Below are 68,950 nucleotides of genomic sequence, written 5' to 3'. Positions count from 1 at the left end.
ATGGGGCAGGATTCCTTCCAAAGTGAGAGTCTTATGACCTACAATCAGACAAGGTAGGCCAGAGAGTTTCTCTATGGCTAGCTCCAAGACTGGCCATAGAGGAAGATTCCTGCCTTGGGGAGAAAAAGGAGCAGGTAAAAGGAGGCCAGGAGAAAGTCAGAGAGAGAGAGATTCTGTTGACTGAGGCCTGCTTCTGAAGCCTAAAGTGCCCCAACATCATAACAAGGGCTATGGGAGTTACGAGCCAAGAACTGGGATGAAAATTTATCTATCTATCTATCTATCATTTATCTATCTCATAACATCACGAAACCACAGTGAGGTATCACCTCATACCTGTTAGAGTGGCCATTTTGAAAAAAACCCAATAATAATAAAAAACAAAACCAGAAAATAACAGGTGCTGGCAAGAATGTGGAGGAATTGGAATCTTTATGCACTGTTGGTGGGAATAGAAAATGGTATAGACACTGTGGAAGACAATAGGGTGGTTCCTCAAAAAATTAAAAATATAACTACCATATGGTCCAGCAATCCCATTTATGGGTACTTCTTCAAAAAAACTGAAATCAGAATCTCAAAAAGATATTTTCACTCCCATGTTCATTTCAGCATTATTCACAATAGCCAAGAGGTGGAAACTACCAAAATGTCCATCAACAGATGAATGCATAAAGAAAATGTGGCATATGCACACAATGGAATATTTTAAATCAACTTTTATTGTATTCAAATATACAATGGAATATTAGAAGGAAAAAAGAAGGAAATCTTGTCATATGTTACAACATGGATGAACCTTGAAGACGTTAAGCTAAGTGAAATAAACCAGTTACAGAAAAACAAACACTGCATGATTCCACTTACATGAGGAATCTAAAGTAGTCAAACTTATAGAAACATAAATTAGAATAGTGATTTTCAGGGGCTGGGGGGAGAGGGAAATGAGGAGTTGCAGTTCATTTGAGTATAGAGTTTCAATCGAGAAAGATGAAAAAGTTCTAGAGATGTGCTGGACAACATTGTGTTTGTAGTTAACAATACCATACTGTACACTTAAAAACTTGTTAAGATCATGTTTCTGCCTTTTAGCTAAGATCAAGTGTAAAAACTTGTTAAGAGGGTACTCATTACCACAATAAAAAAATAGAACTAATTAATGAGAACAGCAAAGTTGCAGGATATAAGGTCAATATGCAAAAGTCAATTGTATTTCCATACACTTGCAATGGACAATCCAAAAAGGAAATTAAGAAAACAATTCAATTTATAATAGCACCCTCCAAAAAATAAAATGCTTAACCATAAATTTAACCAAAAAAGTACAAAAAGTGTATACTCTGAAACTTTCAAATAATTGTTGAAACAAATCAAAGAAAATTTGATTTTTATGTAAATGGAAGGACACCCCATATTCATGGATCAGAAGATTTAATATTGTTAATTTTATCTACAGATTAAACAATCCTTATTGGAATCTCTGTGGTTTCTTTGTAGAAATTGGCAAGCGAGTCCTAAAATTTATATGGAAACTCAAGGGACCCAGAATAGCCTAAACAATCTTGAAAAAGAACAAAGTTGTAGGAATCACACTTCCTAATTTCAAGACTTACCATAAAGCTACAGTAATGAAGACAGTGTGGTATTGGCATAAGGTTAGAACATACATCAATGGACAAATCTAAAGTCCATAAATAAACCCATACATATATCAATGGCCAATTGATTTTGGATAAGGGTGCCAAGACAATTCAATGAGGGAAAGAATAGTCTTTGAACAAATGGTGCTATATACCATTGAACATGTACAAAATATACACACATAAAAAATGAATTTGGAGCCTCTACCTCATGCCATATACAAAAATTAACTCAAAATAGATTTAAAAAACCCCAAATATAACAGATAAAACTATAAAACTCTTAGAAGAAAATGTAGAGATGTCTTCATGGCCTTGAGTTTGACCGTTTTCTTAGATATGTCACCAAAATCACAAGCAATGACAACAAAAAATAGACAAATTGGACTTCGTCAAAATTTGAAACGTTTGTGCTTCAAAGGACACCATCAAGAAAGTGAAAAATCCACAAAATAGCAGAAAAATTTGCGAACTACATATCTGATATAGGACTTGTATCCAAAATTTATAAAGAACAATTACAAGTTAATAATAAAAAGACAAATAACGCAATTAAAAATGGGCAAAGGCAGGAGTTTGAGACTACAGTGAGCTATGATTGTGCCAATGCATTCCAGCCTGGGTGACAGAGCAAGACCCTGTAGAAGAAGAAAGAAGAAAGAGAAGGAGAAGGAGGGGAAGGGGGAGAGGGAGGAAAGGGAGAAGGAGAGGGGGAAGGGAAGGGGAAAGAAGAAAGAAGAAAAGAAAGAAGAAAGAAGAGGAAGAGGAGGAGGAGGAGGAGGAGAAGGAAAATGGGCAAGGATCTGAATAGACATTCTATTAAAAAATGTACAGATGGCTCAACATCTTTAGTCACTAGGGCAACGTGAATAAAAAGCAAAAAGTGCTATAACATTTCACATCCACAAGAGTGGCTATAATCAAAAAGTTAAATAATAATAAAGTGTGGGTGAGGATGTGGAGACATCAGACTCCTTATAAACTTCTGGTAGAAATGTAAGATAATAAATAAAAATATCTCCCAGCTCTTAAAATTGGCAATTTTTTAAATCTAACTGGTCTTGCCTGACAAATTACACAATTCTTTTGGAAGGGATATAACTCTGTATAGAGATAACAAGGAAGAGTTTGAATTTATCAGGAGAGTGATGGGAAGCTATTCAAGTTTATAAAGCAAGACAGTAACATTAAAGCTATGTTTTAGAAAGATAATCACATTCTGTGATTCTGAAATAGCTACATTAGGTCAATTGTGAAATACGTGCTACTAATCTTCTCTTAATGAAGCTAAACTTTCTATTCTACAACAGGAATTATTTGCTCTTGTGACAAATAATTGATGAAAGCAGTTGCCAATTCCCTCAAGTATCAGGGATATCCAACTTAAATAGGCAAAAATATTTATTGAATGATATAATTGAAAAGTCCTGGGTACAGTTGGCTTTAGGAAAATCTGAACATAGGTGTTCAAATAATGTCATCGGGAATTTGTCTCACCAATCTCTTGCTTGTGTTAGCTTCGTTTTCAGGCAGGCTCTTTTTCTACCATTTTGTCAACCAGCAGAAAGAAATCTCTTTCCCAGTAGTTCCAACAATAGTTCCTTGGGAGGACTCTCATTGGTCTAAAATGGGTCATAAATCCTAATCTAAACTAATCCCTATGGGGAAGAAGAGGTAGGAATATGCTTTGGTTTGTCAGGGTAATGACAGTGGGGACAGAGGATGGACGAGCTGGGAAAGAAAGCAGTGGAGGCAGAGTGGGCAAGAGTTGGTTGCTCAGCAGTGTTGGGAAAGGAAGATCATGTTTATTGAATGCCAGCCACGTATTGGGCCCTGTGCTCAACAAATAAGACTCAGTCTGGTGGAGGAGTTGGACATGTAAACACGTATCCAGTGTACTAATTACAATGTTGGAGGGATGCACCAGGGGCCAGGACTGCAGGGGAGAAAGGACACCATCTGAGGAATGGCTCTGTCTCAGGAGGGAGGGGTGTGTCAAGGAAGGCTTCCAAGAGAAGGAAATCTTGACCTGAGTCTTAAAGGGTAAGTAGGGCATATAAATGTTTGGTAGCAAACAGACCAACAGATTTTAGGCTCATACAAAAGTCAAAAAGCAGAGTCAAAAAAAATTGTTGACCAGAAAAACCACATCCATACCAAAGGAATGGCCGGGTGCGGTGGCTCACACCTGTAATCCTAGCACTCTGGGAGGCCGAGGTGGGAGGATCACTTGAGGTCAGGAGTTCAAGACCAGCCTGACCAAGAGTGAGACCCTGTCTCTACTAAAAATAGAAACAAATTAGCCAAACTGCTAAAAATAGAAAAATTTAGCTGGGTTAGTTGGGTGTGGTGGCACATGCCTGTAGTCCCAGCTACTTGGGAGGCTGAGGCAGGAAGATCGCTTGAGCCCAGGAGTTTGAGGTTGCTGTGAGCTAGGTTGATGCCACGGCACTCTAGTCCGGTAAAAAGAGCGAGACCCTGTCTCAAAAAACCCCCCAAAACAAAAAACAAATAAACAAACCAAAGATATATTTAGTTTTGCTCACACAACATTTTCAAAAATTTTTGAATTAGTTGCCAATGTTGCAAGATCCGGAGCTTTCACATAAAAATCCATATTTCCAACTTATCTTGAAAAACCAAGTTTGGCTACAAAGGGCCGGCATTTCTGCATGGCGACAAATGTCTGGCACGGCCACAGCTTATCCACTCCCGATTATAATGCACCTGCCCTGCATCAGATATTCATGTTACCTGCATAGTCCTGTGTGATGGATTAAAGATGGCTGCCAATTCTTTGTAACTCTCTACCTAAAAAGGAGGAGTTTATTTCCCCTCTCTTGGAATCAAAGCTGGTCCTATGAGTGCTTAACCAATAGGACATGGTAGAAGTCATGCCATGACAATTACAGGCCTATCCTTTCAGAGGACTGGTAGCTTTTGCTTCCTTCCTCTTGGAGCACTCTCTCGGAACACTTCCTTCTCAAAACCCTAGAATACTGAGAGATAATAAAATGGTTGTCATTTTAAGTCACGAAGTTTTAGGGTGGTTTGTTACTTCATAACGGGTACCTAAAATGGAATGCCCACCTCCACTACTTCCCTGGTGGACATTGGAGGGCTCAGCCTCTGCACCAGAGGCCTGAGGGCACTTACTGAGCTTGGGTAGCACCAAACAGACCAGACAGGTAGATGGGGAAGATCACGAATTGCTTTGCATGGCAGGCTCAGGGAGTTTTGACTTTTTCCTAGAGCTATTGAGGAGCTGGTAGAGTTTTTTTTAAGGTACGCCTATTATGATCAGATTTACCTTTAAGGATGGTGATTCTAGCAATGTCATAAAAAATGGATCAGACGATGGTGTGATGGCGAGCAGATTATCTGGAGGGCTAGTGCAGTGGCACAAGCAACCAGACTCAGGCTGTTGGAGAGAAAGTGGGAGATCCAAGGTCAAGTCTTCCTCCTCCCCAACCCCCTTCCTGAGGTGCCAGTGGGACTTGCAGTCAGAACCAGGGAACACAGAGACAGGGTGGGAGCTGTCCAGGTGTGTAGCTGGAGCCGCCGATGTGGGTGAAGTACGTGCGGAGTTGGGGGTGACAAGAAGAGGTGAAGTCCCGGCGAGGTCTGCATATAACATGTCAGACGAGGGAAGAGACACCTGAAGGGGATGGAGAGCGGAAGCTACAGAGGAAAGAAGAGAACCAGGGGAGGGTGGGGTCCCAGATGCCAAAGAAAGGGGACGTTCAGGAGGGAGGTAGTAGTCAGCAGCGTCAGGCGGTCACTTAAACGTGGTTGTCTGATTCAATGATCAGGGGACTATTGGTGGCCTCGGCGAAGGCGAGTCTGTGTGGAATGGTGATAGCAGAAGCCAGACTCCAGGAGGTGGGAAAGCAGGAGATGAAGAAGTGGAGACAGTGAGTGTAAACAGCTCTTGCAAGAAAACTCAATTGTGAACAGTGGGAGTGAGATAGGGAAGTGGTTTGAGGTTGCTGAGTTGAGAAAGGTTCCCACAACACACAGGAGACTTAGCATGTTTTTACAAACTGAAAAGAGAGGGTCTGTGGAGAGAGAACTTGGCAGTGCAGGAGAAAGGGGGTAAGCAGGGGAGTCAGGTCCCTGAGGAAACGGAAAGGAATGTGTCCCCAGGGGGAGGAATCAGCCTCAGGTCCCCAGAGAACGCCTACCTCTTTGCTAACAGTCTGTGGCTGGAGAGGCTGTTGCTGGTGGGAGCAGAGGGGTTGAAAGAGTTTTTGTTTTGTTTTTCTATAAAATCGGAGTAATGATCATGTCATGAAGATGAGGAGGGCAGCCTAGGGGAGATGGCTAGCAAAACGTGGCCGGCAAGGTGACCTAGGCCTGAGCCTATAAACCATTTGATCCGGCATCCTTATATGCCTCCTGTTGTGGCCAGGATTGGTTCCTGAATGGGGGTCGGTGCTGAGCCTGCAGGTGCCTGGAAGCCCGTGGATATGATATAGGGGCCACGCGAGCAGGGGCCAAGCTACAAGAGTAACCTCTTTTAAACACGACATTGTCACTTCTTTGCTGGGAGACTTGTGTGGCTTCTTATTGCCTACAGGAGCAAGCTCCCTGAGAGGTCCCTCATGCTCTGCCTCCTGGGGACCTCCGCAGCTTTCTGACCTTCCCCAAGCGCCCAAGCACCTCAGGCTCCAGCCGTGGGGAGGAGTTCTGCACTCCCTAAAAATGTCACGATCTTTTCCTGACTTTATCTGAATGGCTTTTGTCCCTCCTCTCTTCTCTGCTTGGCAAACTCATATTCAGGACCCAGTTGAAATGGAACGCCACCCCTCATCCCACCACCATCTGTGGAGTGTCTCACCCTGGTCGCCCTCTGCTTCAAGAGGACACCTGGACAGTCTGATTGGACTCATTCATGGGTTTCAGAGTCAGGCAGACTTGGATGTGAATCCTCGTAGTGACCTTGGGTCACTTATCTCCTCCTGCGCCTTGATTTCCTCATCTGTAAAAGAGGGACAGATACCTATAGGGCTTTGAGACTTTTCAGCGATGGAATGTTTGTGAAGGCACTTGGCATAGCATCTTGGATGTAGCACTGCTTGGAGCAGTCAGGACTCTGCATTGTAAGAACCCAGTGAAAAATCTCCTTTTACAGTTGATTTGTTTGAATGAGTATCCAAAGAAAGTCCACGTTACAGCTTATGACTCTTTTAATGTATTTCCACCTTGTTCTCTTCTAGTGCCACTTACTGTTGAAGTTGGCCTGTAAAATTCTCTACATTGTAGATTTAGGTAACTGTTTCCACATGGTATTATTTATCCCTCTCATTTTCTATAAACTAATAGTTAGATCTATAGGCTTGATTAGATTCAAAATTATTATCACTATTATTATTTTGGCACAAATACTATTCACACAAAGGTGATGCTGCATTACTACCTCATAGCAGAAGGTACATGATGTCTGGTTGTCCTACTTTTGGTGATGTTAAGATTAATCGGTGGGTTCTTTTTCTTTCTGGCAATCACAGAAATTTGAACATAATCTGGGTATTTGACCATGTTAAGAAATTACTGCTGAATTTTTAAGGTGTAATTATATATTACATAATGGTATTATGGTTAGGTAAAATAAAAAACATAAAATAAAAAACATGCATGAATCTCAAAACATTATACTGAGTGAAGAAAACCAGACCCATACTGTATGATTTCATATGTATGGAACATTCTAGAGCAGGCAAAACTAATCTATAGTGACAGCAAACAGATCAGTGGTTGCCTGGGTCTGAGTTTGGGGATTGATTGTGGAAGGACATGAAGAAACTTTTAAGGGTGATAGAAATATTTTATATTTTGATTATGGTGGTAATTACATGGGCATATACATTTATCAAAACTAATGGAGCCAAGTACTTAAAATGAGTGTGTTTATTGCACAAAAAAAATTTTTTTTATGAGACAGGGTATCACTTTGTCACCCAAGCTGGAGTGCAGTGGTGTCATCATAGCTCACTGTAACCTCAAACTCCTGGGTTTAAGTGATCTTCCTGCCTCAGCCTCCTGAGTAGCTGGGACTACAGGTGCCTGCTACCATGCCCAGCTAATTTTTTAATTTTTTGTAGAGACGGCTTTCGCTTTTGCTCAGGCTGGTCTGGAACTGCTGACCTCAAGCAATCCTTCCACCTCGGCCTCCCAAAGTGCTAGAATTATAGGTGTGAGACACTGCCCCCGACCTGTATGAAAATTGACATGTATTTTATTGTATGTCAGTAAAGTTGATTGTAGAAGGAAATAAAATAAAGTTACAACTAGAATAGAATAAAAAGAATCTATTGAAAATAGTCACAGAACTATAATATTCCTATAGGGGGAAAAACGAATAATCTATAAGACCTTTTAGAGAAAATTATAAAATTATATTAAGACATAAAAGAAGACAAACATATATGGAGAAATATACAACATTCATGGATAGAAGTGTCAATATCCTTCCCAAATTAATCTATACATTTAATACAATTTTTATTGAAAGATCTAAGAGAGTTTTGTTTTGTTTTGTTTTTTTAGCCATTGCCTGGGTTAGAGTACAGTAGCATGCATCATCATAGCTCACTGCAACCTCAAACTCCTTGGCTCAAGCGGTCATCCTGCCTCAGCCTACCAAGTAGGGGACTACAGAAGCGTACCACCACGCCCCACTAATTTTTCTATTTGTTTTGGAGATGGAATCTCGCTATGTTGCTCAGGCTGGTCTTGAACTCCTGGGCTCAAGTGATCCTCCCACCTCGGCCTCCCAAAGTTCTGGGATTACAGGAGTAAACCACCACACCTGCCCAATCTAGGAGATTTTTAAAAGTCCCTATCTGTTATAAGTAAATGCCAAAGTATTTAAGTTGAAATGTTATGATGTTTGGGATTTATTTTAATACATTCTAAGAAAATAATGTGAAAGAAGAAATGAATCAATATTTGCCAATGTTGCCATATTTGAATCAAATATTGCCAATATATGTTGACAATTGTCAAAGCTGAAAGATGAATACAAGAGTTTATTATTTAAATCTTTTAGTTTCATGTATTTGAAAATTTCTACAGGAAAAGTTTAAAAGTGTAAATGGCTCAAATTTTAAAAACAGATAAAATAAAACCTTATTTCCACCAAAAGTTAAAAAAAAAAAAAAAGGAAACCTAAGTCAAGGTTGGTAAGAAAAAAACAGAACTTGCTGCTTCACATAACTGAAAAGGGCTAGCTTCAAGTCTGGCTAGATCCAGGGTCTTCGACAGTGACTTTGTCTAACTCTCTTCCTTTCTTGGCCCTACTGTCCTCTAGGTTGGGTCTGTTCTCAGGCAGTTTTGCTTCATATGAAGGTGAGATGACCACCAGCATCTCTTAGACTTCTATCTTGTAATCTGAGTCACCCAACAGAAAGCTCCAATTAAAGGCCTCGAATTGAGTCGCAGGGTGCTGTTGGCCTGGCATGGGTCACCAGCCCATATCTCTTGATCAGATCCTCTCTAGTGTTAGGGGTGTGCCTAATTAGCCTCTGGATTCCCTGCACCAAGCACACTGCCTGAGATACAACCAGGTGGGTGGTTGGATGGATGATGAGGAAAGGGATGGAAAATAAGCGACACAGTGAGACCCTGTCTCGAAAACAAAAAGAAAAGAATCCTTTTCATGTGTATATAGAGAACACCACCATTTGGAGGGCAGAAAACTCCAAGTGGAAGTGACTTCCCAAGGACAACATGTTACTTGTGTGGTTCTAGGGCCATGCTTTCTCCATGAGGAAAGCCCAGGGGGTGGGAAGCACGCCTGCACACTCATGCGTGATTACTGGCATGATGCCCAGCATTCACTATAAATTATTTCAATCAGTCCTCATACTCTATAAAATGATAGCTGCTGTGCACATTTTCTAGATGAGGAAACCTCACTTGGCCAGGGGTGACAAGGAGACGGTGAAGTTAGGGTTCTCAGATCTGACTGACCCCATTGTGTTCTACAGCCTGTTTAGGGCAGGACAGACCAAAGAAGGCCTTGTGAACCTTGCTAAGAAGTTTGGACTTTATCCCAACATTTCAGTTCATTTCTACTGTATGTATCTGGCTCCTTGGAAGGGCCTCTGGTCCTGTCTCCCTCCAGGGCAGGTGTACCAGTCAGAATGCTTTCAGTTGCAAGCACCAGAAATTCAACTCAAACTTATTAGGTTATGTGAAAAAGGAACTTGTTGCCTTATGTAACAGAAAAGTTAAGGGGTTCAGGCATAGCTTGATCCAGATACTCAAATGATGTCAAGGATATGTCTGTCTACACATCTTGCCTCTGCAGTCTTCTGTGCGAGCTCATTCTGGCTGGCTTTTACTACATGGTGACATATGGTCACTACTGGTGCTGGGCTTATATCCTATCAGCTTACCAACCCCCCGTGGAAAGAGGGCTTCCTTCTCTTAGTAGCTTCTGATTGTGTAGACTTGAATGGAGTGTCCATCCCTGAGCAATGGAAAAAGGTTGCTTTGGCTGGGGAAGCCTGGGCCATGGACCCACCCGGACCCCTCCTGAACCTCGTGGACTGCCTGAGGAAAGGTTGGTTCCTCACAGGAACGTCCAGGTACTGCCAGGAGTGAAGAGGTAAGAGGGCGCGCCGGCCGCAATGAGAGAGACAAATGCCCTTCTCGCGCCCTCCTAGGCAAGCGTCAGCCCTTCTCAAACACACGGAAAGCTGTGCAGTAGGGCCTTCACTGCCTGCCACTGAACTAACTCAGTCTTGTGCACTGTGGACATCTGCCTCCCTGAACCTCCCGCACTGACCTCAAGTCTGTCCCCTGAGGCAGCCCCTTGTCCACGCGCTCCCAGCGCCGCAGGCCGCCCAGTGTCTGGAAGCAGCGTTGTCTGCCACAGCCCCTCCCTCTCCAGGCCTGTCAGGCTCACTGCCTTTGGGGGCATGGTTTTCACCAATGTGCTTGTCCTCTGTGTGGCAACGGGGCTCTCCACAGTTGAGGGCAGTGTGTGCCTCAGTTTCCTCATCTGTAAAATGGAGATAGTAGCCGCCATCTAGGGGCGTTTAAGGATTAAATGAGTGTTGTATATTTATAGTGTTTCGAGCTGTGCCTGCCACATAGTAGGTACTCAGTAAACACCAGCTATTGTTCTTATCACTTCAGTTGGAGACTGCACATCACAGTCCCTGCCCCCTCGCAGCCCAGTCCAGTCCTACTGGGACAATCAGGTTCTGTCACTTCTACATGCATTGTCTCATGAGAGCCTCAACTTTGTGTGGTGGGCAGGACAAATCTTAATTTATCCCTCATGTACTGATGAAGAAATTGACGTTCAGAGAGGTTAGGCCTCTTGCCCGAGAGCACACATTCAATCGGTGGTGGAATAGGATTCGAACCAGTCCCTTGCTGTTTCTTGAACCTCTTCACATCACTGGGCCTTTTCTTAGGCTGTCCCCCAGCCCACAGGACCCCTGCGAGCCTTGCCTGTTGGCTCCTTCTCATCCTTCAGGCCCAGCCCAAATACTCTGTAAACAATAATAAGAGCTAACATTTATTAAGCCACTTGCCACTCTCCCATGAGGTGCGTAAGGCTTTTCTTGGGTTATTTTAGGCAATCACCCCCATAACCCTATTCAGTAGGTGTGGCTCTGTTACAGAGGGAGAAACCGAGGCTGAGAAAGGTTAAGTATCTTGTCAGCAGGTGTGACAGCCAGGGGTCACACTTGGAAAATAACCAGGCTCTAGAGTAGGCCTTTCTCGCCGGCCTTGGTGCTCTGTGCACGATACACTCTGAATGCAGGATGGGAGCGGACTCTTCCTTCCGCCTGGGTCTTACTGGCTCCCGGGCTCCTCTGTCCTCCCACCAGGCCGAGAGCCTGACCCATGGCCTCTGTGGAGGGACCCATCCTAGCTGGACCTCAGAGAAGCCAGGGTTGGCCTCTCCCTTTCTGTGTGTAGCTCTCATGGGGGTGGACATGGCACTTAAGGGCACCTGCTTTTTCAGAGCGGAGGTGAGAGGCAGAGGTGTGGGGAGGCGGAGACACTGGGACCTGAGCCATCACCAGTTTCTGGTGCCCAGAAACTTACTAGGGAAGCCATCCTGTCACCTCTTTCCCTCTGGGCAGGCCCCCCCGCCCACTTCTTCCGGTGTGTCCAGCCCTGTGCTCCGTAATGCCAGGTTATTCCAGCTGTTCGGTGCCACAGCCCTGTGAAGCAGGTGGACAAGGGTGCTCCAGGTGAAGATAGGACACCCTGGAGGATAAGTGATCCCTGAAGCCACCCATGAGTAGACCTAGAAGCTGGGACAAGAACCTGGGTCCCCTCGCCCTCGCTGTCCTGCCTTGCCGGCGGCGCGGGGGTCCGTTCGGAGGCCTGGCGGGCTGCCAGGGCGCTGTCACGAATGCCGGGGAAAGGATGGCGAGGAGGCTGGAGTGGGCTGAATGAGGGAGGAAGAATCGGGTATTTTTGCATTTTGACATTTTTAAAAAGTGCAGGTTCGATTCGGAGCGACCGGCCAGCAGCATGTGCTTGGGTCCCGCAGTTGTCGCCGAGCCGGAGGCGGGTGCGGCGCGGGTGGCGGCGACCGTCGGGGGCGGGCCCGGCCCCTAGAGCTCCGCCCCGAGGGGCGCTGCCCCCCGCAGGAGGCGGCGCTCGGCCGCTTCTCATTCATTGTCTTGACAAGAGCATCCTTAGCGGGCGCGTCTCGGCTCCTCCGCTCCTTCCTCCTCCGCCTCCGCCTCCGCCTCCGCCTCCATTTGGGGGGTCACTCTCCACTCTCAGCTCGGCAGCAGGTAAGGCTGGGGCCCCCGGGGCGGCGGGGGTGGCCTGGCGGCCACCGGCCACCTGTGGGGCAGGCGCGAGCGTGGGCGCCGGCGGGCTGCGGGGGCGGGCGGGCTGTCAGCACCGCGCAGGGCTGGGGCGAGGGAGCCGGTGGGTCCGGCCGCCTGGAGGGACGCTGCCTGGAGGGCGAGGGCCGTCAGGGACCCGAGGGCTCCGAGGAGATGAGGGAGAGGGGCCCCCGCAGCCAAGATGGGGGTGGGGAGCCGGGGCAACACAGACTCCGGAATGGGAGTCTCTGCGGGTGGGAGTGGGGCGCAGGGTGGGGTGAGCGGGGCAGCTGCCCTGGGCTTGGAGACAGGAAGGGGTTGAGAGCAAAACAAGAAAAGACCAAGTTCCCCTTTCCGTGGTTTCCGGGCCTGGTACCTGCGGTGGGGGAGGAGGCAGGGTGGGGCGATGGCTTCCTGTCCCCCCACCTCTGGTTTGGGGCTCCCCTCTCCCCAGACCCAGGCTGCCCACGAGACTGGGGCCCTTCACACACCTCCTCACAGCTTTCGGGCCGGCAGACCTAGCAGCTTCCTCCCCCGGCCCAGGGTGGGCTGGGGGCTGGAGCCCAAGGCAGGGCAATGGGCGAAGCTGCGGAGGTGGGCAGAAGGCTCTGGGCAGGGTGTCCTCTGAGCATGGCACAGGCCCCTTCACTGGGCAGGAAGGCGACGCTGTTGGGCACAGGATTGGCCCCTGGAGTTCCTTGCTCCCCACCCAGCCATAGTGGGGGGAATCATCCTAGCTGGACCTCAGAGAAGCCAGGGTTGGCCTCTGCCTTCCTGTGTGTAGCTCCCATGGGGGTGGAGATGGCACTTAAGGGCACCTGCTTTTTCAGAGCAGAGGCGAGAGGCAGAGGTGTAGGCAGGAGGAGGTACTGGGACCTGAGCCATCACTGGTTTCTGGTGCCCAGAGACCTACTGGGGAAGCCATCCTGTCACCTCTTTCCCTCTGGGCAGACCTCCACACACTTCTTCCTGTGTGTCCAGCCCTGTGCCAGGAGGTGAGGCAGGGCCGGCCCCTGACCCTGCCTTTAGGAAGCTCTCCATGTGGGTATGAGGGATGTGGCCTCTGGACACAGTAACTAAGGGAGAACCCACCCTCTGCCATCTGGGCTGATGCCCTGGAATCTGAGCCATTAGAAACGAAGGGCTCTGCATCCAAAGGCCAGTCAACAAACATGTGCTGGGCACCACTCCACACCAGCTCTGTTGCAGAGGCTGAGGCTGCGGGACTGAAAGGGCGGCTCAGAGTGGCCTGCAGTGGGTGGAGAAGGTGGGCTTGCCGGCTAGACAGGAGTGAGGGGGATGGGGAAGGTGAGCAGGGAGGGTGGCAGGCTGTCAGCCACAGAGAGTAAGGGGCAAGGAGCCCCCAGGGATGATGCTCGGACTGAGGGATGTCCTGGGGGAGGTGGGGACCACTGAAAGATCAGAGCTGACCTGAAGGGAGAAAAGCTCTCAACCTGTGTGCCCCCAGGATGAGCCGGCAGGTGGTCCGCTCTAGCAAGTTTCGCCACGTGTTTGGACAGCCGGCCAAGGCCGACCAGTGCTATGAGGACGTGCGTGTCTCACAGACCACCTGGGACAGTGGCTTCTGTGCCGTCAACCCCAAGTTCGTGGCCCTGATCTGTGAGGCCAGCGGGGGAGGAGCCTTCCTGGTGCTGCCCCTCGGCAAGGTGAGCGGCTGGACACAGCAGATCCTGCACCTAACCCCTGGCTCTCGGGAGGTCCTGATTAGGTGATTGTCACCAAGCCTTCCTGGGCCTCAATGTTGTCATCTGTAACACTGAGCTGTGCTGGATGAGCCTTAAGCTCCCTCCAGGTCCTCCATGCTGTGGCTGTGTGGAAACTGAAGCTCAGATAGGAGACAGCACAAGAGGGGTCACATAGCAAGGCCTGCAGACCCAGGGCCAGGTCTCCTGGGTCTCAGCCTGAGGCTCTCCCCTCAGAAGCACAGAGAGGGCTGGGATGGGGTCTGGACAGGCCTAGCAGTGTTCTCTGGGCTGGGAGGAACTCCAGGTTGGGGCCTGTCTGAGAAGCCAGGCTGAGCCCTTGGGGACCCAGTAAGCTCCAGCCCCCAGCTCACAGGCAGAGATGACGCAAGAGGCCTTCTCCCTTCCCCAGCCCAGCTTTCCCTCTGGTCGAGCTGCCCCTCCACCTCTGTCTGCCCACCCCACCCCAGCGCACTCCTGTGCTCTTTAGGGGGTAAGACAGGAAGGGAAGATGGGCCCTAAGCTGTTACCTTAAAAGGGCCGATGGAAGCAAAAAGAAGAGGAAGTGGTTGTCGGGGTGAGAGCTGGGCCCGCGCCCTGCATGGCTCTCTACACAGGAAGCCCTGCTGAAGCAGCTGTCCCCGGAAGAGGCCATTTCCAAACTTCTGTTCCTGCCTGGGGGCCAGTTATGGCAGACTTCCTCGGATCCCTCCTTTTGGCAGGACCCATCCCTGCAGCACCACCATTCACATTCTTCCCTGAAGAGCCCCAACCCTACACCTGTCCTGGGTCCCAGGCCTTGGCCTGTTATGCCCATGGAAGCCTCACTCCGGGACACTGGGGTGGGGGTGCCGACCCTCAGGCACAGACTAGAGACTGAGATAGAGACTGGTGGGAACTTGGCCAGGGTCTCCCAGTAAGGTAGGGGCAGGACCTCACATCCTGGGGTTTGCCCAGGCAACTCTGGGACTGGGGCAAAGAGAAGAACAAACCCTCCCCACCCCAGGCCCTGGTCCACTTCCCAGGGACCCCAGATCCTTCCTCTCTAGGCCTCTCCAAAGTGGGTGTAGGGAGGCTGGATTGGGTTTGGAGGGCAAAAGTGCTTTTGTTAAAGGCCTTCCTGTGCCCTCTAGACTGGACGTGTGGACAAGAACGCACCCACAGTCTGTGGCCACACAGCCCCTGTGCTGGACATTGCCTGGTGCCCACACAATGACAATGTCATTGCCAGTGGCTCTGAGGACTGCACAGTCATGGTGAGTGGTGATGGGGACCCAGGGGCTAGGAGGAGGGCTCCAGGATGGGATCTGACATTTGGAGCCCCAAAGACTCACTCACTCACCCCTTCTCTGCAGGTGTGGGAGATCCCTGATGGGGGCCTGACACTGCCCCTACGGGAGCCCGTTATCACCCTGGAGGGCCACACCAAGCGCGTGGGCATCGTGACCTGGCACCCCACAGCCCAGAACGTGCTGCTAAGTGCAGGTGCCACAGGGGGTGGGGGACAAGGGGTGGCTGGTGGCCTGACATGGATGAGGGCAGGAGGATCATGGTTTCTGGCACTGGGGGGGATTGCACAGGTTGTGACAATGTGATCCTGGTGTGGGACGTGGGCACTGGGGTGGCCGTGCTGACGCTGGGCCCAGACGTGCACCCAGACACGATCTACAGCGTGGACTGGAGCCGAGACGGAGCCCTCATCTGCACCTCCTGCCGCGACAAGCGCGTGCGCATAATTGAGCCCCGAAAAGGCACTATTGTAGCTGTGAGTCACCATGAACCCTGACCCTTGACCCTAGGACCTTTATCCCTTTTACCTGCCATCAACCAGGCGCTTGGATGCTGCCTTCCCTTGCTCCCATCTGGGACTGGCCCCTTAGGGTGTGTGTGGGTGCCTGACCTACCACCTCCCTTTCCTTGCAGGAGAAGGACCGTCTGCACGAGGGGACCCGGCCTGTGCGTGCTGTGTTCGTGTCAGATGGAAAGATCCTGACCACGGGCTTCAGCCGCATGAGCGAGCGGCAGGTGGCGCTGTGGGACACAGTGAGTGCCAAACTGGGAAGCAGAGGGCCGGCCCCTGGGCTGGGAGTCAAGACTGGAGGCGTGGCCGGGTATGGTGTCTCATGCCTGTAATCCTAGCACTCTAGGAGGCTAAGGAGGGAGGATCTCTTGAGTTCAGGGGTTCAAGACCAGCCTGAGCAAGAGCAAGACCCTGTCTCTACTAAAAATAGAAAAAATTAGCCAGGCATGGTGGCATGTGCCTGTAGTCTCAGCTATTCAGGAGGCTGAAGCAGGAGGAATGCCAGATCCCAGAAGTGTGAGGTTGCTGTGAGCTAGGCTGATACCATGGCACTCTACCCACGGCAACAGAGTGAGACTCTGTCTCAAGGACTGGAGGCTTAGTCCCTGCTCTGCCACTTGCCAGGCCAGATAGCCATGGGCCTCAGTTTACCCATGCATGAGATGGGGCTCCCATTGGTTGGTGTGGGATGGCTGTCACCGGGTCACTGTCTAGTAAAGATCACCATCCCAGGGCCTGACGTGACCCAGCCCATTGTTACCTACCACCTGTCTCTACAGAAGCACCTGGAGGAGCCACTGTCCCTGCAGGAGCTGGACACAAGCAGCGGTGTCCTGCTGCCCTTCTTTGATCCCGACACCAACATTGTCTACCTCTGTGGCAAGGTGGCCAGTCAGGCGGGGGTGGGCAGGGAGGTGGGTGGGGAGGACTCGGAGAGGACCAGGGCCAAGGCATCTGTTGGAGTTGCTTCTCCCTTTGCCACCTGCAGGGTGACAGCTCTATCCGGTACTTTGAGATCACTTCTGAGGCCCCGTTCCTGCACTATCTCTCTATGTTCAGTTCCAAGGAGTCCCAGCGTGGCATGGGCTACATGCCCAAACGTGGCCTGGAGGTGAACAAGTGTGAGATTGCCAGGTGACTGACCCCTGACCCTGACTGGAGCATGCTCCCTGGGCAGTGCTAACTACATGCTGGCCCCCGCCCAGCCATGCTGTGGGCACTGCTCACCTTCCTGTTTTCACAGATTCTACAAGCTGCATGAGCGGAGGTGTGAGCCCATTGCCATGACAGTGCCTAGAAAGGTGACCCTCCCATGCCCTTCCCTGGGCTTCCGGGCTGGGCACTGACCTCAGGGCATTGCAGGGTGGTGTTGCAGTAAGTACTCTCTTAACCAGCCTTGGCCTTGCCCGCAGTCGGACCTGTTCCAGGAGGACCTGTATCCCCCCACTGCAGGGCCTGACCCTGCCATGACAGCTGAGGAGTGGCTGGGGGGTCGGGATGCCGGGCCCCTCCTCATTTCCCTCAAGGATGGCTACGTACCCCCGAAGAGCCGGGAGCTGAGGGTCAACCGGGGCCTGGACACTGGGCGTAGGAGGGCAGCACCAGAGGCCAGTGGCACTCCCAGCTCGGTGAGAGGGTGGGGCAGCAGGGGAGTTGGGATAGGCAGATGGGGTAGGGCTGGTGTTTGTGGCAGCTCAAACTCACAACAGTGAAACCCTCTGGGGGCTGGGAGTGGGTAATCCCGAGGACTCAGAAAACAGGTTTTAGGTTTACAGGCCTGTAGGTCTCCAGGCGGCAACTGCTGAGAGACAGAAGGGCCCAAGGCCTGGGGCTCTTGCGAAACGGCTTAGCAGATGCCAGGGTAAGGGGAACCCAGGGAGGAGCTCGGCCTAATGCAGCACTGGGTCCCTCAGGATGTCGTATCCCGGCTGGAGGAAGAGATGAGGAAGCTCCAGGCCACGGTGCAGGAGCTACAGAAGCGCCTGGATAGGCTGGAGGAGACCATTCAGGCCAAGTAGAGGCCCCAGCACCTTCAGTGGGTCCAGCCATTCACAACCTTCCATTCAGTCCCCACTCCTCGGGCCACATGGCAGATAAGAAAAAAATAATAAAATGGCTTTATTTTCTGGTACCTCTCAGACTCTGATGACTGGTCATCTGGATGCTGGGTCTGGTGAACTGACTAGCCCTTGCGCTTCCCCCCAGTAGCCCTGCTGAGACTGTCCCATGGTGGGGGTAGGGGAGTGCCTCCAGATGCCCTACAACACAGGAACAGGGCCTTGGTGGGTGGGAACCACCCATGCTGATGTGCTTCCGAGCCTGTTCTCCATTTCCCAGTTCCTCAGAGCTGGCAGGTCTGAGCTATTCAAAGCCCTAGCCTAAGGCCTCAAAAATTTCCATATTCATCCCAAATCTGCCTTTCCTAGTCAACCAAAACATCTGGTTGCATGCAGTTGTACTGGCACTGTTGCTTGTGGGGAACTGAACCGACTAGCACTTGCGTGGTAGCCATGTTTTAAACTGCAGGCCCAAAGAATAAAAATAACATGGAAACCTTCTCTAAGTAAAAAGCTTAGAAGCAAAACAACAGCCTGACCCTAGTTTACAGGTAAGGAAACTGAGGCATAGAGTGAGACCAGCTTGCTGAAGGGAGATCCCGAGTCATAGCCTAAGTCTCCCCTTTCAAGTTCAGGGCCTTCCCCTGTGCAGAGCTTCTGCGTCTTCAGCCCTTACTGTGGGTCCTCCCTGGGCCTGGCCTCTGTGCAAGGGACCTGGAAGGAATAGACCTGTCAGGCCATGTCGAGGCGGGGCTTGGGAATAGGTTCTGATGACCAATTTAGTGGGTGATCCCCTGAGCCGGGAGGACACAGGGCTGTTTGGAATGGGTGTTTTGGCCACAGCAGGACTTGGTACATATCATGCAGGGGCCACCAAAGGCCCCATTCCCAGACCCCTCCTCTTCAGCATGCCATAGAAAACTACCTGGGTAGAGAAGTGCATGAGGCAGACGGAGAAACGTCCCTATCTGCCCACTTGGGTTTCACCCTTTATGCAAGCTATGTGACCCTGGGTAAGTCACTTCTCTCCAGGCCTCAGCTGCCATCTATAAAACGGGAGAGGGATTCGTCATAGCTCGATGAATGTGGTAGGTGGATCCAATCAGGGGTGTGGTCTGGGCTTCTTAAAGAGGCGATGATCCTGCTCTGAGCCTCTCCCGCACAGTGGGGACGATGGGCCCTTCCGGGGTCTGCATAAGTAGACTCAGTCACTAGTTCTCCTCCTGGCCCAAGGGAACTAAAAAAAGTTCAGGAAATGATCCCTGGAGCCCAGAAGGGTTAACTAGTCATGACCATGACTCTCAGCTTTACTGGCCCATTCTCTCTCTGGTGGGAACAAGAAAGGGAGGTAGGGGTGGGTCGGACGTAATTTAGGGACTGAGAAATTGGTCTTGAAAACACAAGGGAACAGAGTGGGTGATGGGTGAAACTTGCAATTTCTCACTTCCAAAGAGCCCTGGCCCCAACTGGGTCGCTTGCTGTCCCTCCTGGGTTTCAGTGACCTCTGTGCAAGGTCCTACCAACCCTAACAACCTGTGGTTGAGACTGACACAGGAGCATCACCTACCCCAATTTTGTGACTCAGGTCAGCCTTCTTTTTCTGCTCTAATCCCATCCCTATCCCCTCTCCACAGCCCCAATTCCTGAAAACCTCATGGTCTTCCCAGGGTCAGCTATGGCCACATCAAGCCCAGAGCTATGAGGCCACTGGACCTTTTCCAGTGGGCCAGAAAACATCAGATTCCAGGTGTTGAGGAGCTCCTACTTGGGTATCACTTCCCCTGAGGCCTGCGAAGGGCTGGGGGAACCTGCAGAGAATGTGTGGAATCCTGTAACACGCCTTTGATATTAGGAGGGTGCTGGGGAGAGGGAGAGGCTTGTTCAACTTTCCAGGGCTCTGAAACCCTGAGCACTTTCTCATCTCTGCATCTTGAAGGCTGGTAGAAAGCAGGAACCCCCAGTTCTCTGGGGTTGGGTGGGTAGTGGCAGTACGGGCCCCTAGGGGTCTACAGAGAGTTACACGGAGAAGGCTTGGGAGGAGGACCCTGGAGGGAACTGTAACAATAAAACTTTCATTTCACAAGCAGGGATACAGAGGCCCAGATGGGAGAGGGCCTTGTCCAGCGTAAAACAATGGAGGGCAGGGAGAGGCCAGGTCCTAAAGTCAGTCTCAACGCCCTCCCACATACAACACACCAACACAGACGCTGGTCCTGATTTATAATTTAATGGCTGTGCAGGTCCTGGTCCCTCATTTCTGCTGCTCACGGGCCCATTGCTCTGGGGTCAGAGTTTTCTGCTCAAAAGCATGGATGTGCGGGAGCTCTTCCACTAGGCACGTGTTCACCAGCCTAGGGGGAGAGATGGGGTTAGGAGTCGGAGGATGGGACCTAGGCCCTCGAAGCTAGGGTGACTCAGGAGACTGTAGGTGTCCCCAAGGTTTGTAGTCCCCAGGACGTGGGATCAGTTAAGGGTAGGATTTAAATCGAAATACTCGAAGCAAGGGACACGAAGGCGGGATACTTGAGGTCATGGGGCCACGTTGTAGGGGGTAAGGGAATTAGGTTGCAGGAGAAAGGGGAGCCGCCAGAGTTGTGGTCCGAGTTCTGACTGTGCTGTGCGGAGTGTTCCCGGGGCCTCACCGGTGTCTCTGAAGCAGCGGCTTCCCCTCAAACTTGGCGGACACCACCAGGACTCGGAAGCTGGACGCGCAACGGTTGGGGGTCGTGTCCTCCACCTCCTACCCGGCAGAATAATATGAATGAAGCCGCGCGCGTCCCCCACGAACACTTTTCTCCCGTTGGGGCGGCTCAACTCACCACGTGCTCCGCCTCCAGGTCCCGCTGCAGCTTCTCCCGAAGGTATTCGGCGCTGAGTTCCATACCCGCCGTCCAGCTGGGGCGGCAGCCCAGCGGGGATAGAACCCCAGCTCGTAACCGGGCCACTCTGCTTTCCGCCCTTACAGAAGCCACTTCCGCTAGGGCATCTACTTCCGCCCTTACTAAGGCGTAGGTAAACGCGGTACTCCGCCCTCAAGCAAGCCGAGCTTTTCAATAGTCAAGAGTTTCCACGCTTGCCATGAGTTAGCCAATCAGAGTGCGCGTAAGGACGGACCCTGCTGGAGCCGACGCTCATTGGCTGGCCCTCGAGGCTGGCGTAGCAGCATGGGTTCTGTGGGCGGGTTTCCAAACCTCTCTCCAGTCAAGAAAGGGGGCTCGAGGCCGCACTGCTGTGGCGTCTACGGTTCTTCGGGATTGTCCCCAAGCACTTTTTCCGAAACAAGCATCTTACAGCCCTAGAAGCCCCGCCTTTCCTGGGGTCCTAGGTCACAGCAGTCAAGCCCCGGCGGCGGCCCCTTACCCACAAGCCCCGATGGGCCCCGCGGGGGGCGCGGTGAGGCCGGGGCGATTCTACGGCGTCTACTTGCTCTACTGCCTGAACCCTCGGCACCGGGGCCGCGTCTACGTGGGGTTTACCGTCAACCCGGCTCGACGGGTCCAGCAGCACAATGGGGGCCGCAAAAAAGGCGGGGCCTGGCGGACCAGCGGGCGAGGGCCCTGGTAAGAGGGAGCGGGTCTCTGTGTCAAGAAGGAAGGCTTCATGGAGAAGGCGGGCCCCGCGGGGGAGAAGCCTGAGGAGAGGGGCGAGTCAGGCCAGTGATAGAGAGCAGGGCTGGTGTGGGGTCTGATGGGGCTGGAACGGGGGGTGGGGGTGGGGGGTTAGTGACAAGGGCGGGCCTATCACAGGGGAGGAGCGCGACAGGGAGGCGGTGCCCTGTGGCCCTCGGCTGTGGGACTCAGGGCGGGGGAGGGGGCTGACTAGGGAGGGGTCTGATGATCCAGGCTGGGGTCCGGCGACGGGGGCTTGGTGAGCAAGGCTGGGGTTGGAATAGAGCCTAGAAAGGAGAAGAACTGAACACCGTCAAGTACCTGGGACTGGAGCGAGGCCTGAGGTTGGCAGGTGCGCGGGACGTACCTCCCCGGAGGGGGTGGGGCCTCGCGGCTAGGCTTGAAGCCGGGTGTGAGGACTCCGAACTGTGGCCAGGGGATTCAGCATGACGGTGTTGGGGGCTCACGGGCCGCACCCTCGTTCTCCGCTCCCCCCTAACCAGGGAGATGGTGCTGATCGTGCACGGCTTCCCGTCCGCTGTGGCCGCCCTTCGGGTAAGAAAGGAGACCCGGCCGCGGGGCTTGGGGCCTGCCCCAGGCCGCCCTCTGCCCCGACCTGCCCTGACGCTCTTGTACCCCGTCTGCAGTTCGAGTGGGCCTGGCAGCACCCACAAGCCTCCCGCCGCCTGGCGCACGTGGGTCGGCGCCTGCGCGGCGAGGCGGCCTTCGCTTTCCACCTGCGCGTGCTGGCGCACATGCTGCGTGTGCCTCCCTGGGCGCGCCTCCCGCTGACACTGCGATGGCTGCGCCCCGACTTCCGCCAGGATCTCTGCCTGCCGCCGCCGCCACACGTGCCGCTGGCCTTCGGGCCTCCGCCGCCCCGGGGCTCTGTCCCGAGGTGCCACACCAGTCCCTGTGCTGACACCGAGCCTGAGCTGGACCCGGGCACCGCTGAGGCCTGCTGCACCCTGTGCGCTCACTTGCTCCAGGTGAGATCCTCCCAACGTAGGGGCGGGTCTAGGGTCCAGACAACTTAGGATCAAGTTGTTTGTTGAGGGACCACAGACACACTTTGGTCACCCTGCCGCATCTCTAAAATGGGGATGATAGTACTTGTGGCCATTCACGAACACATCAGTGCCTTTGCACTTTCCCTCTGCCTGGAAGGGACTTCCCTAGACCTTCTGTCTTGATCACATGTCACCTTTTCAGTGAGATCTTCCCTGACTCGCTATTTAAAATTGCACCTTTCTTGTGCACTGTCCTGCCCCTTTTTTTTTTCTTAACACTTACTATTGTCCGACATGCTATATATTTTATTATCTTATTAGTCTCTCCTCACCCCCTTACTAAACTCCACTAGGGCAGCTCTTGTTCACTACTGCAGATATTTAACGAATTAATAGATGATGGGCCTGGCTTATCTGAGCTCTCAGTGAATGTAAATAGTTGAGTACTTGCCATTGGGAGATGTGAACTGCCTGCGGCTACTTGGCCTGTAAGGAACTGCAGGTGTGGCTGCAGTGGCCAGGCTGTCACATAATCACTGCTAATGCTCAGAGGAAGTTGGACAGCTTAGTTCCTGGGGGCAAGTATTTTACCCTCTCTGTACCTCAGTTTCTTCATCTGTAAGATGTGAAAAATAGTAATATGTGCCTCATAGGGTTGTTTTATGTAATGCAGTGGTCCCCAACCTTTTTGGCACCAGGGACCAGTTTCAAGGAAGACAGTTTTTCCATGGACCGGGGGTCGGGAGGACGTGGTGCGGAGCTCAGGGGGTGATGAGCAGCCTGTTTCCTAATAGACCATGGACCAGTACTGGGCTGCAGCTTGGGTGTTGGGGACCACAGATGTAATGGCCCCAGAACAGTGTCCGGTCCATAGTAATGCTTTATGAAGAAATGCATCATTCCTCCTTGTGTCCTCTTACCTGCCTGCCACCTCTGACAGGATGAAGAGCATCCCTTGTGTTGCCCCCACCCTGGCTGCCCCCTAAGGGCCCATGTGATCTGCCTGGCAGAGGAGTTCCTTCGGGAAGAACCAGGGCAGCTTTTGCCCCTAGAGGGCCAATGCCCTAGGTGAGTTCACTACGCCTGCTCCTGCCTGGTCTAGCTCTGGGAAGAGGGTGCCCAGTTGCCCAGTCCAGGCCCAGGCAGCCGAGTCCTCATCCAGGCACCCAGGGCCTAGCCTGGAGGGGGCTTCTGGTGCCTGACTCTGTTTTCTCACACAACGCCTTGGTAGCTGTGAGAACTCAGTGCTTTGGGGAGACTTGATCTGGCTGTGCCGGAAGGGCACTGAGGAGGAAGAAGAGTCGGAATCAGAAGAGGTGAGAGATGGCTTTGGCCCCAGCCTCCCTTCCCTCCTCCATCCCCTGGGCTGCCTTGGACCAATCCCTTTTGCCTCCACAGGAACACTGGACAGACATGCTGGAGACTGATCCTCAGTGTCCCTAACCCTCCTCCCACTCCTTTTCGGTGCTACACACCACTCCCCCACCCCCACCCCCATGGGTCTTGCCAGGTTTTACTTGAGTTCAATAAAAAGTCTAAGTTAAGGGTACCTTCTGGTGTTTGTTGTGGGGCGGGGGAGGGCACAGGATGGAGCAAGTTGGCAGGGCCCCTGCTGGTCACCGGGGCTTGGGTGAGAGGAACAGAGGAAGGAGGAGGGGCCACCACTGGCCCAAGAATGTGACCAGCCCCTCCTCTGCCTGGAGGCCCCACTGCCTCAGCTTTCCCAGCTGGCCTCTGAGGTCACATAGGTCTTTGAAGGCTTCGGAGACTCACACCCTTACTCAGACTGTTACCTGCCTCCAGCGCCTGGCTTGACTTTGGACTTTAATCCACATTGTGAGGACAAAGCCTGAGGAGGAAGGTCCAGTGCTCTCTTCCCTTGAGGGCCTGTGGCTTCCGAGCCCCAGCCTCTTCTTGTCTCTGTCTGTGGAGCTGCCTTCAAACCCAGGGGAAGAAAAGCACCTTCTGGGGGCTGTCATTCTTCTGCCAGCCACGAGTGATGTTCTGTGAGGTTCTCCGGGAGCGTGAAGCTGGGGCTCACTCCCAGAGTCATTAGGCTCCAGCATCCTCATGCTACTTATCCTGTGTTGCCTCAAGAGGAAACTTCTTGGTCTGCTCCACCCCCAACTTCTTCACCCTGCCCACCCACATCACTCTGGACTTGCCTGTGGTCAGAGCCTGGAATGCCTGGGCCGCTGGGCCCTGGGCCAGAACTCTTGGCACCTTCAAGGCTGGCCTGGAGCGAGTGGGCAGGTGAGTGGCCTGCCCCATGCCTGCCTAGTGCATGTCCATCTTTCCCCTTCAGCCCTCTCCCCCTCCTTCACAGAGTCAATCAGAAAAAGCCACCTGACCTTGCAGGGGCAGTTCAGAGGGGCAGGTCAAGAGGCAGATTACAGCTCAAAAAACAAACCAAACCACTATCGGGGCCCTTTCTCCTTTTAGTCTTTCTTTTGTTTTCTACACACTAAATTCACATCTTGACGTTTTAGGTCATTCTTTTTTTTTTTTTTTTTTTTTGAGACAGAGTCTCACTCTGTTGCCCGGGCTAGAGTGCCGTGGCGTCAGCCTAGCTCACAGCAACCTCAAAGTCCTGGGCTCAAGCGATCCTCCTGCCTCAGCCTCCCAAGTAGCTGGGAGTACAGGCATGCGCCACCATGTCCAGCTAATTTTTTCTATTTTTAGTTGTCCAGCTACTTTCTTTCTATTTTTAGTAGAGACGGGGTCTCGCTCTTGTTCAGGCTGGTCTCGAACTCCTGAGCTCAAGCAATCCTCCCGCCTCGGCCTCCCAGAGTGCTAGGATTGCAGGCGTGAGTCACCACACTCAGCCTATTTAGGTCATTCTAAGTGTGGCTCCAGCTGGGGTGCTAAGGAGGGTAATAAAGAGGCTCCCCCACCCCAAACTCCACCCTTTCCTTCTGGGAGGACTGCCAAGTCCCAGCGCTGGCTCTAGATCCCTCCCACTTTAGAATTACAAAATCTTCAGCTCAGAGAGCAGCTGTGTGCTGACCACACTGCACGCACACTGAGCCACAGTACGCCGAGGTGGGCACAGGCCAGGTTCCTGAGAGGTCAGGTGAGTGCCAGAGTGGCAGTGGGCTGGGCCAGATCCCCCTCACCCTGCTCAGCTCCTGTGGCTGGTCCCTCTGCTCCGGCCTCTCCCATCCCTGCTTGTTCCCCATGGATATCCCCATTTCAGCGCAGCTCTTCCCTGGCCTGGATCCCCCTCCCTTCCTTCTGCCGAGTCATCAGAATTTTGCTCTTTCACATACCAGACTCTGGCCCCCAAAACAAGCTCAGTTGCTCAACTGGCCATGTTTGTCCCCAAGCCAAGATAGAGTGTGGCTAGGCAAGTGGAATGACAGGTCTGGTCAGCCTGGGGGTTTCTGCATGTGAGCAGCCTGCAGAGCTCAAGGAGGGGAACGGGTGGGGGCTGGGGCCACAGAGGCGCCCACTGGATGGAGGCTGGCTCTGCAGCAGGAAGTAGGGAGAGAAAATAAAGCTGGCTGGCAGGGAGTTAGGATGGGCAGGCCCTAGAGTTTTGCAAGTGCAGGCTGGAATCTCCTGGAGAGCTTCAAAAACGCTGATATCTGGGCTTCACCCCAGAGAGTGCTTTAACCCTGCAGTCCTCAACCCCTGGGCCACGGTCTGTGGCCTGTTAGGAAAACAGGGTGGTGCATCACCACCTGAGCTCTGCTTCCACACCCCACCCCCATCCGTGGAAAAATTGTCTTCCATGCAACCGGTCCCTGGTGCCAAAAAGTTTGGGGACCGCTGCTTTAATTGGTCTGGGATGAAACCTGGGCATTGGGATTGTGAAAGCTCTGCAGGTACATCAAAGGCGCAGCCAGAATGGGAAGCACTGCACTGGAGTTTTGAGTCCCCAGCTCCACCACTCACTGGATTTGTGAGCTTGGGCAAGTTGCTCAGCATTCTCAAACCTCAGTGTCCTCATCTTAAAGCAAGACTTCAGCAAATGGTATTGTCGTGATGGTAGTAAGGGGTCTGGTCTCTGACACAGCAGCATGGAGCTAGTCCAGGACACTTACCGCTACCCAGAGGAGTACGTGAAGGGGGTCCCGCTCGTCAAGTTCTTTGCAGAAGCGCTGGGGCCGCTGCAGAGCTTCCAGCCCCAGCCCGATGACCTGCTGATTAGCACCTACCCCAAGTCCGGTAGGTGAAGATGGCCACCCACCCTCTCCTGGGCTGCTGTCCCCACCCTGGCCTGCAGGGGCACACCCTCAGCCCTGCTCACCTCCAGTTCCCATCTCCCTCTCTCTCTAGGCACCACTTGGGTGAGCCAGATACTGGACATGATCTACCAAGGTGGTGACCTAGAGAAGTGTCACCGGGCCCCCATCTTCATCCGTGTGCCCTTCCTTGAGTTCAAAGTCCCAGGGCTTCCCTCAGGTGTGTGGGGGGGTGCTGGGGGCAAGTGGAGTGCAGGGAGTGAGGCCTGGGCTCCAGCTCACCAAACCTTTCCCTACCCATGGCTTAGGTTTCGAGACTCTGAAAGAAACACCAGCCCCACGGCTCCTCAAGACGCATTTGCCACTGGCCCTCCTGCCCCAGTCTCTGCTGGATCAGAAGATCAAAGTAAGTGGCAGGGGAAGCAAAGGGGAGACTTCTGGGGACATCCAGCTTTAGTCCTTCTGGGAAGGTCTCCTTCCTTCCTCGAGCCTTTTCTCATCTTGAGGGGGAGACTCTCTGCCTCTTGATCTGGTGGTGGTCAGACAACCAGGAAAGTGAGGCTGTTCAATGCAGACCCGAGAAAGGCAGAGCCCAGGTGATCACAGGCTCTCAGGAGAGGGGGCTGGTGGGAGCCCAGCATGTCTTGCTCCAAATCTGGGTGTGAGGGCATCAGTAGAGATTAATGTAAAATATGGCTCCAGAGACCAGCTAGGACTTTGGCATCAAAGCAAGGCTCAAATCCCAGCCCAGTAATACCTATACTGAGAGATCTCAAGTCAGCCTCTAAGCCTCAGTTTCCTCCTTTACCAGAGATAACCTCCCTCACAGGGATGCTGTCCAGGGTGACAGGAGGGCAGGACGGGGGGCCCAGGACTGGTGTGGGGCGTGCTGTGTGGTGATGGTGCTGGGGTTGAGGTGATCTGCCCCTGCAGGTGGTCTATGTTGCCCGCAATGCAAAGGATGTGGCTGTCTCCTATTACCACTTCCACTGCATGGCCAAGGTGCACCCTGATCCTGGTACCTGGGACAGCTTCCTGGAGAAGTTCATGGCCGGGAAAGGTGGGCCCTACTCGAGGAAGGAGGGGGGCAGAGCTGAGGAGCAGCAGCTAAAACTAACTCCAACCCCCATGTTGGTGCCCTGCCTCTTCCGTAGTGTCCTATGGGTCCTGGTACCAGCACGTGCACGAGTGGTGGGAGCTGAGTCGCACCCATCCTGTCCTCTACCTCTTCTACGAAGACATAAAGGAGGTGACACCACCTGTTCCTGCTTCCCTCCATGTCGCACTTGGGGGGCAGGATCCTCACAGAGGCCTGCCAAAGCCCTCTCAGGCCCCCTCCCTAGGGCAGTGCCCAACCCATCCTGGCTCTGCATCCTGCCTTCCCTCAGCCGCAGTGCCAGGTACTCTGTACAGCTCTTATCTCTAGTACCTGAGTCAGCCCCATGTGCAGTCACTGATCAGCAGTTCACTGCCCTCTATTCTCCCTGCCAAAGGGTTTGCCAAGGGTTTACCCTGGGACCAGTTATGAAAGAACACCGTCCTTGTCCTCACCCATGAGGAACCAAACACAGCTTATTACAGGATCACAGGGCAGGTGAGAGGATGAGTGAGATAAGGAGCTGGCTCTGAGTTTCTAGTGGTAGTGGCCAGGTCCCTTCTTAGGCTGGAGAGGGGGATCCCCTTTTGTTTGCTCAGTGAGCAGTCCAAACCTCACTGAAGAGCCCTGTGCTGCTCTAGAATCCCAAAAGGGAGATTTGGAAGATCCTGGAGTTTGTGGGGCGCTCCCTACCAGAGGAGATCGTGGACCACATTGCCCAGCACACATCTTTTGAGGAGATGAAGAAGAACCCCATGACTAACTATACCACTGTCCCCGAAGACATCATGGACCATGACGTTTCCCCCTTCATGAGGAGAGGTGGGTGCCCAGCCGGGATGGGTGTTGAGGGAGGGAGGGAGCAGCAGCCAGAGCCCGCCCTGAGCCAGGGGCCCCCTCTGCAGGACTTCAGCCCCCTCCTTCCCCTACAAGGCAAGGCTGGGGACTGGAAAACCACCTTCACTGTGGCCCAGAATGAGCGCTTTGATGCTGACTACGCTGAGAAGACGGCTGGCTGGGACCTCAGCTTCTGCTCACGGCTGGGAGTGGTGTTCAGCGGGAATCACTCCAGAGGGAGCGTGTGAAACAAGCTTGACCCATGGCCTCAAGAACAAAATATGATTTGGGTTCAATGCAGGCTTCTGTTGGAAGCCAAGAGGAAACCTGTGCTGAAAGAGTAAATGCCCACTGGTACCCAATAAGGCCAGCTGTCCCCGCAGCCTCCAGCTCCCCGACTTGTCCTGCTTGGGGAGGGCAAGAGTGTTTGGAGAAGTAAAACCCAGGAGACTCTGGCGAGGGGGAAAAGTATTTATTTGATCACAGAACACCTTTGTTGATTTCCCCCATGAGGGTGGTGGGAGTCTGCCAGCCAGCTTCACTTTTTCTTAGGCTCCTTACAAGCCACCACATACCTCTGGGCCACATTGAGGGGAGGGGAGTAACCATCTGCATAGGAGGTGTCTTCAAACAGGACTGAGTAGTCATCCTGGGGCTGCGGTGGAGGAGGCAGACAGGACGGGCTGGTCAGAGGCCCCCAGCCAGGCCAGCCCCCGCCCCCCTCATCTTTCACTCAGAGTCAGGATGTCTTACCCCACCATCCCTGCTCTTTTCTCAGCAACAGGGGGCCAAGGGCAGGGGCTAAAGCAGGAAGAAAGGAGACTTGCTCCCTATATGCTCAGGCCATAGCTGCAGGGCCTGGTGCCATTCTGGCACCTGTGTTAAGAGGATCAAGGACGGCCCAGAGGGCAGCAGGCAGGGATCCTCCCCTTAGGTAATGTGTGCCCAGGAGTCAGACTTGGGCACAAGCTTCCCATCTCAGGGCTCATATCCTCCACTGACTGCAGAGGTGAGGTGAGGCTGGAGGAACAGCAGGCCGCTCTGTTAGGGCTTGCTAAGGCTCCTGGGGCTGGCAAGGGGACTGCAGAGCAGACTCTGGGAAGCAGAAGAGGGAGGGCAGGTTCCTTTAGCTGAGGTGTGAGGTGAGGAGAAAGGGGAAAGACACAGGAGGATGACCCCTGACCTTCTTGGTCAGCCTGGTCCTGGTGTCATGACGGCCTGTGCCACAGAGCCTGCCTTACCCGTTGTGGGGGTGCGTGGATCAGCGCACGGTAGAAGCAAGTGGTCTGGGGATACAGGGCCAGCACGAGCTGCTCCTTCTGGAATAAGGCCTCCGGGTCTGTTTCAGGGTTGGCCTTCCACTGGGGCAGTGGGATGATCCGCCGCCGGCTCAGGGTGTGTCTCCTGGGGGTGAAGGGGGCTTATGTCAACCCACAGCCAGGTGGGGAGACTCCTTCCCAGCAGTGTGGCTGCCTCCCAGGCTCCCACTGCCCCTCCCCAGCCCGGACACTCACTCTTTGCCTTCTTCATCAATGTCATCTACCTCATACCTGTAGACAAGGAAGAGGCCCGATGGGGTGAGGTACACAATCCACGTGGGAGTGAGAAGGGGAAGGAGCCCTTGCTTCCTTCACACCCATACCCGCCCACAGCACCCTCTGGGGAGCTTTTCTCCCATTTTGCAGATAGATGGTCAAAAAAGCAGCTAAAGCAGGCATGGTAACCAGAGAGCGGCCTGGGGGCCAAGTGTCCACTCACTTGTTGGTGGCATGGCTGTAACTGACTACCTCAGCCAGGATCCACTGCTCGTCCCCGTCCACGGCCTTTACCCGGGCAGCCACCTTGTCTCCAGGTTTGGCCACATAGTCCCCTGAGGCTGGAATGGCCCCACAGAGGGGTGGGGGCCTGTGAGTGGAACAGAGCGTCAGTCCCAGGCCCTGCCGCCAGCCCCTCCCCTGCAGCTCCCGCCCTCACTTGTCACCAGGCTTCCCGATCCACAGGGGCAGGGTCATGGCTGACTGCTGCAGCAGGGTCATCAGCACGCCCCTGCGCATGGTCTTCCGGGGGGGCTCCGAGTCATTGTACAGGCCTGCGATCTTGGCCGCTGTAGGAAGGAAGTGAGCCCCTGAGGCGCCAGGGACAGGTGCCTGCCCCACACCCACCCTAGTCCCCAGCTGTCACATGTGGACTCAGCCTCCTCAGGCCTGGCTGCATATACCTGCCTGACTTCAAACAAGGCCAAGGTGGCACATGACAACATTCTGATGAGTGAAGGGTCTGCCCACCATGGGTTTGTAGGAAGGACAATAGGGAGGTGGGAAGCCAAGGAAATGGCAGCCAGAAAGGGCTGGAAGGCTGGGTTTGAGACACGCAGGGTGTGGCTGGGCAAGAAATGGGACTGGGCTGTGGCAGGAAGGAGGAGGCAACTGGCCCAGGCCACAGAGGGGGAGGGAGATGTGAGAGCAAGGGCGGAACCATCTGGAACACCATTCCTCCCAGCGTTGGAAGTGCTCTGCATTCCCTTCCCAGTGCCAGGTCCACCCTACCAGACACCCTGCGGATGATCCTACCAGGCTGCAGCCATGGGCTGCTCTCAGGAATCTCACACTCTGCCAGACTCCTTTCCAACTCACCTATCCGCCTCTCTTCCAGCAGAGACTTGATTTCGGCGATCTTATCTAGGGCCTTCCGAAGGATGCTGAAGGTGGGGAGGAGGGAGAGAGAGGTCTGGTGGAAGTACACAACACAGACTTCCTTTTCTAGTTACAGCAGGCTGGATGATTCAGACCAACCTTACTGCTGAAAATTAGAAACCCTTAGTAAGATTTTTAGTCTTAAAAGCATAAAAGACAAGACAGCAGGAAGTGGCCGGCCAACAGCTCTTAAGAGAAAGCAGGATCCCAGAGAGGTGAGCAAATGGACTGAGTGGCCTTTGACAAATCCTGAAGTGCAGCTCAGTTCTGGCAGCCTCTCACCTCTTGAGGACAAAGGGTCAAACTCAGGGTCTGCCCAAGATGGGACATGTAAAAGGAGAAACCCCCAGAGGTGGGGAGAGCTGCTGGTTCAGAGCAGGACTGGGGTGGAGGGAGCTCGTCTCTGAAAGGTTGTACCCAGACAAACCCCAGCATGGACTTGCAGTCTCAGGAAACTATGAAGTCAGTGTTTCGGGGGTCGAGGGTGGCAGGGACCCAAGTAACCTGGCAAAAGCAAATAGAGCTTTGCTGGAGGCAGGCTTCTTTATCCTAGATCTTGGGAAATCTCCCCAAAGAATATTTCAACAGCAATAAGCAGTGCAGACTCCGCTTAGGGTCATTTTTTACTCCTCTGCTCCCATGGCAAACCCTAGTCCATTCCTTTCGCAAACCTTTATTAAATGCCCCCATGGTACTAAAGATCTTTGTCCAACAGAAGGAAGTGCCTGTGAACAGAGCACGTGACCCATGGAGTTCGCCAGGCAGAGGCCAGAAGACGGGGATCGGCCAGGGGCAGCCAAACCAAAGCAGGGAGGGGTGAACAGCTTGCCGCTATGCATTGAGCGTCGCAGTTCAGTGTGGCTAGGGCATGGTGCAGGGGAGGGCTCAGCCAGAACCACCGCAGGCTTGTGAGCACTGGGACCTAGGCAAGCAGACATCCCAGAAAACAAGGAATAAAAGCCCAGAGGCCAATGGGAACTTTGAAGTTTGATCACTGCTTTTGGGCCTATTTGGAGGACATAGTTTTATGAAGCATATCCTAACTTGTAGTCTGTGATGTTTGTTTGTTTCTTTGTTTATTATTTATTTATGTATTAGAGATGGGGTCTCACTCTGTCGTCCAGATTGGAGTGCAGTGGTGGTGTCATAGCTCACTGTAGCCTCAAACTCCTGGGCTCAAGTGATCGTCCTGCCTCAGCCTCCGGAGTAGCTGGGACTACAGGCATGTACCACCATGCCCAGCTAAATTTTTAAATTTTTTTTAGAGACAGGGTCTTGCTGTGTTGCACAGGCTGGAGTACAGTGGTGCAATCATAGCTCACTGCAGCCTCGAACTCCTGGGCTCAAGAGATCCTCCCACCTCAGCCTCCTGAGTAGCTGGGACTACATGCACAAGCCACAATGCCTGGCCTCCTGTGATATATTAATGGAGTCATTTTCAACCCTAGCTGGACATCGGAATCTCCTGGGGAACTTTAAATCCCAATTGTTTCAGGCAAGAATTATAAACAGATGCTAAAACTATTGGGTTTAATGTGAATGGAATATTTACATAGTCTCAAAGTATCTCTCCACAAGATACTTATTAACCACACAATGGAAAATAGCAATAATTCAACACTGGAGAAACCTGGAAGACACTACCTTAACCAATGGGACAAACAGTATCTTGTGCTTTCTAATATGCTCTATGGAGGACAACATTACTTCTGTAGTATTACTGCCAAAAGTGTAAAACCTGAATCTAAGAGAGGAAATGTCAGACAACCCACGCTGAGGAACATTCTACAAAATAACTGACCTGCAATCTTCAAAATGTCAAGGTCATGAAAGGCCAAGACAGACAGGGAGGGCACTCTTCCAGACTGAAGGAGACTGAGGAGACAGGATACTCAATGCAATGGTAGCTGCATTGCAAAAATGGCTTTTTCCTTTTGCTATAAAGGCCATGGGCAGGTAAGATGAAATCTGAATAAGATCTGTAGTTAATGGTTTTATATAAGTGTTAATGTCCTCATTTTGAGAATTGTACTGTGGTTATATAGGAATGTCCTTGTTTTTAGGAAATACCGACTGCTGTGTTTAGAGGTCAGGGGTCACATCTACAACTTAAACGGTTCAGAAAAATACCACCAAACAAGTTTGTGAAATACTGAGTTAAAGGAAATTATTATTGTAGGAACTTACCAGAACCTTTAATGCTTTAATTTGCTCTGTGAATCTCTAGGACAGGAATGTAATGTTCCATTTCCTAAGGTTACTGCAGTTTGGCTGAGATTCAAGGAAACAATGTTTGTAAGATAATTCAAAAAGCAGCCGTGGCCAGGCGTGGTGGCTCACGCCTGTAATCCCAGCACTTTGGGATGCTGAGGCAGAAAGAGTGCTTGAGGCCAGGAGTTCAAGACCAGCCTGGGCAATACAGCAAGACCCCATCTCTACAAAAAAATTTAAAAATTAGCCAGGAGTGGTGGTATGAGCCTGTACTCCAAGCTACTCAGGAGATTATAGTGGACAGATCACTTGAGGCCAGGGGTTCGAGGTTTTAGTGAGCTATGATCAGGCCACTGCAATCCAGCCGGGCGAGAGTGAGACCCTGTCTCTATTTAAAAAAATAAATAAATAAAAATAAAAAGCAGTTTTCTGGAATGGAAACTTCTCCATCTCAGAGTCATAAAAGCTTCAGGCCATCTAGTATGACCTCCCAGCTGAGCCTGAGTCCCTGCCTCTGACAGCCAGCCAGCCAGCCTGGCAGCAAATCTCAGGGACAGTCCCACCCCAGGAGACCCCTGTACCTGGGACAGCTGAGGAAGGGCTTCTTTCCAGATGACATTCCTTTGAGTGCAGCCAACAGCCCAGAGCTCTAGCCTCCCTCCCCACTGACCATTAGTAAGGGGCTAAAACCACTGTGGGCCCTTCAGAATTTGCTAATACTACTGCATACAAATTCACAGCACCATTATTTGATTAGGGTGACTTTTTAAAAAGAAAAAAGGTAAAAAGCAATTCCTTTTGGCCTTCCCTCTTGTTGAAAGGGCTGGAGCTGTGCTTGCAGAGTTGGACAGAAAGCAGCAAAGGCCCAGGGCACTGCACAAGTGGAGCTGGCTGAGATCTGCCTCATCCCCCTCCACCACCCACCCAGAATAGGAGGGACCTGTGGCAGCCCTGTCAGCCTCTCAGACCTCTGGACCCTGGCTGAGCGGGAGAGGTGATCAATGTTAGCTTCCCAGGCACACGGCTTCTTTGCCCCCATAAGCAGGTATTTCTCCCTCCCTTCTGGCTCCTGGGCTAAGACTTGAACACTACATCTGGTCAGCAACACGGAACACTCTTCATGCCTCGGTGCACCAGCAAGTGGCCTGCATTCACTCTGCCCCCAGGCACTTGGAAAGGTTTTTAAACCTATCTATTGGGAAAATGCACTGATGCATGTAGCATCAGCAGTAACACAAGGTGACATGGGCTTTCCCCACCTAGACTCTGGCAGCAGGGGTGGCATCTCATCTACCTCTCCCGCTCTCCCTTCCCCAGAATAGTATTGGGCTGAGGAGGCCTTATCCAGTGTTTATCTAATGAATGTATGAAGGTTTTAGATTCTCAGAGTCTGAAAAAGTGAAATGGCAGCGGAATTGCAAGATGTTGGGCTCTGCATTTATGAAACCGAGCTCATGTTTCACCCTGGGGAAGTCAACACCAGAGACAGCCCACACCAAATTGGGTTCAGAGTCACTTTGTTCTGCCAGCAGTCAGGCTAGGATGGGATGGTTTGCTTTTTACTCTCACATGAGCAAGAGTCACTCCAACTTACACAAGGGAAACTCCAGCCCAGGAAAGTGGGAAGGGGCCTGGGTGGGAAAGGCTGGGCTGGAGAGCCAGGAGGAGGAGCCTATTTCCCAGGCCTCCATCGGAATGTGCCCTGCTCCTCCCTGCAGGTCAGCCTACTCTTTTGTTCTGCTCCCCAGCCTGGCACAGGGAGCCCCACCAGACCCCTCTGCCCCAGCTAGAAACCCTGGACTCTTCAACTCCTCCTCTTCCCCAGTTTGATCTCAGACACTGCTCTTGAACTCATCTGTGCTCTCTGCCCCCACTGCCACTGTCTCAGCTCAACCCCTCCCCTCTCTTGCCTGGCCTCCTAGCTTGCCTGCTTCCCACCCGGCCTGCTCTGCATACGGCAGCCAGGGTTTCTTTCCTGCTTTGAGTCTTCATTGGCCCCCCATGGCCTCTAGGATAAAGTCCATGGCACCGGGGGCCCTTCATGTCCTGCTCTCCTTGTCCCCAGCCATACAGGGCTAGTCTTCCCTCCCCAAATGCATGTGCTCTGCAGTCCCTCCTCCACGGCCTCTGCACCTCTGTCCCACTGCCTGGGCTTCTGCCTAGTCTGCCAACTGCTCCCTAGCTCAAGGTTGTGCTCCAGTCCCTCCCCCTTCCTGAGGACATCCTAGATCCTCACCTCTGCAGGACAACTTCACTATCCTACAACTGTTTTCTTTAGGGTGTCTCTCCTTTCTGGACTGTACCCTTGAAGGAGGACCCTCCCTATCCTCATGTTTCTACATGGAGATGGCCCAGTGCCAGACGTGGAGTAAGCACCAGCAAAGGTCTGCAGAACGGCTGACAGCAGGCAAAGAAAATATAGGGCCATGAACACAGGACAGAGCTGTGAGAGCCAGATGGGAGGAAGGATGAGCCCTGGAGCCATTAGTAATGCTCAGCGCGCTGCCTCTGGCCCATGGCTGTCACCCCCACTGGGCCCTGAATGTTAGCCATCACCTGCACACACAAGACAGTGGTATTTAAACTGCAGGTTGTGGCTCATTAGTGAGTCATGAAATTAATTTCTTGGGTAACAACCAGCATTAAAAAAAACCCAACAGCATAGCAACAGTAAGAGCTGGAACTCCTATTCCAACTCTAAGAGATACACACACATATAAAACAAATGTGTGTGCTGTAGAAAGGTACCTTATACCATTCTAGCAGGTCCACATTAAAGAATGGGGACTTTGGGTTTAAAATTGGGCTTTCTCCACTTACTAGTTGTGTGACTTTTGGCAGATCATGTAACCTCTCAGTGCCTTGGTTTCCTCATCTGTAAAATGGGGCTAATACTACAAATTACCTTAAAGAATTACCATGAGGATTAAATGAGGGGGTAAACACATAAAGTACTTGGAATAGTACCAGAAATATACTAAGGCCACATAGGGGTTATTATTATTATTACTGAGCCACATTATAGAATGTGGGTTATGATCAAAACAGTTTGAAAACCATTGGCATTAGGCACTTTACATACATTATTCCATTTTATGTTTACAATCCTGTAGGTAGTTATTATCCCTATTTTATTTTTTTAATTTTTTGAGACAAGGTCTTGTTCTGTTGTCTGGGCTAGAGTGCAGTGGCATCATCATAGCTCACAGCAACCTCAAACTCCTGCGCTTAAGCGATCCTCCTGCCTCAGCCTCCTGAGTAGTTGGGACTACAGGTGTGCACCACCATGCCCGGCTAATATTTTGTATTTTTTTGTAGACATGGGGTCTCACTATGTTGCCCAGGCTGGTCTTGAACTCCTGGCCTCAAGTGATCTTTCTGCCTTGGCCTCCCAAAGTTCTGGGATTAGAGGCGTGAGCCACTGCTCCTGTGACAACCAAGTCTCCGCTGAGTGACTGCCCAAGGTCCCATGACCAGTAAGTGACAGTGCTGACACATGCCTTGCTGCCATCCATAAAGTGGCAGGGCTGAGGGAGGAATGGGCCTAGAGAAGTAGGCTCCAGAAAAGGTAGGACCCAAGGCTGGGAGTAGGAATCAACTTCTGCATGGGAGGAAGGCAAACTGGGGATTTGGTCCACAGGTGCCTGTAGCCCAGTGCCCAGGCGAGGAGGGAGTAATGGCGGGGCAGGTGGGAAGGTACTCACTTGCACTCTGCCTCTGCATCGGCCTTGGCTGTTGTATAGAGGCCACGCAGCTTTGTCCGGTAATAAGGAGAAACTGTAGAGGAAACACAGGGATAAGGAGGTGTGGGCAAGGACAGCTGGCAGTAACGTGGCGTTGCTTCCGGTTCACCAGACTTTGGGAGGCACAGAGGCCATGGCCTGAAGACTGAGCTTTACTGGTTCAGAAATGCTCCCAGAGGCAGATGCCCCCATACTCAATGGGTTCATATTTCCTTATGATACAAATGCTATCCTCTCCTACATCTAGGAGACGACTTTCTAGCCTTTTCTATATCATGACACACCTAGAAAATATTTGTCAGCACACAGAAAAACACACAATTCTCAAAGCTACCCAGAGTTGCAAGGCACCAGCCCACGACCTGCAGGCCTCAGGGCATATGCAGGGACACCCTGGGAGGGAAGCTCTGCTCTGGAAAACCCAGCTCACCAGGGTGCTCGTGCGCTCCAAGGGCAAGTTTCCCTAGATGTGGCCTCATTTCACTGCCTTTCCAGTCCCCGGGGTTGAGGGATTTTTAAGGTTCTTTAGTACTAAGCAGTCTGTCACCAGTCTCCTGGGTGACTTTAGGTCACCCAGCCTAAGGGAAAACTGTTCCTCTGGTCCAAGGAGCAGTTCATTTTGGAATATGCTGATACATGCAATAGTCCCCTTTGAAAATGGTAACAGCCATGTTCCCAGTCTTGGCCACATCCCCTTCTCAGCCTCTTTCTCTCCTGAGTCAGCTACTCACTCTTGTTCTCTGTCTGCATCCGCTCGTGGGTCTTCTGAATGTTCACTAAGTTGTGTTCGCTCCGAGAACGCTCTTCCTGCAAGGAGGAGGGTCAACAGCATGTGAGGAAGGCCTGTCATCCTGCTGTGGCACCCTGCATCCCAGGCCAGAGGCCCCATCCCATAAATACAACCCTCATTTTCTAAATCCAAATTCAGGATAAGTTCAAGATGATTTTTTTCCCTGACTAATGCAAAAGCATTACAAAAGGCATGAAAGTTAAAATCGTAAGTTATAGCTTTCATACACTCCTTTATCAACCAAAGATAAATTGATCTACACGTTCAATGCAATCCCCATCAAAATTCCAACGGACTTCTTCATAGAAATTGACAAGCTCATCCTAAAATTCATATGGAAGCTCAAGGGGCCCAGATCAGCACAAACAATTTTGAAAAAGAAAGACAAAGTTGGAAGACTCAAACTTCCCAATTTCAAAATTTACTACAAAGTTGCAGTAATCGAGATGCTGTGGTACCAGCACAGAGATCAACAGAATAGAATCAAGAGTCCACAAATTAACACGGACATCTATGATCAACTGATCTGGGGAAGAAGGGGTGGAAAAGGATGCTGGAAACAGAGATGATTCCCTAAACAAGAAATTATAACTATACTTTTTAACCTTTATGTGAGAATTTTTAAGTCTCTGAGGGGTAGGTTGTGCTTTTACCTCATCTGGCAAAATAGGGTTAACAGCGAACGAAGCTGGTTGAGATCGCCCGCTAGTCTGTACCTAAGTAAGCCTACCCTTTATCAATGGGAGTGGATTGAGCAAGGACACCTGCTAGACAAATGCTGCTGCTGGCAACCTGGACCAGCAGAGTGGCCAAACCTAACATCCCTTCCAAAGGTGGACAAGTTTGGGTAAAAATCAATGACAAATGGAAAAGGAGAAATAGTAGCTGAGGTTAAATGGGTTACGCAACAAGGGAAATCCAATATTATATTAACATCTCAAAAGGCTCAGAGCAAGAGACTGTTGTCTCTTAGCTCAGTTATACCAGATGCCTGAAAGGGTGAAGCCATATGTCTGCCAAAACCACTCCTGCTTTTGGAACCTAACACAGTCACATGGAAACTTGCAAACCTGAGCTGCACCCCTCTGAGAGACACTCTGGTTATAGGGAATGATAAACTGGACTAATTGTTAATGACTGAATGGAAGTCTTGTAATATGCCAGTATCTTTTTTTCCTTTATTTTAACAATAAACTATTTTTAGAGCAGTTTTAGGTTTATAGAAAAGTTGAGCAGATAGTACAGAGAGTTCTCATATACCTGCTCTCTCTGCACACTTTCCCCTATTATTAACATCTTGCATTAGTGTGGTGTGTTTGCCACAATTGATAAACCAGTATCGATACCTTATTACTAACTAAAGTCATAGTTTCCATTAGGGCTCACTCTGTGTTGTGCAGTTCTATGGGTTTTGACAAACGCACAATATCATGTGTCTACCATCATAGCGGTTGGGATCGCCCACTCTCAGATACTCTACCACACCTCCCTAAAAGTCCTCTGTGCTCCGCCTACTCGTCCCTCCCATGGCTCTGACAGTCACTGATCTTTTTACTCTCTAGTTTTGCATTTTCCAGAATGTCATATAGTTGGAGTCACACAGTATGCAGCCTTCCAGACTGAGTTCTTCATCTTAGCAATGTGTGTGCCAGTATCTTCAGACTCTTATGCTCCCTGTTACATCTACTGAAAAGGGTATCATTTGGGAAGGAATTACTGGGAACTACTTCTTACTGGACTGCGTGGTGTACAACTGGCGGCAGACTGATGACTGTGTAGCTATAAACCTGGGTGATCAAATGTTTAGAAAGGTCCCTGATTATAATGGACAGAATATGGCAGTGACATGCCCGACATGCCACAATGAGCTACAGGAACAAATGCATATCATGCTCATATTTGTGAACAAAAGCTATTAAATGGGGAAAAAGTGGGTTTCTGATAGGGGACAGTGGACATCACATGGTGGGTCCAAATTCTGCTGGGGAACAGCCCCACCCTGAGAAAAGGAAGGTTATGGGAGGCTCTATGGTTTGCTCAGGCTAAATGCTAGGTATAACTACGACTCATCTCATACTAGTATGGGGAACCCCAAATTTTGGGGTACAAAATATGTATCCTAACTGCACTCAAGCCAATGGTACACAATGGCAACAACGCGCATGGTGGAGCAAACAACATTGGCCCACAGACTGAAAAGGGCTTTAGGAAAGACAGGCATTGGTCCGTGCATTGTGAGGCAAGTTGAATTCACATTTAATGAGGAGCACCACTGAGAGGAAAACGATTTGTTAATCAGAATAAGCAGACTAAAGTGAGTCCTCTTCCAGGAGAAAAGCAAGGAATGGGAATCAGTCTAGAAAGATGATAAGGCTTTAGTGCAGGGGGTCAAGTAGGCCCCATGTATAATGCTGGGTAATTATAGGACAACCCGGTGTGGGGACAGGGCTTATACTGTGACCCAACAGGGCCTCTTGGCTATTTTAATACAAATGGAGGCCAGAGTAGCCATGAGACAATGGCCCTGCATCCTAGCTGCTGAGGCCCAAGGGGCACACCTATGGGAATCTTATGGACCTCAAACCTGTGGAAGTCCTCTGTGGGCACCTGTAATTTACACCAGTGCCCCACGACTGCCCTTGATCCAAGAATAGAACAAAATGAGACAGATCTGGAAGTATATTAAGCAGGGATAGGAATTATTCTGAATACCACCTGTGTCTTTCCCACAGGAGAAAGGTTGAGTAGGCCCTGCCATATAACAGGAAACCAGTCTCAATACAAACCTGTGAACTGAGACAGGGTGACTGCCTTTGTTCCCAATTGAGCTGGAAACCAAAAATAACTGAATCATAGCCAACTGTAATGATGCCTGTTCACAGTAATATCTGATATACTGGCAAGGGCCAATTTTGTTGGAAAAGCATAACAAATATCTTTGTGATTTTTATTGATCTGTTCTGTCATGAAACTGAATTTTACCATGACCATATTGCAATATGGTATTGCATTCTGGTATTGCTGGCAAGATTCAGCAGCTCCCTTATATAAATAAGTCATATGATAATACTGATATATATGTTTATTGTTTTGTTTTGTTTTGTTTTTTGACACAGAGTCCCACTCTATTGCCTGGGCTAGAGTGTTGTGGCGTCAGCCTTGCTCACAGCAACCTCAAACTCCTGGGCTCAAGCGATCCTCCTGCCTCAGCCTCCCGAATAGCTGGGACTACAGGCATGCATCATTGCGCCTGGCTAATTTTTTTGTTTGTTTGTTTCTGTTTTTAGTTGTCCAGCTAATTTTTTCTATTTTTAGTAGAGACAGGGTCTCACTCTTGCTCAGGCTGGTCTCGAACTCCTGACCTCAAGCGATCCTCCCGCCTTGGCCTCCCAGAGTGCTAGGAATACAGGCGTGAGCCACTGAGTCGGGCCAGATATATGTTTAAAAAAATTTTTTTTTCTTTAGAGACAAGGTCTTGTTCTGTAGTCCAAGTTGGAGTACAGTGGTGTAATCATAGCTTACTGTAGCCTTGAACTCCTGGGCTCATTCAATCCTCCAGCCTCAGCCTCCTGAGTAGCTAGGATTACAGGTGTGCACCACCACACCCAGCTAATATTTTTTGTTTTTAATTTTAATTTTTGGTAGAGATGGGGTCTCACTATGTTGCCCAGGCTGGTCTCAAATTCCTGGCCTCAAGTGATCTTCCTGCCTTGGCCTCCCAAAGTATTGGGATTATAGGCATGAGCCACCATGCCTGGCCTATAATACTGATATTGGTGATCAAATGTAAGTAAGCCTCCTCAGAATGTAATACTGATAGAAAATTACTGGCCTGAGGAAGAATTTGATTTAGCTAAACATCAACTAATTTCTAATGTAAAAAGTTTTATGCAAATTTATCATAAGGTACAAATAGTGGTAGATCAAGGGAGGAAACAAGTAATCAAATTAGAGCAAAAATATGAAAATGTATGTAATGGCTTTATGGGATAGATTAGCTATTTCTTTCTTTCTTTCTTTTTTTTTTTAGAGACAGGGTCTCACTCTCACCCAGACTGGAGTGCTGTGGTGCAATCGCAGCTCACTGCTACATCCAACTCCCAGGCTCAAGCGATCCTCCTGGTTTAGCCTCCTGAGTAGCTGGGACTCAGGCGCATGCCACCACGCCCAGCTAATTTTTAAAATTTCTTTTGTAGAGACAGGATCTTGCTGGTCTCGAACTCCTGGCCTCAAGTGATCCTCCTGCCTCAGCCTCCCCAAATGCTGGGAATACAAGTGTGAGCCACCATGCCTGGCCTAGTTGTTTATGTCCATCCCTACCCCATGATGGCTCCTTCAAGTGTTAAGCATATTCATATTGATGCTATTGCTATATCTGTTCTATAAATGCTATGCTAAATACAGATGCTCAAACAAATGATGTTGTGCTGTAAGAAAGCCTAGGCCAAGGGCCAGAGGAGTAACCTGTACAAGAAAGGATTAACTCAGCAGGCCTGGATTGTCCAAACTCTGCACATTCTAAGAAAAGGTTTGACCCTTGACCAGCTCCTGAGAGATATCCTCTAAGCCCTTGGAATATCTTGCCTAGTAAGAGTGTCTTTGTTTACCTGGAGTAAGGGAGTGGAGGAAAAATGGGAGTGACTGCTAATAGGTATGGGCATTTTTGTTGAGCAATAAAAATGTTCTGAAATTGATCATGGTAATGGTTGTACAAGCCTATGAATATACTGAAAACCATTGAATTGGGCACTTTAAATGGGTGTGTTGTAGGGTATGTAAATTATCTCTCAACGTAGTTGTTAAAAAGAATCATCAAATCATGTATATAATAGAATATCCAACAGGAATGGTAATTATATCTCAAATTCCCTACCTCTCCCCTTCATTACGTTGTCTTGGTTCCTGCATGTCCAATTTCTGTGAACACAAGCCCCATCCCCACCCCTCCACAGCTCAGCATCATAGCCCACGGTCCCATCTAGGAGTGGACAGCAATAGCTTTTTACCTGAGTTTGTTTAATCAGCTGATGGAGCTCTGTGAGAAGTTCTGCAATGCGGGAATCAGCAGACACAAGGGCCATGGTCTACGAAGGGCACCTGGTGGCAGTGAAAACACAAGAGAACTCTGTTGGTGACTACTGTGAGTTGAATGGTATCTCCTCAAAAGATACAATGAAGTCCTAACCCCTGGTACCTAGGAATGTGACCTTATTTGGAAATAAGGCCTTCGTAGATACAATTAAGATGTACATTAAGATGAAGTCATACTGGAGTAGAGTGTGCCTTTAATCCAGTATGGCTGATGTCCTTTTAAGAAGAGAAGAAGAAAGACATAGAGACAGACACACACAGCGGGAAGACGGATATGTGACTACAACAGAGGCAGAGATTAGAGTTATGCAGCTGCGAGCCACGGCAACCACCTAACCAGCTGGGAGAGAGGCATGGAACATAGTCTCCTTCTGAGCTTTCAAGAAGGAACAAACCTTTGATTTTGGAACTAAGCTGACACCTTGATTTTAGAATTCTGACCTCCAGAACTGTGAGGGAAAAAGTTTGCCTTGTTTTAAGCCACCCAGTTTGTGGTAATTTGTTATGGTAGCCCTAAGAAACTAATACAGTGGCAAGTTGTCCTTGAATTCCACCCTACTCCGATGATACGTCTGTATTCAATATGTTCAACCAAGTCAAGGAGTACTTATTAAGTGCCTTCCAAAGGCAGCAGGCCCTCGCCCCAGCTGTGCTATTAATATTCCAACAAATGATTTAAGAATTCTGGTCTCCATTTGTAATCTGTAAAATGGGATCACCTCTGCTATATTTTAGGAAATTCAAATAAGATTGTATATGAAGACACTTTCCAAGTCACAAAGCACTGTTACTTTCTTACTATAGAGGAAAGAGAAATTAACAACTAAAAAATATCTCACTCAAGGCAAGGTGAATGTATTCTGATGAAAATAAAATGCTTTTGTACAATAAAAGGTAATTAGACAAAGAATAAAAAGACAATAAAAAAGTAATAAAAAGTTGTAACTAGGTGAAAAAGGACATATGCCTAAAGATAAAGGTATACTGGATAAAATAAAGACATTTTGGCTGGGTGTGGTGGCTCATATGCCCAGCACTTTGGGAAACTGAGGCGGGAAGATCACTTGAGGCCAGGAGTTTAAGTGTACCCTAGACAACACAGTGAGACCTCTGTCTCTACAAAAAATAAAAAAAATTAGCTAGGTATGATGGTGCACACCTGTAGTCCTAGCTACTTGGGAAGCTGAGGAGGGAGGATCACTTGAGCCCAGGAGTTTGAGGTCACAGTGAACTATGATTGCACTACTGCACTCCAGACTAGGTGACAGAGACCCTGTCTCTAAGAAAGAAAAGAAAAATTTTAGGGCACGAAATTTTGCACAATGCCCCACCTCTTAAAAAGTTTGTTCAGTTAACACATCTCCTTATCCACAAAGATCAGATTCACACTGAATGGAGTAAACTTCCCCCCACCCCCACTTAATGAACTGTGAACCTCTCTCCCTGTATTTAAATATTCATGTCCTCTTTTATTTGTTTCTCAAATCACAATTCATGTCCTCTTGAAGTCTCTGCTACAGTTATTAAAAAGAATAATATACAAAGACAAAAAAAAAACCCCCCCAAAACCAAAAAAGTAATACACAAACTAGGAATACAGGGGAACTTCCTCAACGTGCTAAAGGGCATCTATAAAAAACCCACAACTAACATCATACATAAAGGTGAAAGACTGAAAGCTTTGCCTAAGATCAAGAATGAGACAAGGATGTGCTCTTGTCACTTCTAGTCAACATTGTTCTGAAGGCTCTAGCCAGGGCAATTAGGCAATAAGATGAAATAAAAGGCATCCGGATTGGAAAGGAAGAAGTAAAACTATCTCTATTTGCAGATGATATGATCTTGTATACAGAAAACCCTAAGCAATCTACCAGATAACTGTTAGGACTAATAACGAGTTTAGAACTAATAGGAAAGTTGCAGGAAACAAGATCAATAAACAAAAATCAATTGTATTTCTATAAACTTGTAATGAACAATCCAAAAATGAAATTAAAACAATTCCATTTTACAATAGCACCAAAAAGAATAAAATACTTAGGAATAAATTTACCAAAAAAAGTACTTTTTTACTCTGAAAACCACAAAACATCATTGAAAGAAATAAGATCTAATTAATTGCAAAGACATCCCATGTTCATGTATCAGAAGACTGAATATTGTTAAGATGGCAATACTCTCCAAATTGATCTACAGATTCAATGCACCCCCTATCAAAATCCCAGCTGGCTTCTTCGCAGAAATTGACAAACTCATCCTAAAATTCATATGGAAACTCAGGAGACCCAAACAATCTTGAAAATGAAAAAACAAAGTTGGAGGGCTCACACTTCCCCACTTCCCAATTGCAAAACTTACTACAAAGCTACAGTAATCAAGGTGTGGTACTGGCATAAGAAACATCTAGATCAATGGAACAGAACTGAGAGACGAGAAATCAACCCTTACATCCACGGTCAACTGATTCCCAATAAGGGTGCAAAGACAACTTAATGGGGAAAGAACAGTCTTTTCAACGAGTGGTACTGGGACAATTGTACATCCATATGTAAAAGAATGACCTACCTCAGACCATATATAGAATGATCTCAATAGACAGTTCTCCAAAGAAGATATACAAATGGCCTCCAAGCACATAAAAAGATGGTCCAGATCATTAGCCATCAGGGAAATGCAAATCAAAACCATAAGAAGGGGTTGGGCACAGTGGTTCATGTCTGTGATCCCAGCACTTTGGGAGGATGGCTTGGGGCCCAGAGTTCGAGACTAACCTGGACTCTGTCTCTACAAAAAAATAAAGAAATTGGCCAGGCATAGTGGCATGTGCCTGTAGTCCGAGCTACTTGGGAACCTGAGGCAGAAGGATTGCTTGAGCCCAGGGGTTTAAGGTTACAGTGAGCTATGCTGATGCCAGTGCATTCCAGCCTGGGCAACAGAGCAAGACCCTCTCACCAAAAAAAAAAAAAAAAAAAAAAAAAACTTAAATCTTGAGAACAATCTTCTTTGACTTCATGTCCTCCTGCTTCTGGATACACTGGGGTGGAGGCTGGGCCTCCATGGCTCTGGGCAGCCCTGTCCCCACGGCTTTCCTGGACGCAGCCCATACAGCGACTCTCACTTGTTAGAGTCATGTGCCTGTGGCTCTACCCAGAGTCTGGAGGCTCAGAGGCAACCCTGCCCCCTAGCTCCACTGGGCACTGCCCTGGTAGGGACTCTTGCCCTGTGGCAGTTCTCTGCTTGGGTCCAAGGCTCTCCAGAGCATCCTTTAAAGTCTACATGGAGGTAGCCATGTCCCCACAGCTTGTGTATTCTGTGCGCTGCCAAGGTTTACCACCTGTGCCCTCTGGAGGGATGCCCCAAACTGTACCTGGGGCTGTCAAGGACCACTGCACTGGAATTCTGGGAACAGAGTGTCTTGAAATGGTTCTGTCCCCAACATCCTGACATTCTGGGCCTGCGATGGGAGTGGCAGTCCCCAGTGATACCTGAAATGCCTTTGGGATCATTCTTCCATAGTCTGGATGAATAGGACCTGGCTTCCTTATCCGTACTAATCTCCTTATCAAAGGATGGCTTGACCATGCCCTTTAGTATTCTCTCTGAACACACTTTTTCATTCTTTTCAACATGGCCATGCTGAGAATTTTCCAAATCTTTAAGCTCTGCTTCCCTTTTGATTATAAATTACATATTTAATTTGTTTCTGTCTTCTCGAATCTTACTATAGGCAGTCAAGAGAAGTCATACTGCATCCTCAACACTTTGCTTAAATATTTCTTCCACCAAATATCCTATTTCATTGCTCAGAATTTCTAGCTCCACAAAGCACTAGGACATGCGAGAGAAAAGAAAGTTTTTATCTGAGGAATGTGAGCCCCTTTTAATTATCAGGCCCAGAGAGGCCCTGAAATGCAACAGCAGTCACATCTGTCACCTCTCACTCCCCCTGGAGCTAAATAATGACCTTTAAAGCCACTTGTTATGTGGGTGCTAGACTGACACCAAGTAGCCATCAAATCCTATACTTTGGACACCATAACTCATACCCTCTCGTTCAACAATGGATAGCCAATCACTGATCAATGTGATCTCTGTAAACCTGAATTCCTGTCAAACAACCTTCTATCAGCACACTCCTTGTTCCCTTTTGCCTTTAAAAAACTTGCTCGTAACAAAGACCCAACAGAACACTGAGCACTCCCCAAGGCAACCTGGAAGTGTGTCCCAGGTTGCAGTCCTCAACCTTGGCCCAAATAAATGCTCTATATTAATCTTGCCTCAGCTTCTTCCTTTAGATTGACAGACACAAACCCAATTCAGCCAAGCTCTTTGCCACTTTATAACAAAAATCACCTTTCCTCCAGTTTCCACTAACATGGTCCTCGTTTCGATCTCAGACCTCATCAGAATGGCCTTTATTGTCCATATTTCTACCAACATTTTGTTCGCACCCTCTTCGGTAATCTCTAAGAGATCTCTGGGGCTTTCTCTATAGCTCTCCTCTTCTTCTAAGTCCTCACCAGCACCATCCTTAACGTTCTGTTGACAGCAATGTATACTTTTTCTAGCATGAACCTCAAAACTCTCCCAGCCTCTACCCATTACCCAGTCCCAAAGGTGCTTCCACATCTTCAGGTATTTGTTATAGCAGCACCCCAGTTCTGGCACCAGTTTCTGTCTTAGTCCACTCAGGCTGCTATAACAAAATACCTTAGACTGGCTAGTTTATAAACAACAGGAACTGTATTGCTCACAGTTCCGGAGGCTGGGAAGTCCAAGAACCATTAGTAGAAACAATCTGAATATATTGCTCTGCACCTTTTGGTAACTGCACTCCCATTTCACTTCGGGAAGCCACCCCTTACCTCAGCTCCAAGGATGGGTACATGACTTGGGCTACTACGAGTATTCCATTCTCCCTGACCACCATGACTAGTTCAGGAAGAGATATGTGACCCAAGTCTGGGCAAAGTCAATTGAGATCTTTCGCTGGTGCTATCTGCAAAGAGATACCCTCTTTTCATTTGGGTATTAACAGAATAGCATGAAAGCCTGGAGCTGCTGGAGGCATTTGCCTGCCTGAGAGAGAAACCAACATGGAGAAGAGCAGAATTGAAAGACAGAAAGTATTGGTGATGCAATTTAGGCTTCTAGATACAGCCATGCCTGAAGCTGGTTTATCCCTGGACACTTCAGCTAGAGTCTGTGAGGAAATAAAGAAACTATTTTTCCTCTGCTCTCACTCTGCAACAATCAACACAGAAGACTTCTGTGACCAAATGTGTGGGGATTTCTCCCTGGCAACAAGCAAGCGATCAATTGTACAGTGGACACCAGCTGGGTATCCTCTAATTCAATTTAATTCCAACAAGATACACAGGGCAAGGCATGTAGGAAGGGCCGTGGAGCTTCCATATCCCCTCTGGGTGCGGCACGCCATCCTCCAGGAACCTCCACATGTTCAGCTATTGGGAAAGCTCTCCAAACCTAAAGCTAGGCTTCATTACATAGGCATGACTGATTAAACCACTGGCAATCAATTTAACCTTCAACCCCTCTCGCCTCCCCAGAGGTGGGCACGGGGCTGAGAAGTCCCAACCCTGTAATCCTGCCTTTTCTTTCCAGTGACCAGCCCACATCCTGATGCTACCCAGGAGCAGCCAGCCATCAGTGAACTCATTAGCATACAAAAAAACATGGCATTTGAGACTCCAAGGATTTTAGGAGTTGTATGCCAGGAAACTGGGACGAAAACTAAATATTAATATATATTTTACAATATCACACATTCAACAAGTACCTTTTCTGCTTAGGATAGTTGGGGTTAGCTTTTTGTTATTTGCAACTGAGAAGCTTGGCTAATAAAGAGGAACTTTCATTAAGCACAGTCTGAAGAGGTAGTTAATTCTTAGGGACAAAGGTTGCAAGGTGGAAGTAACGTAGGGATAAAGCAGAAAAGAAAGGTTAAGAGAGGCTGAGTGCAGCCATTTTGACAGACACCAGACCCTAACCACCCTGAACAAGGAAGTTGCCAGCAAGTCACTAGGACTACCTGAGGATGGATGAATTACTAAGCTAAATGCCTCGTAAACTGTTTGTGCTTAGCTTTCTGTGACAGCAGTTTAGGATTAACCTTTATGAACTGACCTTAGTCAATGCTGGTCATGTATGGGGTTTTTGAACATATAAAAACATTACCATTGACCCATAAGGGGTCCCCCTCCTGCTTGGGAAAGGACCCCTAGTCTGTCTGTGGAGTAAGAGCTGTTGTCTGTCTCTCTCTTAATAAACTTTCTGTTGCTAGTTGACTTGCTCTCAAATTCTTTCCAGCACAAAGTCCAGAATCCACCTGGCAAGTTCAGGAGGCTTTCCTCTCTTCACTGGGGCACCCCCTAAATCAGAAGCATATAGTAACCACTAAACACCCATGCTAAAATTGCTGGCCCTTCTACTAGTAGCCAAGACCTCAAACAAACAAATCCAAACACCCTATATTTAAACCACTCCAAGATTAATCCCACAGGGCTTAAGACAATATGAGCTTTGTTGGGTCAAAGGGAAAGAAGGCACCTAATACCCTACTCTCAGATCGCACATCCTCAATCCAGTCATTATCAATAACAATCTACATTATCGATTGGTCAAAAAAAAAGTGAAGAGACAATGTTGATTTTTTTCCCCACCATGCCTATGTACTGGGACTTACCCAAGTGTTTCTCATTTAAATGTTATAGCAATCCTATAACATAAATATCGGCATATCCTTTTTATAGCTGGGGAAATGGAAGTCCAGATAAATTATGCTACATAACTCTGTTAAGAAAAACAGGTAGTTGAGGTGGGGTTGCAAAGCTGCAGATTCCAAAAGCTACACTCAGCCGGGTGCGGTGGCTCATGCCTGTAATCCTAGCACTCTGGGAGGCTGAGGCGGGAGGATCACTTGAGGTCAGGAGTTCAAGACCAGCCTGAGCAAGAGCGAGACCCCGTCTCTACCAAAAATAGAAAAAATTAGCCAGGTGTGGTGGCACGTGCCTATAGTCCCAGCTACTCAGGAGGCTGAGGCAGGAGGATGGCTTGAGCCCAGGAGTTTGAGGTTGCAGTGAGCTATGATGACACCACTACACTCTACCTGGGGCCAACAGAGTGAGACTCTGTCTCAAAAAATAAAATAAAAGAATAAAAATAAAAGCTATGCTCTTCCTCTCAATTCCAAATTTTGTCATAACTTCAGCATATTCAATAGTAAAAGAGATAGTGCACGTACATGCATTTTGTCTCTTGTAAACTGCCAAGCAACTGTTAGGCTATTAGGATTACACTGAAAGTATTACCAATAAAATTGTGATCGCTGTGGCAACTGAAAAAAAGAGACAGGAAAATGTGATGGTTAATTTTATGTGTCAACCAGACTGCCTAACGGATGCCCAGATAGCTGGTGAAATATTATTTCCAGGTGTGTCTGTCAGGGTGTTTCCACAGGGTTTGGACTGGGACTGTATCAGCTTTCCTGGGCCTCCAGCTTGCAGACGGCAGATCCTGGGACTTCTCAGCCTTCATAATTGTGCAACTCAATTTATCACAACCAATCTCTTTCTATATATCTATACAGTGACCATTGAACAACACAGGTTTGAACCGTGCAGGTCCACTAAAACGTGGATTTTCTTCCAGCTCTGCCACCTCTGAGACAGCAAGACCAATCCCTCTTCTCCCTCAGCCTACTTGATGTGAAGATGGGGATGATGAAGAACTTTATGATGATCCACTTCCACTTAATGTATTTTCTCTTTCTTATGACTTTCTTAATAATAATTTCTTCTAGCTTACTTTATTGTAAGAATATAGTATATAGTACATATACAAAATATGTATTAATCAACAGCTTATGTTATCAGTAGGGCTTCTGGTCAACAGTAGCTATTTAGAAGTTAAGTTTCAGGGGACTGGAAAGTTATACGTGACTTTGACTGTGCAGGGGGTTGGTACCACTAATCTCCACATTGTTCAAAGGTCAACTGTATATGTACCCCCCTCACAATGAGACCTTAAACACAATGGTAAGAAATATTCATCCAAAGCACGTTCTTAATACTTGCTTTACAGGGTTCTCTGCTTGGAAAATACTTCCATTCACTTTAAGAAAACAGCGTATACACATCTCTAAAGAAGTGTGCTTGGATTTAGCTTTTAAATGTGTATAGGTAAACCTCTCAGAATGAAACCTTAAACACAATGGTAAAAAGCATCCTTCAAGAGCATGTTCTAAACATGTGCTTACAGAGTTCTCTGCTTGGGAAACAGTTCCAGTTGCTGTCATAAAGCAGCACACCATGCATCTCTGAAGCAGCATGCTTAGAGCACTGTACACAAACTTCTGTCCTTGCACTTGTGACACGTACACCAAGAGACTAATCATTTCACTTACTTGTCTCTCCTGCCAGACCACGAGCTCTTAGAAGAGAAGGATGCAGTTTTATTCATCTTTATATTCCCAGCACAGGCCCTGGCATCTACTAAGTCTTCAAAACAGATTGCTGAACTGAACTAAATCCTAGTAAACCCTTAAAACCGTTTTTCAACTTAAAACACTGCCACAATTCTGAAGCTGGGCTATTCAACATCTTGTCCTCCTCATTCCCAGAAAAAAATTAGTCACTATCAACATACTTCAAGAGGGAATGTCTACTTCCCACCAAGGGAGAAGCAGCATTTCCCCTTATAAATTCATTCACATTCAACAGTAATGCCAAGCACCTGCTCTGTGCCAGGCATGAGGGATATATGGCAGAGAATGAGACCAAGAATCCCTGCCTTGCTCTTAGGCAACAGTCCAGAAAGGAACACAGACACTAAACAAATAGTTCCATTTACTTATTTGTAGCTGAAGCAAGCACTAAAGGAGACACAGAGGACAGAGTAGATAAATGGATAAATCTGAATATATAATGACAGAGAATGTCAAAGACCTGAAAGCAAATTCTCAGGCAGAAAGGACCTACCAAGTACCAAAGAGAATATCCATGTTAAATAAAAATTACAGGAGGTTGAGAAAGAAAAGAAACTTTTCATCTGAGGAATGTGAGCCCTTTTAAATTTTCAGGCCCAGAGAGGCATTGGAATGAGATAACCGACATGTCATCCCACACCCCTTAAGCTAAGTATCATTTTGAAGCCACCCTGCTATATGGATTCGAGACTGAGTGTTGCCACCAATAGCTATAATGTGACCTAACAATGTCATTCGCTAGACATCATAACCCATACTCTATAGCTCAAAAATGTACAGCCGATCACTAATCAACGTTATTTCTGTAAACCGATTACTGACAAACTTTTGTAATCAACCCCCTCTCTCAATTCATCCTTTTTTCTTTAAAAGCTTGAGCTTCTCCTTTGTTTTCTGGAGCACTTCCCAAGGCAACTTGGAAGTGTTTCCTGAGCTGCAGTCCTCAACCGTGGCCCAGATAAACTCTCTACCTATATTACTTTGCCTCCGTTTCTTTCTTTATGTCGACAAGGTCACTGTTCTGGACTAAGCCAATGTAGTATAAGCCCCAACAGACCAGACTAAAAATCAAAATGGAGTCACCCATGCTGAAGTTCCACATCACCAAACCTAAAATAAGTTATCTGACCTTCTGAGAAATCAGGAGAGATAACAATTTCCCAAACGGGCCAGTTTAAATCTTGAATGGGTGTGATAATGAAGTTCCCTTCAGCTTTAATTCTTACACAAAAAGCATAGCCTGAAGTAACCTGATGTTAATTAATCAGTTATTTTTCTATTTTTGTTTCCCTATCCCCACCTTGTAAGAAAAAGTAACTTCGAAAACTAATCCCCCCTTATTCTTTAATTCTGCTTTCTTCAGCCCTTTTCTGTTCATAATGCCAACCTCTTTCTGCTTAGCTCACTAGAACACTTATTCTATTTTATGCAAATCACAAATTTGCATAAATAAAAAATAAAGCCAACTGAGATCTTTAAGCTAAGTTTATTGTAATTTTTTCCCTTTTTTGGGTAAAGAGACAGAGTCTCACTATGTAGCCCAGGCTGGACTGCAGTGGCTACTCACGGGCAACGTCATAGCACACTACGCCTTGAATTCTTGGTCAAAGTGTGAAATGGATAACAGCTAGGCAGTGATTAGGGACAGAAAAGAGATCAAAGATTAAGGCTTGGGGTATTACAACCATTAAACATAAGGAAGAGGAGCAAGAATTAGTAGAGGAGAGGCCAGAGAGAGCGCAGGTTAAGGAAGAATGTTCAGCAAGTCAAATGAAGAGAGTGTTTCAAGAAGGGGCAGTGATCAATTGCATCAAATACGGCTACAGGATTGAGAACTAACTTAACACTGAACTTGGCAACCTAGAGATCATTGGTGGCTTTGAGAAAGAGCTGTTTCAGTGGAGTGGTGGGAACCAAAGCCTAACTGGAGAGGGATCAAAAGAGACCGCGAGGGGGAAAGGTGCTAGCGAGAATAGACTACAGCCTCTGGCTGCAAACGGGCACACAGATGAGGTATCTATCTGGCGGGTGAATGAGGTTTTACTGTTCTTAAGATGGGCACTTTCTGAGCAAACAATAAAAAGTGCTGGAGCTCAGGGCCTTCGTCAGACCTTATCTTCCTAACCCTGAGCTGAGCATCCCACCTTCTGCCGGCCTCCTTGTCAAGCTTCGCCTGCTGCGGTTTCCCACCCGGGCTCCCGACCGAAGGGCGCACGCGCAGAACCCAAGACGGCCGGGCCCGGGGCCTCCCTCCGTGGACCCCGCCCCTTGCCGCCCAAGGCGCGTGCGCACCGTCCCTTCAGCGCCGCCTCGGGGAGGCCGGAGACGTGGGGGAAGGACCCCAACCCTTCGCTCCCGCGGTCCTCCGCAGGTCCCAGGCCGCGACCCATCCCCACCTACCGCGCCTCGGACAAAACAAGCTCGTCTTGCTGGAAATTGCAACGGCGGGAGCAGGCGCATCCCTCGAACGCTTTTTCCAGAGTCTCTGTATGTTCACGCACTTGGGTTCGAAGGTTCGCGGCACGTCAAGAAACCCACGCGCTTTTTTCCCCTTTTATGAGCGTAGCCGAGCGCGGAGGACCCCTTTACGCATGCGCGGTCCTGCCTCTGTGCCGTTTCGCGCTGCCTCCTGGGAAATGTAGTTTTTACTTTGACACACTGTTGCGTTTTCTTGGCTGAACCTTAATTTAACAAGCCAGCGTGCTTGTGAGTTTTCAGTGTCTTCTCCTATCCCCCAAGGCCTCTACTGAAAATAAAAAGCAGCAGAACTTAAAAGCGAGCAGACTGTTGCTCGTTGGGGGAGGGCCCCAGAAAATATATGGGAACTCTACTTTCTGCTTAATTTTGCTGGGAACCTAAAATTGCTCTTAAAAAAAGGGCTTTAATACTGAAACTATTTCAACCCCAAAATTAACGCATCACTTTCTCCCATCAAGCTTGCATTTCGTTCTGTGGTCCCTAGCTCAGTGAATGACAGGACCATCCACCCAGTCTCAGTTCAACATCCCGCATTTTATGAATTGTACATTTGTAAAGGTCTCAGGAGCTATTTCTCCTGAATGTCAAATATTGACCCCTAATTGCTCATCAGGAAAGATTTGGGGCTCACAATTATTTTTAAATTTATCTTTAATATCTGATTTTTCTTAATTAATTTTTAAAGGTGTTTTGAAGTGTTGCCCACATGTAGGGAATTGCTTTGTCTTCCCCTTTCACATACAAATTTCTCAAGAGAATGATCTAGCCTCAGATTTCATTTCCTCGCCTCCCACTCAGCACAGTGTCCCCAGCCAGCACCTAGGGGTTATCCCTGACATCGCCTTTTCCCTCCCCTTCCATATTCAATTCACCACTAAGTGTCTACAGTATAAAAACGTATTTGCTGGACACTCATTCTGTAACAGACACTGTTGAAAATGTTTTGCATGTATTCATTCACATAACGCAGTCCATCTATTTTCCCTCTCCACCACGTCCACTGTAGTCCAAGGTAGAGGCACCTTGCCTAAAATACTGCAAAAGTTTTCTCTTTTTTTAATCCCAGGCGCTGAGGTTGAATTACTCATGTCTACTTCATGATACATTATTATCTTTGGGCTCTTCACTGCCTCTCTCCTTTTATATAATTGTGTCCTTTTAAACCTTTTCTCCACCCTTCCCCCCTTCACCAATAGTGTGTGGGAATTTCCTTATAAAACATGTTTAGTATGTGTGTATCAATTTACCTAAATATGTGCTATAAACCTTCTATTTCATTTTTCTCCCTCTCAGCACTACACTTTTAAGACCCATCCTTGTTGTATGTACACCTAGCTTGTGACTTAGAACAACTGTGGAATATTTCAACATGGGCAACCACATTTTAGTTATTTGGACCCATGATGATGGACCTCTAAATTGCCTCCAACTACTGGCTACCACGAAGAGTGCCACCGTGAACAACTTCACGCTTGGCCCCTCGTGGCCTGTACAGAGATTTCTCTGGAATGTATATCCACTAGTGAGACTGAGCAATGCCCTCTTAAATTGTCTCCTCTCACCCATTCTGGCCAGAGTGACCTTTTAAAATTGCAAACGTGTTCATGTCTTGGCATCCCACCACTTCTCCAATTCAGCCTTCTCAGTCCTCTTTAGGTCCCTGCTGTCCCAGGGCCTCTGCAAAGACCCCTGGAGCACATTTCCCTCCTTTATCTTCATGATTCCTCATCTTCCAGTCTCCCTGACTGGGTCAAATCTGTCTATTATTAATATAATCTCTCATAGCACATGTAGACCTCTGTAATTCCGACAGTAACACAAATGTCACAATTTTATATTTGTGACAGAATTTGATTCATGTCTGTCCTACCCCTCACTCCTTCAATTATAAGCTCCATGGAGGCTGGGTTTGTATCTGTTTATGCTCATTACTTTATCTGTAGCACTTAGCCTAGGGCCTGGCACATAACATAAATATTTGTTAAATGAGGTTGGTTAAGGTGGCTCTTGCCTGTAATCCCAGCACTTTGAGAGGCCAAGGTGGGAGGATCACTTGAGGCCAGGAGTTTGAAACCAGCCTGGGCAATACAGTGAGACCCCATCTCTATAAAATTTTTAAAAAAAATTTGTTAAAGAGAAATGAAGGTGTTATCTTCGCTCAGGGAGGGCCATGGAGGCAGCAGCATCTTGGTGCTATAGAATTTAGTCTTCAGCTTTGCAGGATCAGAAGTTTCATTTCAGCAGCAGCCTCTCAGGATAGACTTCCATTGATGCAACTTACAAGAGAATGAGACATAAACCATGAGCCCCCTGCGTTATCTGGGAAGAGGCTCACATCTGTCACAGTGGAGCTGACCTGAACACTCCCTTTCCCTGGGAAAGCCACAACAGGGCAAAGAAATCTCGGCCTTCCTGTTCTCTCCTTAGATTTCATTGCCTCAGACCGTTACATCTGAAATCCCTTCCCAAAGAACCTTGAAAAGTCACAGGGATATTTACTGAAGGTCTCTTGAGGATACAGAGGAGGACGTTACATAGCATAACTTTTTTCCCTTTTCTTTTCTCTTCTTCCTTCCTTTTTTTTTTTTTATCTTTTACTTTTTCTTTTTTTCCCCCGAAACCTGAAACACTTCAAAATAGCATAACTTCCTAACAATCCTTTTTACAAATCCCTCCCTTCTGAGTTCTACTGTTGAGGGCAAAGCTCACATCTCTCCCTCCTCTCTTCTTTCTTCCCCTTCAGAATCCTCTTTCTGCTTGGGGGCTTCTGGCACCTTCTAAGTAAAGCCAGCTACACATTTCTCACCTTGTACCTGTTCATGCCCAGCCATCGCCCATTTGAATAAAACAAAAGTCGCTCCGGCAGGATCAGACCTCCCATGGCAGGCAGGTGAGGGAAATTGTAACTATTCACGACTTAATGGTTTTGTCCCGGACGCATACACAGGGCTTATCATGGCCAGAAGGTGGCATAGTATGCAGGGAATCCAAGGGAGGAAGAAGATGCAATACATTAACTCTTAAACATCGTATTTTTTCTGTTTATCAACTAGATACACATTGCGAAAAAGTCAAACATTGCAGAGATCTGGAATCTACAATATGGGAGGTAAAAGTTTGCCGTAATCCCAGTCTAGGATATAACCACTATGGTGAGTTTGGTACACATCTCATTGCTCCCCTCCACCTTTTATTTTCAATAACTAAAATAATATTTCTTACAAAAATAGGATCACAGATGCGCTGCTGCCAGCTCCTGTGCAGTGCAAAGCCGCGTTGGGCTCTGGCCTGCCCTCCGGGGTGGACAGTGATGTTGGGGTGCGCTTCCTTCCCCATGGCCTGGGGTCCTGGGCACCGCCCCTGTGGTACCCGCTCCCCAGCGGTACCGGCTCTCCAACTACCTGCCCAACCAGTGTGTGTGGGGAGAGGTGCCAGGAAGGCGTTCCTGCCCTGCGAGAGAATAAATACATCTTCCCTACGAGGATGGACTGGTGTTTCGGATTGGACAAGGCACCAAGCAGAGCTCAAAGATCACCCTGACTGACCCCCGGGAGCCTCTTGCTCTTCCTCAGAAGTCCACCTTTGAAGACCAGCCCCACAGGGCCCCCCAGAAGCGGACGGTCCAGGAGTGGTCACACAGAAAGTCAGCTAGATCCTATGAAACCTGGATTGTTATCCTGCCCTGGAATCCTTCACCAAAAGTTACAGTGTGATGTTGCCCACCTGGTTTTTCTACATACAGCTGGACATTAAAGACCGCTCCGCGTTGACCCCACGGGCACGTGCCAGATGGTCCAGTGGAGAAGATGCCCAGGATTGCCGCTGCCGGTGAACCTGGGAACGCAGAAGCGACAGCACCAGACATCAGATGACAGTGGCTCCAGCTGGAAACAGATTTGAGACTTGAGATGAGAATCTTCATTGGAGTTTTTTTGTATATGATCTTGATCTTCCAAACCACGTTTACAAAATGAAACTGAATGCAGAATATATGGTGACAGGGGCCGAATCGATGGCTAATACGGGTATCTCAGATATTTCTAAAACCTGTTCGGGTTCTGTTTTTTATGCATGTGCAGGTATCACTAAGTTTAGTTCTGTAGGAGCAGTTTGCACAGGGAGGTGTGTTTTATTAATTACTGACATTATTGAGAATTGATAGTGATAATAAAAAGAATGATTTAGGTCAGTTTAATTATTAATTAATAAGTTCTCTACATACAATAACCACTTTATTGCCTGTACTCAGTGGGTGGATGCTCTCCACTGCCTGTCCCCCACAAAATGTTCCCTTAAAATCCCTTCCAGATATTTAAGAGTTTTATGGCATGACCCAATTGCTATAAAAATTTTAGCTTAAAGGAAAATCTATATTATGAAGTAACTATTTCTGTAAGGAGACATTTTAAGCAAGAGAGCTTGGAAAATCTAAATATCTACACCTGGGCCGGGCGTGGTGGTGGCTCACGCCTGTAATCCTAGCACTCTGGGAGGCCGAGGCAGGCGGATTGTTTGAGCTCAGGAGTTCGAGACCAGCCTGAGCAAGAGTGAGACCCCCGTCTCTACTAAAAATAGAAAGAAATTAATTGGACAACTAAAAATATATAGAAAAAATTAGCCGGGCATGGTGGTGCATGCCTGTAGTCCCAGCTACTCGGGAGGCTGAGGCAGGAGGATCGCTTGAGCCCAGGAGTTTGAGGTTGCTGTGAACTAGGCTGACGCCATGGCACTCTATCCTGGGCAACAGAGTGAAATTCTGTCTCAAAAATAAATAAATAAATAAATATCTACACCTGGGTAAGCACGAGCCATCTGTGTTTCCTTTTCTCTATGCGAGAGTGTTGATAAATGTGCCGAATCATCACTTACTTGCCAATAGACCTAGTGAAACAGGAAGTATTTTAAAAACAACACTGAACTGGGGGTCAGGATGCTATTGTCTCCTGAACCCATGACTAGAATTCCCTTGTACTCTGACTCCTTTGGTTAACTAAATGCACTATGCTATCCCTTATTTTGGCCTTCCTGGGACACTATTTTGTGACTTCCTGGTCTATGTGACTTCTGCTCATCCTTCCCAGGTCAGCTCACACCTTATCTCCTCTGGGAGTTGCTCCCAAACCTGGATTTTTACACTGTGCAGCTTGAACATGTCTTTCTTACATTACTTATTAAGCTGTGTGATAATTTTCTGCTTGTTGGACAAGCTGGAGTACAGGTATTATGTTCTGTTCACTTTTATATCCCAGCGCCAAGCACATGACTGGCATATGGTTAGTATTCTAAACATTTGTGGATTGGAGAATGCTAGCCTCTCTGGTCCTTACTTTCCTTTTCTGTTAAATGGGGTTTAGTTTCCTCATCTGTGAAACGGGGTTGGGTTTGCTGATGTCTAGGGAGACTTCCAGTAACAGAATTTATTATACTACTTTTTTTTAATATAAAAGGATTGACTTATTGTAGTTCAGATACATAAACTGAACATTCAAACATCTGAATATTAAAACTTAGTAACAGAAGTTTAATGTTCAAACAGAAGTATAGTTTTCAGGGAACACCCAGAAAAGTAATTTGTTGTCTAATCCAGAATACTGATAAAGATCACTTCATGATGTATAAAATGTTTCACCAGCAGTTCTATTCTGGCCAAGATGGGTCCCAGAAGTCCCTTCTCTCTTGGCCACCTCCCTCTGCCCATCCCTCCCCCCAGGGTCTAGGCTTCCTTCTTCCATCACCTGCAAGATCAAGGCCAGAGAGACATTCCCTGGCTCCATGGCAAACAATCACAGCGTCTTCACTATCTGTGGGACTAGGATTGGGCCTCTCAGTTTCCTCAGAGCAGAGCATCGGGAAGCTGAACAGGCAATACGGATGCTAGCAAAGCTTCATGTATTCAATCAGTCACTTACTGAGCTCTGAGTGCCAAGCATCGAGGATACAATGATAAAATGATGATAATTAAAGGCATTGTGCTAAGCCTTTATAAGAATTGGTCTTTTACTTCTCACAACAACCCCACCGGGTAGGTACTATTATTAATTCTGATTTTACAAATGAGGAAACCAAGGCACAGAGAGGCTGAGTAACTTGTCTAAGGGCATGTAGCTAACAAGGGATAGAACCAAGCTTTGGACTCAGGTAGCCTGGCTCCAGAGCCTACTCCTTTAACCACTAACTAAACTAAACCAGTGATTGCCTTCTAGTGGGGACAAATAATAGAGAAGTAAACAAATAAAAAAAGATACTTTCAGTTAGTGATAACTGAATGCTATGAAGAAAGTAAAAGAAAATCAGGTTAATGGGATAAAGGATAATTAGAGGTATGTGTGGTATTTTGGACAGGAATGTGCACTGACATGCTAAAGACCTGCCTCTGCCATTGCACAGAACTTCCAGAAAGTGCAGGTCACATGTAGTTCTCTGTGTCCTCAACACTGGGCCTGGGCCAAAGCAGGCACCACTAACTATTCGGGAAGGGAGGTTGGAAGGGGAGGAGGATTCCCTGACAGGTGCCTCCACATACAGAGTGGCCAGACCTTTGCCAGTGTCTGGCTAGCTGTGTTAATTCAGAACAAGCCCTGGAATTGGGGCTCGGTTTTCCTTCTTTGAAGAATGGGTTAAAAACAGTACACCATGTGCCTGGCTCTAGGCTAAGCCCTTCCACGCATGGGGTGCTGTCATCGCCCTCCCTTTTCAGATGAGCAAACCGAAACTGAAGTGTGCCCAAGGTCTCCCAGCTAGTCACCATGGCGGCCTGGTGGCAAGGCCAGCACTGCCCCCTAGCGGGAATCTTGGGAATTTGTGGGAGTGATTACAGTTGTCACAATAACGGGAGGTACAGAAAAGGTCCGGACAATCCCACACAGTAAAGTACAATCCCACATTCTGCACAACATTTGACGGTCCCGATATACATTCATGAAGGTAAAAAGGTTATTTATAATTACCCAAGCCTAGAACCTAACCACATCATAGGTCATGAGAGAGGAATTATTTTGCTACGCTCGGTGATAAAGCCCATCACTATCCAAGAACACCTATCTCCTCATTTTCTTCACTTTAATTTGTCTTGATGTATTATCTCTGTTTCAATTAAGATTGTTTTCTCCTTTTCTTATCGTCTGGTTTGTTATTATCATACCAATTCTGTTTTTATTCATGTGTCCTTCTGTCTTCACTTTCATTTCACAAATCACACAAATCACCCAAATCTGGAAAACAAAAGCTAAATTTAATTCTGGTTCAGGCAAGGGAGTAACACAAGCAGAAGTGTAGCTTCTTGTTCAACAAAGGATGAGACTGGGTTGTTACAGGGTTTGGGGGAAGGATGGAGTTTAGGGAGCATTGAGGTGGAAGGGTTTCACTGGGTTCACAACAAAGCGGGGTGTGAGTAGAAAATTAACATCTGTCCTGGGCTGAGAAGACAGTCCTGTTTTGTTGGAAACTAGAGTTAAAAAAAGAAGTGGAAAGTTTTGTCTGCCTATCTCCCTGTCCCAAGATAGCAGAGCAGATAAACTGAGTGGGCAACCAAAGGTGTGACCTCTCTAGGCCAATGTGACTCACTAGTTCAGATCCATCAGATGAGAGTGGAATGTTCCATCTTCATGGTTTTCTTTTCTGAACTTAAAATTCATACTAATTCCAGCCAGACGTGGTGGTGTACCTGCAGTCCCAGCTACTCGGGAGGCTGAGGCAGAAGGATGGCTTGAGCCTGGGAGTTTGAGGTTGCAGTGAACTATGATGATGCCACTGCACTAAAGCCTGGGCAACATAATGAGACCCTGTCTCAAAAAAAAAAAAAATTATACCAATTCCTTTCAAGCCAGCAATGGCATGTTGAAGAAAACAAAATCATACAAATCCCTATTAAATTCACACTTAACCTTAAATTCTTACTAACTCATATTAAGTAGGTACAAACATCTGCTTACCTCATTATGTCGTCTACTTCAGTATATCCATGTTTTGAAATGCATATTGTTTTATCATAAATTAATGTCCTTTTCTGTCTCCTTTGTGTTACAGTGAGGACACTATGTTGAGTTTTTTGGAAACTACGTGATGAGTCCTGGTGCAGTGCTTACTCTGTACCAGGCACCGTGGCGAGTGCCTTTACACGTATTGGCTCATTTGATTCTCTCCCCAACTCTAGGAGGCAGATTGTTATTATCATCCGAGGCACAGAGAGGTGAAGTGACTTGTCTAAGGTCACAGGAAGTAGGATCAGGGTTTGCACCTGGGGCATCTGGCTCCACCGTCTGCACTCTCAGCCACTCTGCAGCCTCCTTCTCTGGGACCCCATTCCAAAGGGGCATTGGGTGTGACAGGGCAGAAACCAATGATCCGGCACATAGCAGTCCCCGCCCCCTCCTTTGTCAGGCCCTGAATCTGAGCCAGAATTGGGATGGGGAGATCACCTGTGTGGTTATGACCCCAGGCCTAGGAGGGGCATGTGACCTGCTGGCCATGATCCCAAGGACTGCTTATACCTGGACCCTGCCTGCCTCTTCACTCCTCCTGAAAGGGGCGGGGATCTCTGTGGAAAAACACCCAGCTGGGCGAGGAAGGAGGTGAGGGGGGCTGGGACTCACAGGACCGACTCTCTTCCCCTCTCATGACTGGTGTTTACTGGGCTGGGTTCTGGGCAAGGGCCAGATTGCATCAGACAGAGCCTGATGGGCTGAAGCCAGACTGTGGTCTGAGGAGGAGCCTTATAAATTGGGGCGAGTGGAGTGGGAGAGGAGAGCCACTTGGTCAGGAAACCAGACACAAAGCTTTGGAAGACGATGAGAAACAACGAGAGCAAGCAGGACATGATGGCCAGCTTCCCTCGAGCAGCCAGCCCCTCCCAGCAGCCAACAGGTCCCGAGGACGAGGACCCGAGCCTGGATGAGTACGACCTCTACAGCCTGGCCCACTCTTACCTGGGTAAGCCACTCTGTCCCCTTCCTGGTCCTTCCACTGCCCATCTCCTCTGGGCCTTCTCGCCACACCCTGTCCTCTTCTGGCCAGCTTGTTCCCTTGACCCCTCAGGTCACCCCCTTCTAATAACCTTACACACAGTGGGGTCCCTCATTCCACAGATGGGGAAACAGCTGGTCCGCTGTGACTGCCCCAAAGCTCCATGGTGGCCTGCCTCCCCACCCGCCCCCAGTCTCCCACTCTTTCCACCCCTGAAGCCCTGACCACCTGCCTCTTCTCTGAGGCCTCTGCCCACTTCATCTCTGACTCTTGCCCTGCTTATAGGAGGCGGAGGCCGGAAAGGTCGCACCAAGAAAGAAGCTGCCACCAACACCAACCGCCCCAGCCCTGGTGGGCACGAGAGGAAGCTGGTGACCAAGCTCCAGAATTCGGAGAGGAAAAAGCGAGGGGCACGGCGCTGAGATGGAGCTGGAGGTAAGAAGTCAGGGGGCCCAGAGAGCCTACAAGGGGCCTCTGCCTTGAAAGGACAGGCCTGAGTGTGTGTGTTTGGGCGGGAGGAGGGAGGGATCAGGGAACTGCTGCCTCAACGTAGAATAAAATGAGACACACATTTGGCTCTGAGTTTCCTAGTGACCAGAGCAAAGGGGGAAAACACTGAATCTTTCCAATTGGACAGAAATTTGGTTTACAGACAGAAACTGAAGCCAGAGAGGGTCAGGCCAAGGATTTCCCCTGTATTAATTTATTTTATCCTTACAGCAACCTTCGGAGGCAGTTTCTAATATGATCCCATTTTAAAGAGGCAGAAACTGAGGCACGAGAACATTAAATAATTCTCACAACCTCACGAGATGGAACAGGGACCCCTTTTAGGGACCTGCCAGGCCCCTCACAGAGCAAGTGGGCAGGAGAGGCAGAATTAGAACCCAGGTCTCTGTCCCTTTCACCACCTGCTTTCCCTCCCTCTAGATGAGGCCAGACCACGGACACCACACCCAGCAATGGAGACAGGACTATGGAGGAATGAGGCCCTGGGGACAGGATCCAGGCCTGCTTTCCCCACCCCCCACCCCCAGGACTTACCCCACCTGACTGAGTCGCCGAGGGGCTGCCAACGGAGCCCTGCCAACCCCAGCAAAAAGACAAGATGAAGAGCAAAAGGCAGGGAACAGAGAGGTGAGGGCAGGAAGGCACCAAGGAAAAGAAAGCCACTGAGGAAACCGGAACTCTCCGACAGTGGCTGCCACAATAAACAAAGTACAGCAGCTGCAGCTTATGTGTGTGTTTTTATCTCTACTCTTTGTGTGTTTTTGTTTGGGCACATTTCTGCCTGCAAGTGCCTTCATTTGCATGAACCAGTGAGAACATTTTTGGTGTGTATTTGTATTTGGCGTATGTATTTGGGGCAGGGAGTGTTCCTGTTTTTGTAAGGGCTTAGGCTGTGAGCCTGTTGTTTGGTTTGTTTTTTTGTTTTGTATGTTTTATATTTTGGTGCATACATTTCTGTGGTCTCTTGTGGGGTGCAAAGGAATTTTCTTTGTTTCTTTGCAGTGTTGCCCATGAAACCCCATGATTATGTCCTGTTCATATAAAACCACCAAAATGCCTTTTTTTAAGACATGGGGTCTTGCTCTGTCACCCAGGCTGAATACAGTGGCTCAATCATAGCTCGCTGCAGCCTTGAACTCTTGGGCTCAAGCAATCCTCCTGCTTCAGCCTCCCAAGTAGCTGGGACTACAAGCATGCATCACTAGGCCCAGCCAATTTTTATTATTTTTTGTAGAGACAAGGGTCTCACTATGTTGCCCAGGCTGGTCTTGAACTCCGGACCTTAAGTGATCCTCCCATCTCAGCTTCCCATCTCAACCCGAAGTGCTAGGATTACAGACATGAGCCACTATGTCCGGCCTAAAGTCACATTTTGAAGAGAATGTTATTTATTGGTGCAAGATGTAGAAAACAGAGATTTAAAATATTAAATGTCCTAAGTTACTCAGGGCTCATATTCAAGGATTCTTATTGTCCTTAGGTATGAGGAGGGTCCCCAGGCCAAGGTGGCCGCCAGGATTGGGGGTTCTGGGAGGTCAGCTGGGGGAGGAAGGTTCTTATCCAGTGTTATCAGTCTCAGGACCAGAGTTCGAGAAGAATGTAGGGCAAATAAAAAGTGTGGTTGGAGCTAAGAAGATGTATTGATTGAAATACAGGTTTGGGCTGCTGTAATGGAGAATCAAATAAAACAGGATGGAAAGTTATTTCTCTCCCACTTAACAGCTCCAAGGGTAAGTACTCCTGAGCTCAAATGGCAATTCCATTGCACTGGGGAGTCCAGCTACTTTTAGCTCATTGGCCACACTCAAAACATGGCTTTCACTTTCAGGTGCAAAATAGCTTCCCCAATGCCTGCCATCACACCTGCATCTCAGCCTGTGGAATAGGAGGGGGAAAGAGACCCGGGGGAGGCCATGCCTATTCATTTTTAAGGGCAAAACCTAAAAGCATAACACATCACATCTGCTCGGAATTTAGTCATGGCCACACCCAAATACCAGAGAGGGTGGAAAATGTAGTATTTAACTGCTTAGCCACGTGGGAGCCAAAACTTGCGCGAGGGCAGGGTTTTGTTATTAAAGGAAGCAGGAGAGAGTGAATACTGGAAGAACCAAGCAAGAAACATTGTCCACATGCAGACTCAACAGAAGTGGGGGCAGAAAACTGCTGGGTCTGGCTCTGGACAGAGCCTTTTTCCTTTTCTCCTGTCCCTTCTATCTAAGCCCTAGGCTGCAGAAGTTGAAACCGATGGTTGGTTCTTAAGGACCCAAGAATATCAACAGAGGACTGAGGCACCTGTCAGAGCAGTCACAGATGCACAGCAGACTATGGCCAGCTGGAACCCTTGGGGACCTCTATCCACCCACCTTCCCTGAGTCCAGCCTAATAACTGTCATGGAATCCATGACTGGCAAGGACATTAAAAGACCTCTGGCCCAACTCCACTCCACTCAACACTGCGATAACTTCTGCTAGCTTAAAATACTGCTAGGGATAGGGAACTTGCTACCTTTGAAGGTTGCCTAATTCCCTCTTGGGCAACTCCTTTACATGGGCTGAAATCTCTCTCCCACCTACCTGTGAGCAAGCTTCTGTCTTTCTGATCCTTTCTGTCCGAGACTACTTTAATCCCCCCATTTCATGAACCTCAGCTCAGCCCTCTCCTCTTTGAAGTCTTCCCTGACTTGCCTTTCTACTCACTGGCTCCTGACTTCCACCCCAGACCTCTTCTCCAGGAGCACGCGGCAAGCCTGGGCCCAGAATCTCATGGTCATCTCAGCAAATGGCTCATGCAGATTTCCCCTCCAATCCCTCTTTCTATACAATATTTATTAATCCAATAGATGTTTATTGGATGCCTACTGTATTACCAGGGCCTGGCTGAAGGCATGGACTGCAAGGAGGGACAAACGGGATCCTGGTATGATTGGATCCAGGTCTTAGGGCCACTATCAGCTCTAGAACCCAGGGAGCAAATGGCAGGATAAACACTGGGCAGAGGGCTCTCAGCCCAGCATAGAGCTGGGTGTTAGCTTTGGAAAATCATAGCAACAGCTCCCGGGTTTGGGCTCCTACTCTGTGACAGGTGTTTTATAGGCTTTGCTGTATTTATTTATTCCTTATAATAACCCAATAGGACACGCTATTATTGATCCCCCTTTTCAGACCAGAAAACCAAGGTTCAGAGAAGTTAAATAATTTCACATAGTAGGAGCTGGGATTATGAACTCAGGTCTGTCTGATTTTTAAGGCCTAGACTTTTTCCTTTTTACTATATGCATGAGAAGTGCCATGTACTGACAATGAGGAATCCTAGACTCTATTTAATTTCTTGTCAATTACTCCTCCGAGTCTCACTTGCCTCACCTGTCAAATGGCGAGACTGGCCTCTCTTCTGTTAAAAGACCAAACGAAGGCAGGGAAGTGCTGTGTCCCTAGCTGGTGTGGTCACTCCCTGCCTACTGGGTCCTTTGACACTGCAGGAGGCCCCACACAGCGCCCCCAACTCCTGGCCTCTGATTGGCTTTCCCCAGCCCTGTCCTTCCCTGGCACAACCTCTGCCTGGGATGCCCTGGAGTGGCTGTTCCAGGAACTGTTAAGACAATTCTTGGAATCACAGAACTTTTGGATCTGGAAGGATCCTGTCTAGAATCTCCTCTTCTATCTCCACCTCCTTTCTCTATACTCTTTCTTCTTCTTCTTCTCCTGGTTGCATGTAATGTCTGTTTCCCCAATTTGGGGGGATCCTCCTGAGAACTGAGAAATCGCTGACTTCTTGCTCCCCTCAGGGGCTTACACAAACATCCCCATCAGGTTTCCATAACTCAAAGGATTCCCAGTTCCTTGCAGAGAATTAAGGCACTCACTATGGGGCTGTCTGTTCTGCACATATCCTGAGTCTCCTCCCTCCCCTCTCTCAAAGGCCAGCTCTCAGACACATTATATATCATTTTAAATTTCAGAATCTCCCCAACTTGATTTTCAACTAGTACTCCCTAAGGTAATACTACTAATAGTAGCAGTCATTGCTGCCACCATTGGTGATCTGCCCTGGGGCTTTCCCCGCTTCGGCTTTCCCATAGCACTTCTGTGATGATTTCTGCTGCACGTGCATTCAAGCTATACCATTTTTACTATACTGTATTGACCTAGCTTTTCAAAAATTACCTCCCTACCTTTTTTACTCAAATGTATTTAAAATGGAAACCATTTTGTGAACACTGACATCAAAATGAACAAATAAATAAATAAAATGGAAACTACTGCCTATAACCACCCCGGATGGAAAACCATACTCACGTGTCACAATTGGAAATTAACTGCAAAAAGAAACACCTAACAATAACTTTTTTTTTCTTATTTCTTTTTTGTTTTATTACTTATTTCCATGTCCTATTCAGCTGAACATTAACTATAACTTTTTAAAAAAGTTTATCTGTGCACTACCTACGACGGTCTGGCGTACTAAGACTCACAAGTGCACACACTTGGGAAAACACCCATGTGATATTGTGATATGATGAGAACATTGTGAGAAATACATTTGTCCACATATTTAGTATCAGAGATAAAGGATTGAGTGCCCACTGCAGCCAACGAATAAGAAAAACAAACTCATTGTTTTTCTCTATATTGTCATACAACACTTCTGACACCAAATGTGTGGTTTTCCACTCCAAGCAATTCTCTAGTTCTCTGTGGATACCCACTGGGTGTCCTACAATTTAATTTGACGCTACTCGAGTAGACCCACGGGTTAGGGGCTCAGCGCCACAAGACTGCCTCCACTTCAGATGCCAACTGCAAACCCAGGCCTCTCGTACTTCTGACCCACCAGCTATAAATCTGAGGTTCCCATGACCCTCTCCTTGGGTTCAATAATTTGTTATAATGGCTCACAAAACTCAGGGAAATGTTTACTTATATTTATTGGTATAGTATAAAGGATAAAACTCAGGAACAGCCAAATGGAAGAGATACATAAGGCAAAGAATGTGGGGGTGGGGAGTGGGGGTGGGAGTGGGGACCATCCATGCCCTCTCCCAGCACCTCGATGTGCTCGTCAACTCCGAAGCCCTCGGAACCCCTTTGTTTAGGGTTTTTATGGAGGCTGCATTATATAGGTGCAATTGATTAAATCATTGGTCATTGGTGTAACCTCACCTCCAGCCCTTCTCCCCTCTCTGGAGGTCAAGGGCTGGGGCTGAAGCTTCCAAC

The 68,950-nt window shown here is 48.6% G+C and overlaps 6 protein-coding genes across 7 annotated transcripts; 4 read left to right on the top strand and 2 right to left on the bottom strand.

The window, feature by feature from the left end:
- The first annotated feature begins 12,245 nt into the window (after positions 1–12,245).
- Positions 12,246–18,086, top strand: CORO1A (coronin, actin binding protein, 1A). The gene is made up of 11 exons (XM_012660261.1): positions 12,246–12,415; positions 13,920–14,118; positions 15,288–15,410; positions 15,510–15,639; positions 15,735–15,919; positions 16,078–16,197; positions 16,735–16,839; positions 16,944–17,089; positions 17,199–17,256; positions 17,368–17,583; positions 17,869–18,086. Exons 2-11 carry the CDS (start codon positions 13,921–13,923, stop codon positions 17,971–17,973), a joined length of 1,386 nt encoding a protein of 461 aa, XP_012515715.1. The 5' UTR covers positions 12,246–12,415; position 13,920; the 3' UTR covers positions 17,974–18,086.
- Positions 18,087–20,220: 2,134 nt separating this feature from the next.
- Positions 20,221–21,092, bottom strand: BOLA2B (bolA family member 2B). Its single transcript, XM_012660259.1, is given in 3 exon segments — positions 20,221–20,363; positions 20,655–20,752; positions 20,832–21,092. Coding segments are annotated over 3 exon segments (459 nt in total). The 3' UTR covers positions 20,221–20,263.
- A 120-nt stretch (positions 21,093–21,212) lies between these two features.
- SLX1A (SLX1 structure-specific endonuclease subunit homolog A (S. cerevisiae)) lies at positions 21,213–24,157 on the top strand. The gene is given in 7 exon segments (XM_012660258.1): positions 21,213–21,572; positions 22,124–22,175; positions 22,268–22,609; positions 23,571–23,698; positions 23,862–23,872; positions 23,875–23,946; positions 24,029–24,157. Coding segments are annotated over 6 exon segments (765 nt in total). The 5' UTR covers positions 21,213–21,384; the 3' UTR covers positions 23,919–23,946; positions 24,029–24,157.
- Positions 24,158–25,637: 1,480 nt separating this feature from the next.
- On the top strand, positions 25,638–32,215 carry SULT1A3 (sulfotransferase family, cytosolic, 1A, phenol-preferring, member 3). Of its 2 annotated transcripts, none has more exons than XM_012660256.1 (8): positions 25,638–25,703; positions 26,649–26,800; positions 26,912–27,037; positions 27,126–27,223; positions 27,751–27,877; positions 27,972–28,066; positions 28,555–28,735; positions 32,159–32,215. In XM_012660256.1, exons 2-8 carry the CDS (start codon positions 26,653–26,655, stop codon positions 32,185–32,187), a joined length of 804 nt encoding a protein of 267 aa, XP_012515710.1. In that variant the 5' UTR covers positions 25,638–25,703; positions 26,649–26,652; the 3' UTR covers positions 32,188–32,215. The 2 variants fall into 2 exon arrangements, with proteins under 2 accessions (XP_012515710.1, XP_012515709.1); XM_012660255.1 differs by lacking the exon at positions 32,159–32,215 and adding an exon at positions 28,847–29,046 and having other exon boundaries at positions 25,647–25,703; positions 26,652–26,800.
- Positions 29,208–54,366, bottom strand: CCDC101 (coiled-coil domain containing 101). Its single transcript, XM_012660257.1, has 10 exons — positions 54,185–54,366; positions 43,194–43,284; positions 38,129–38,204; positions 37,359–37,431; positions 31,384–31,448; positions 30,725–30,854; positions 30,509–30,655; positions 30,265–30,300; positions 29,992–30,154; positions 29,208–29,405 (listed from the first exon to the last, which is right to left on the bottom strand). Exons 2-10 carry the CDS (start codon positions 43,266–43,268, stop codon positions 29,289–29,291), a joined length of 882 nt encoding a protein of 293 aa, XP_012515711.1. The 5' UTR covers positions 43,269–43,284; positions 54,185–54,366; the 3' UTR covers positions 29,208–29,288.
- An 8,594-nt stretch (positions 54,367–62,960) lies between these two features.
- Positions 62,961–64,417, top strand: NUPR1 (nuclear protein, transcriptional regulator, 1). The gene is made up of 3 exons (XM_012660186.1): positions 62,961–63,190; positions 63,509–63,658; positions 64,154–64,417. The coding sequence occupies exons 1-2, from the start codon at positions 63,049–63,051 to the stop codon at positions 63,643–63,645; spliced, it is 279 nt and encodes a 92-aa protein (XP_012515640.1). The 5' UTR covers positions 62,961–63,048; the 3' UTR covers positions 63,646–63,658; positions 64,154–64,417.
- The last annotated feature ends 4,533 nt before the right edge of the window (positions 64,418–68,950 follow it).

The sequence above is a fragment of the Propithecus coquereli genome, unplaced genomic scaffold (genome assembly GCF_000956105.1).
Source record: "Propithecus coquereli isolate 6110/MARCELLA unplaced genomic scaffold, Pcoq_1.0 Scaffold66, whole genome shotgun sequence".
NCBI lineage: Eukaryota > Metazoa > Chordata > Mammalia > Primates > Indriidae > Propithecus > Propithecus coquereli.
Note: the sequence above shows the minus strand (reverse complement) of the source record. Positions and strands in the feature narration are given on the sequence as shown.

What these genes read in the sequence shown, in the direction of transcription:
- SULT1A3 (XM_012660255.1), top strand. Translation starts at nt 26,653, where the DNA reads ATGGAGCTAGTCCAGGACACTTACCGCTACCCAGAGGAGTACGTGAAG. An exon ending in TGCTGGATCAGAAGATCAAA is followed by an intron (nt 27,224 to 27,750) that starts GTAAGTGGCAGG and finishes CTGCCCCTGCAG; the next exon opens with GTGGTCTATGTTGCCCGCAA. An exon ending in TTCCCCCTTCATGAGGAGAG is followed by an intron (nt 28,736 to 28,846) that starts GTGGGTGCCCAG and finishes TTCCCCTACAAG; the next exon opens with GCAAGGCTGGGGACTGGAAA.
- NUPR1 (XM_012660186.1), top strand. Translation starts at nt 63,049, where the DNA reads ATGAGAAACAACGAGAGCAAGCAGGACATGATGGCCAGCTTCCCTCGA. An exon ending in CCTGGCCCACTCTTACCTGG is followed by an intron (nt 63,191 to 63,508) that starts GTAAGCCACTCT and finishes CCCTGCTTATAG; the next exon opens with GAGGCGGAGGCCGGAAAGGT.
- CCDC101 (XM_012660257.1), bottom strand. Translation starts at nt 43,268, where the DNA reads ATGGCCCTTGTGTCTGCTGATTCCCGCATTGCAGAACTTCTCACAGAG. An exon ending in AGCTGATTAAACAAACTCAG is followed by an intron (nt 38,205 to 43,193) that starts GTAAAAAGCTAT and finishes TCCTCCTTGCAG; the next exon opens with GAAGAGCGTTCTCGGAGCGA. An exon ending in ATCGGGAAGCCTGGTGACAA is followed by an intron (nt 30,656 to 30,724) that starts GTGAGGGCGGGA and finishes TTCCACTCACAG; the next exon opens with GCCCCCACCCCTCTGTGGGG.
- CORO1A (XM_012660261.1), top strand. Translation starts at nt 13,921, where the DNA reads ATGAGCCGGCAGGTGGTCCGCTCTAGCAAGTTTCGCCACGTGTTTGGA. An exon ending in TGGTGCTGCCCCTCGGCAAG is followed by an intron (nt 14,119 to 15,287) that starts GTGAGCGGCTGG and finishes TGTGCCCTCTAG; the next exon opens with ACTGGACGTGTGGACAAGAA. An exon ending in AACAAGTGTGAGATTGCCAG is followed by an intron (nt 17,090 to 17,198) that starts GTGACTGACCCC and finishes CTGTTTTCACAG; the next exon opens with ATTCTACAAGCTGCATGAGC.